Below are 72089 nucleotides of genomic sequence, written 5' to 3' on the forward strand. Positions count from 1 at the left end.
TCTCTAGACGTGAATTTGTCAAGCAGCACTCGTTATGTTTTAATTGTTTAGGCAATAAACATTTGATTAAAGAATGTTCTAGTAGTAAAACGTGTTTTCACTGTAACCAACGTCATAATTCTCTGCTACATATGGAGATCAGGACGGCACACTCCTCTGCTCACTCTCAAATGTCAAGGTCTCTCAATGGTAACTATAGTTCTGTTCCTCAGAATTATAATACTCATAGTTCTGTAGACAACAACTCGTCTACTTCTCGCTTACTTCCAGAAGATGTAGATAATGTTTCACACAGCAAAAATGCGGTTACACTCTCAAATGTTGTTTCAACTACTCCTAACAACTCTATATTATTACTGAGTACAGTTGAAGTATATCTCTTTGACAAATCTGGCAAACGAATTTATGTCAAAGCTCTTTTATACAATGCCAACCAGCTATCTCTTGTAACCAGTTACCTAGTATATTAGTTAGGGATGATCACCACAGGATCTCAGACCATTAAAATTAACGGAGTTAACTCTGGCACGTTCACTTCCACCCAAGATTCTCATTTGCAGATTTATTCGGCAGCTACCGATCACAAGTTGAATGCTAGTTGCTTTGTAATTTCAAGTATTACTGGATATTTATCTCAAAAAAGGTAAAACCTCAGGTCAAACCTCAAAAATTTACCTCAGGTCGAAATAAACGCAAGGCAAAATCATATTCCTATTTCCATTATATTAGCGGATTCTCGTTATGCAATTCCCAGCCCAGTTCATCTATTGATCGGCGCTGATTTGTATTCTGATATTCTTTTACAGTCTCTCTTGGCCCAAAGCTAATAATAATTAATAATTAACTAATAATAAAAAATTAATAATAATAATCTTCGGTAGGGTCCCAAGTTCAGCTATTAGTAAAGGATATCATCTCTCCACATATCTTAATAATTTGGTCACATGCCATATCAATAATGTTTCTGACACCCCCCTCTCGTCTGATGAAGTGTGACATGGATTAGTGGAAAAATTCTAGACGTCTGATCAACTTCCACAGATTCAGGATTCTGTAGATACAGAGCACCCCGCAGAAACTCAGTTTTTAAAGACCGTACAAATTTTTCCCTCGGGTCGATAAAAAGTCTCTTTAAATTTAAATCTTCCTATTAGTGATATTAAATTATCAGGCTCTTTACCGGTAGCTAAGGCTCGCTTTCTTCAATTAGAGAGGAAACTACACTCTGATCCACAACAAACAATAGATTTTGCCTTATAAGTATTGAATAAAGAAATTAAAATCACATTTACTTTTAGGTGTTTCCGTTAAGAATATCACACCGCTGAAAATATTGCAGCAGTGTAAGATATCAAGAAGTACAATTACCCCTAAAAAAAAATTATATGAAGGATTAAAACAACTACACCATAAATATTTTTTGGAAAAAAATAGTAAAAAGTCTTTTAAACGCAGACTGTTTCAAGCTAAAGAGTTTTATAAAGAAAATAAATTGGTTGATCTTCAGAACAGTAATAGAATGGCAGCTATGCTAATTCAAATTCAGTACAGAGAGAGCTATAAAGCAAAAAAGCTAAGAAGATTTACTCTTAATGAGAAGTGTTTAACTTTGTATTTATAAAAACAAAGTGCTCGTTCATATAGCATTCTTTACAATCTATTTATTTTACCCAGTAAGTCATCAATAAACAAACTTCTTCCTCAAACTATTGGGGGCCCAGGAATAAATTAATTATTAAGTTAATATTTGAGTCACTAAAAGCAACTATATCAAAAATGAAAGGAACTGATAAGGATATAGCTATAATATTTGATGAAATGGCGATTATGCCAAGTCTTCGTTACAATGAGCACAGTAGGTGTATAGATGGTTTTGAAGACATGGGAGATGACAGAGATTCATATATAGCAGATCATGTTCTAGTTTTTATGGTCAGAGGTCTAAGAAAATAGTGGAAATCATCTATTTCATATCAGTTTTGTAGCAGAGGTGGTGTAAAAACCCCTCAAATTAAAAACGTGTTGGTGGAAGTCATTTCTAATTTCTTAGAAGCCTCAGCCTGTTATGAAATAAGATCTGTTTCGAAGGAAATTAATTTAACATATTCCAAAATAACATATTTTTCTTTGTTCGAGTCTCATCTTCGATATGGTCTTCTTTTTTGGTGTTCTAGAACAGCTGCCCCAATCTGATGTTGTTTTTAAATTTCAAAAAAGAGCATTACAGTATCTTTTTGGCCTCAGTAAAATAACATATTGAAAAAGCTACTTCAAAAATCACGGGATTTTAACTCTTCCCTCTTTATATATTTTAGAAAGTATTTGCTTAATTCGTAAACACCTACATGTTTTCTAGCAAGACCTAATCATGACTACTCCACTAGAAATTCAAAGAAATCTATATTATATTCAGCAAATAAATTGTAAAAACCATCTCCCTTTGCAACTTAAAACTTCTTTCTTTAAGTTCCGTAAAAGGACAAAAACATATCTATCTGAAAGACCTTGTTATTCAATAGAAGAGTTTCTGAACGAATAGCTTTATGTACAAGTAACTAAAGTATTTGTATAAATATATATTTCAGTATCACAGGCAGCAACTTAAACTATGCAATTTGCTATTTATTTAAATTTTGCAATATATTGTATATTTTATCATCTTTTATTTTGTGATATTTACGATTTATGTAATTTCAGTAAATTTTAAATTGTTGTTATTTTTCTGACTTTTTGTAAGCTTTGTCCATAAAATTGTACAATTCTCAGTAGTAATAAAGCATATTTCTATTGTATACTGAATTTATATACAAAGTTGTTTTACTTGTATCAAATAAATAAACAAATTATATTTTGTCTTATTTTTTCATAAAATGGTATCGTGTATATCTGAATTTAAAAATAATTTGCACATTTTAAAATTTCAAATGCAATTTTTTTTTCAAATACCAAATTATATTTAAATATTTTAAGCTTTATTTAAATTTTCCCACCAAAACTAAATTTTGAAATTCCCGCGTAATTTCTAGCTTGAATTAGTTCCGATACAAATCTCTTGGAGCGCTGAATTTCATTTCTAACTAAAGTTTGGTCGTGAAGCATCTAGAGGTTAGTGATTTGTGGTGGGTAGTATAAAGAATTGGACTGTATATATTTGGCAAAGTATTAAATTTGTTGTGAAGACTAAATATTTCAATTAATACCTGTTTTTTTTTTTCATTTCAGCAAAAAGGGGTAGATATACAGAATTATAAGATACCTTGGAAGGTATATGTTAATACTTTCCTGGCGCCCACTCACATCTTAGAGCAACTTCCATATTCTACCACTTCCATTAATTTACATCTATTCATTTATTTATTTATTTTTATTACCTTGTCATTTATTTTCTCATTTTACGGTCTCTGTAGGGCATGCAAATTGGCCGAATCATCTTTTGAGTGTCAAGTAGTTACTCTCCGGCACAGTCCGCTAGCCAGCCTTATTTTATTTGTTTTTTGCTACATTGGCGCTCTATTGTAATTGGTTACATTAGCCAAAATACTTTTGTTACATTACTATTACACATTTTTGTTACGTTGGCGCCAAACAGCCGTGATAGCTTGAGCCCATTATTATTTAACTTGATAATGGACAAACTATAGAAGAAGTAAAAAGTCAGGAACAGGGTACAAAATGGGCAATAGAGCAATAAAGATTCTATGCTACACAGATGATGCAGTAATATCAAATAATGAAGATGACCTACAACGAAAGGTCCACGCTTTGGTAGCTAACGTAGAAAAGTTTACCCTGAAAATATCAGCACTAAAAACAAAGTCCCTCGTTATTGCTAGGGAGCCACTGAAATGCAAAATTATTGTAATAAACGATGAAATAATAGAACAAGTATTGAAATTCAATTATCTGGGAACGCAAACATCGTATTATGGAAACATCCCCGAAGGATCCCGCATACAAGCTCATGAAGCAGCGTACGTGTCAGAATGCTTACGAGACGTGATAGAGAGAAATAAGAACATGAGGATAGAAGGAAAAACACGCATATATAAGACTTGTGTACGACCGATATTAACGTATAGAAACAAGAGCAGAAACAACAATTACAAATAAAATCTTAAGAACAACTAGATGAAAACACTGAGGGCGACAGCAGGTAAAATTTTAAGAGACAGAATCCAGAATATACAAATCAGAGACATGTGAAAAGTACATGAGATCGTCAGATGGGGGTGCCAAAGAAGACAAGAATGGAACCAACACATTAACAGAATGGGAAGAGAGATTCTTGCCCGAATAGTAAGAGATGGAAAACCAGAAAGTAAAAATCCACAAATAGGTGAAGAGAACATCGCAAATATTGCTAAATCAAACCGGAAACAACAGGCCTTAAGGCCTAACATACGAAGAAGAAGAAGAAAGTTATTTTCCTTTTGTATTGGTTAGCTTTGATTCCCCAAGTGGTGGTTTTTTTCTGGCTTTTACAATTGTATTCCAGCCTTATTTGTAAATTGAATAGTTTTCAGTGCTCGTTATTCTAAGGATGAGTCTATGATTTGGAGAATGAGAGTAACTTTAGCAGGGCATCTTGGTCTAAACCTATTTCTTTTAATCTTCGTCTTTTTCGTTTCCAGTCGATCAATTAATAAAAATCTTATCCATTAGAATAAACCTTATGCGTCTAAAGTAATAGTTTAGATATTTAGTTAAATTTGCAAAGGCGAAAGGACCAAAGTGATTAAGGTATTGTGTGACAAAAATTCCCATGAAACTGAAAGTTCAATTCTACAAGATCGCCGTAAGACGAGTTATGATGTACGGCTCTGAATGTTAGACAGTTGAAACAAAGACAAGGAATACCTGTAACAACTATTTTATTGCTATTAGATTGTTGAATGGGGTCATAAAAAAGGAAAAGAATAAACACATTTTATAAGTTACTTATTGTGAAATGAAAAACAAAAACTAAATAACGACTATATAGACGTAAAGATGTCCAATCAAAACATATTAAGATTAATTTAATTTATTTCGTTATTTTTATCCTAATTAATTAATTTATTTTTAGGGTCCTACTATCCACATGTAAATAGCACCCTGAAAGAACAGGTCGGAAACTTATTAAACAATTTAACTAAGGAAGTGCTTGGTGTAAAAGATTTTAAAGATAATACTTTTTCTATTATCACATGGCAAACTGAGAAAGAATGTAAGGGTTCTATCTTTAATTCTAGAATATATTAAGAAAGAAGTATAAGATAGTTTAATTTGTAATAAGAATTAGTATTTTAGTTGCCCTTATCCGGGCACAACACATTTTACTTATGTAACCGCGCAACTTGGGTCCGTTGGACCCACTGTTCAATGTTTCACATGCGAAAAACCATGTTATATTTTTCGCTGTATTAATTTCTTCCATTCTCCACTTCAATTATAAATTCATTACCCTACTCCAACCCTTAGTAATAATTCCTACTCCCACTTCAACCTCACTCTTTTAGTCATACAGACAGTTTTTAAATAGCAAACGAAAAAACTATTTCTCTACTATTGACTGCCGCTTGCAACAGACGCACTCTCTCTCTCGATTATTAAGTGCCGCTAGCACCGGACGCTCTCACTCTCTCTCTTTCTCTCTGATATAATAGTTACGCGAAAAATACCGCGAATTCTCTTTTAAATAGTATAGACAACAGACGCAAATGTACTCTATCTCTTGATCTTAGTATTAATGTCGCGAGACACGTGTGTAAAAACCACTAAAGACAGCTCCCTTCGTAAAAGAAACAACCGCGAGTGAATATCGCAAATGGAAGCCTATAAATACCGCGAGTCTGTGTAACAGCAATATTGGTAAAAAATTTTATAAATTGGATTTGGCTATTATCTGTTTAATACTTTACTACCTTTCCTAATCATTTTGAACCAGCCCTATTTAATACAGTTCTCATACTCTGAAATTATATTAACAATTTTACAAATGTACACCCTTTTTTGTACACCCACCACTGTTGTACTATTGTTGTACCCACTTGAATGTATTATTCATATTTACCTATATATTTCTCATATTGTTTTGGATTTTTTATTGAAGTTAAATTTAGATTGTCTACAAGAATTGCATATTGCATATTGCATTTTGCATATTGCATAGAATTCTCATAAAGTAATCCATGTGCAAGAGCAAGATCAATGAAATAGTTATCGTAAGCCACATTCCTATTGGATATAATAAGACTCAACGAGTTGCTTTACAACTTGAGATGCAAGACCTTTTCCTACTCTATTTCGGTTATTTCCTGTATATGGTATTTCACCTAAAGGGTAATAAGTGTTAAAGTCACAGGCCCACCATATTTTCATGCAATATTTATCTGGCTTTAAAGGCATATATTACTTGAATGGACATCTTCCTCGATACGGAACAAGTTGCTCATCTACCGTTATGTTTTTTCTTGGTAAATGGTATTTCTAAAAGTTTTGTTTAATTTGATTCCATACATCGCGTATTGCTGCTAATTTATCGTTCCTTCTTAGTTCAGGCCTCGTATTTTTATCGTCAAATCAAACAAATTTTGACAAATTCTTGAATCATTGTATCCCCATGGTAACTTTGAATATTGGAGGTCCATAAAACTTACTCCAAAGTACATCTACATTATGGTTTTTGGCACTCAGGCGCCCTGCAGATGATAGTACTCCAATCAAGGCATATAGCTCTGTCGAATCGCAATATTTCCAGTTCTCTATCCCTAGTACTTTTTCGGCTTCTTTATTTGTATACTTCACTATTTCGTTCCGAATTTTTCATCTACAAACAAAAGGAATTAACAGGTTCATCTACACTTTGGCCAGGGGCTAATATTACTTTGCGAATTTTGCTTTTTATTATGTTGCAAGTTCACATACGTTTACATACTTAGTTTCAAAAACTACACAATCTGAAGTCTGGAAAGTTGTAGCTACTTTAAGATCATTACATACTACTTGCTGATCATCCTCTTCACTTGCTTCCAAAAGTTGATCTTCAATACCAGAGTCACTTTCAGTGCCATCTACTTCAGAAGATTCTTCATCATAGGAGTCCCATAAATTATTGGCAATCTCTTGAAGTTCTGCAGTTGACAATTTCTATGTTTTCGGAACATATTATTCCCACTTTCTACTTTCACTGAAATTCAATATAAGCTTAAGAGTTTAGTAGTCAACACTAACATCGATATATAACGGCTGATAGCAGATGCATCATTTATTTTAAAATATATATACCTCGCTATATTATTGAATTCCAAGAATTTTCTTCTTCGTCTTCTCCCTCTTTATAAGCAATTCTGCTTATTCATTGGCGGATTAATACCTTTATGGAAGGTTATCACTTTATCTTTTGCACGGTCGTCCGATACTTCTTTTGCCGATTGGTGATTTATCTTTTACTATTTTCACCTCACGGGTCTCCCCCATTCTGTTTATGCGGCTATTCCATTCTTTTTTTTCTATTTTGTATTTATTCATTTATACACTGTACGTTACATTTTCTTCTAATATCTTCACTTCTCTTTCTATCTCTCAGTGTATTTCCTGTAATTCTTCTCAGTACTCTCATATCTGCCGTTTCCAGTAGCCTTTGCGTTGTGTCTATATCGGGTCTTATTTCAAGGCATATGTCATTATTGATCTTACACTGGCTTTATAAATTCTTGACTTCATCTCAGTATTAATGTGTCTGTTTTGCTATATAGTGTTATTAAAGCATCCTGAGAGTATATTTGCTTTTTGTATTTGATCTCTCACTTCTTTTTCTAGGTCTCCTTAGCTGGACAGTGTAATTCCTAGGTATTTTGTTTTTATTACTTGTTCAATACTGATGCCATCAATTTCTATTTTGCATCTGGTTGCTTTGCTGACTACTATTATTTTAGTTTTCTGAAATGAAATTGTCATATTAAATTATTTAGTTCTTTTATGATATAACATCAAATGTTAAATTTGTGGACCAGTCTTTGCAGACTATCTTTATCTTGGACTATCAATATTGCGTTGTCTGTGTAACAGAGTATTTTTATTTCTTTGTTTCCAATTCTGTATCATCTTCCTTTGTTAACGCTTTTAATGATTTCATCCGTGATTAAACTGAAGAGCATGGGGCTCAATGAGTCCCCTTGTTTTATTCCGCTGCCTATTTCTATAGGTTCTGTAAGTTGTCCATCTATTCTGACTTTCATTTTGTTGTTTTGGTAGATGTTTTCGATAGTTTTTATAATATTTAGGGGAACTTCCCTATTATACAGTAGATGCATTATATCATTGAGTCTTACTCTGTCAAACGCTTTCTTTAGGTTAATCAGACACAGAAATGCTGGTCTATTATACTCTAGTGAGTTCTCAGTAATTTGCTTTATAACGAATATTGCATCTGTACACAATCGTCCACTACGAAAACCCTTGTGTTCATCTGCTAAACTTATCCTGTGATTTATTAGTATTTATAAAATTTTATTTGTAAGTTTTAGGGTAGTATTTAACAAGTTTATACCTTTGAGTAGTTTTCTGGCTGTTTTTTGTCTTATTTTATAAATAGTAGAATTAGTTCGCTCGTTCTCCATTCTTCCGGTATTTTATTGTGTTTTATAATTTTATTAATTAATGTTGTCAATTGTTGTGTCATTGCTGCTACACAATATTTCAGTAATTCGTTTGGTATCCAGTCTTTACCTACTGCTTTTCTGTTCTTCGGCTTTTCAAGTATTTTATGAACTTCTTATACATTTATATTAAGTTCTTCATTTGTGATAATTTCTGGTGTTTCCGGCTCTAGCGTCGTTTTTTCTTCCTCTGCATAGAGCTTTTTTAGGTAGTCAATGCACTTATCCCTTTCTGTGTTTTCTCTTTCGAAAAGCGTTCCCAGTGATCATTTTTTATTTTTCTTACAAGTTCATATGTTTCTTTTCTGATTGTCTTGTAATTATGGTATGCCTCTTGTGTTTTGATTGACATGAATTTCAGGTAAGCTATTTTCTTTTCTTTACATTTTTCCACACTTCTCTACAAAACCATGGAGTTCTTCGCCTTGGGAACGATTTATATTATATTTATATTTTCATTTATATTTCTTTTACCAAGAACTTCCTTGGCCAACGCTAAAATATTAGACTTAATTTTTGCCCAACTTTCTTCGACTTCATCACTGTCTGTAATGTATGTGTTTCTGCTTTTTTCGGTTATTCTTTTTTGGAATAGGTATCTTGTGGAGTCATCCTGTAGGTTTTCGACTTGTATATTTGTGGTGTATTCTGGGGATTTGTTATCATATGTATGTGTTTTTATTCGGATTTTGCACAATACTAATTTATGATCGCTTCCTATTTCTGCTGATGTTAATGCCCTTACATCCAAGATTTGAGAGGGGTCTCTCTATTCGATAGAACATAGTCATATCATAGATCTTTGAATTATCTATCCAAGAATCATTATCAATTTTTAAAATTAATTTAGAACAAGCATAATACCTATTTTAAATATCTCTTTCCAAGATTGTATTATTGGATTCTCGGAATCATAAAACTTGTTTAGATAAATTACAAAAATATTTTCTAAAATCATTACCTGCCTGAAAGATTAAATTGTGTATCAAAAGTTTAGACCTTAAGTAGCAATATAAATAGAATCCACAAGGAAAATAATTCCTGCAGCTGGCTGTATACCACGTATCACAAAAAGAGGTTAATCTTTGTATATGGGTATATTTTATAAAAATCATAAAAAGGGCTACATTAAAAACACGAACGTTTTCGGAACAACAGTTCCATCATCAGGATAAAATACCTAAAATAAGTATAGACCATTTAATTAAAGTAACGTGGTTTAAAATTTTGACTAAGGTTAAAAAAGCAAAATGGTTATACTTACAGGTTACCATGCCTGAGCCACCAGAATATTTGGGTAAAAACCCTTTAAAATATATTGTGTTACCAGAGATAGTACATGATGTTGATAATATTATTTGATGTTTAATATTTTAATTAAATTTTACTTCAGGTAACATACACCCATGCTTTAAGTGAGTTCCAGTGTTCGGAGAGTAAACCTCTTCAAACGGACTTCAGCTGGTAACTGATTGACAAGATACCCATGAACGATGTCAAAAACAAAATGTCAGTGTACCATGAAACAATATTAGTTAAACATAGGACTACAGCCAAAAGATTCAAAACTTGATGTTAAAATGATAACAGCAATCCAGATGTTGGGATTTAAAATTTTTTTTTAATTATTTAATATTGGATAATATAAAAGATGTAAAATTACTGATGTTGTTAAAGGTCATGTTTGAGAAAATGACGTATGCATTAGGCAGCTTATGTTACTCTTTGTCGTATGGAGTGTGGTCTAAAAAGTGTAATTTGTGACAAATTAGCTTAAATATGTGGAATTGTCCTTTTATGTTGCTCACATCTAGGACAAGGAAAATCGAATAGAATATATTTGTAGCTAATGTAAGACTTCGTATTTAAATGAAATTGTTTAATACTGCTCGTATGGTAAAAAGGTTTAATATAAGTGAGTCCGATAGATTGAGAAAAGGGATTAAAAATCTTCCGGCTGAAGGAATTAAATTTAAACATATGGAATTAATTTACAATTGGTCTTTAATACTTAATATGGACTTAACTTTAATTAAATGGTCTATACTTATTTTAGGTATTTTAACCTGATGATGGAACTGTTGTTCCGAAAACGTTCGTGTTTTTAATGTAGCCCTTTTTAGGGTTTTTATAAAATATACCCATATACAAAGATTAACCTCTTTTTGCAATACAAATAGGGTCCAACGAACCCGTGTTCCACCTTAAGTAACAAAATTCTTTCCACGCATAAATTTCAAAATAATAATAAATATTTTTAATAGCTTATGACTAAGTTAACGAAAACATTCTACTTCGTATTGTACTGTCTTCTAACGAAGGTTGGCGATCACTTCTTTAAACGCTTTCCTATCTTTTGCAACGAGAAATACGTGTTTAATGAAGTTAGTCTAATCTTTAAAATTACTCAGCCAAGATTTCTTCTTTCTTCCCAAGACTTTTCTTCTTTCTACTCTTACTTGCATGATGACGTGTAGAAGAGAGTATTTATCGTTTCGAAGTATGTGGCCCAGATACGATGTTTTTCTTATTTTAAATGTGTTCATAAGCTTACTGCCATGTCCAGTTTATCTAAACACTTCTTCGTTTGAGACTTTTGCAGTCCAAGGAATTTTAGGTATACGCCTATATAGCCACATTTCAAATGCCTCCAATTTTTTTACGGATTGGGCTTTCAAGAGTCCAAGCTTTAACTCCATATACCAGGTGCGACCATACATTCGATGAACCTCAATCTGCTAGTCATACTCAATTTCTTATTTATAAACATTGACTGGTATTTTATAAACTATTTTTGAGCTATTTCAATTCTGACCTTTATCTCCTCATCTTGATCTAGCTGTGAGTTTATAATTGCTCCGAGGTATTTATACTTGTCGACCCTCTCTAAGGTTTACTCTACAGTGTCAGATGCTTGTTGTCAACAGGGGTTTTCGAGATCACCATGTATTTGGTTTTATCTATATTCATTGTTAGTCCCATCTTTTTGCTTTCTCTGTTAATGATTTCTATAAGAATTTGTAAAGCTTCTATATTTTCTGCCATGATTGTAGTATCGTCTGCAAATCTGATGTTATTAATGATGCTCCCTCCAATCTTTGCACCTTCAGTTCTTTTCAATAGTGCCTCCTGAAATATTAGTTGGGAGTGCACTTTAAAGAATTGTGGCGACATCACACATCCCTGCCTAACTCCTCTTGGAATTTCTACTTGGTTCGTCTCACTTCGTTCGTTCGTTCCACCCTTAGGTAACGAAAACATACTTCTCAACAAATTCATTAATAAATTCAATTTAATATTTTTTATCAGTTTATAATAAAAGAAGTGGTGTCTAGGGTTCATTAACCCACCTTGCCTGGATAAGGGTTAAAACGGATAATTAATATGCATTTAAGTAATTAGATGAAACACGATATGGTACCCATACATATCGTACATTAGTACGATTCATTAAAAAGTGTCATCTTATTTATCAAGACAATTGAAACTATTGAGGTTATTAGAAGAAAACGTTCTTCTCTTCCTATAGTGTGTTTGCCCCTAATCTTTTCTTACTTACATAATCATACGTAAACATATCAAACGGTAATTGTATCTACGTATAAAATGTTCCAGAGGCTGTAATTCTCTTGCTTTAATTATGAAATGAATTCTTACCCATTCACAAAGAAACTATGAATACCGAGCCTTTTGCGAAATTTTTCAATAAAGCTCAGAGGTAGTCTAAATCATCTGCACGTAAAATATACATTCGTTTAAATTTTGTTCCTTTTTATTACGTATTTTTTACATTTGAGAACACGGTTTGATGTAACACTCAAATAAATATTGCCATTTTTTAATCATTTCGTTGGAGTATGTTGTGGTTTGCCAGGGGTAAGTATGCGGGAACTAAGGCATTATCAAAGACTGAAAGTAAGTTTAAGTTCTTTTCACTGTTTAGTAGTAAAAGTTGCTCTGGAAATATTCTTTCTGAGCAAATTTCTCAAAATATTATATTTATATAATATAGTTATTGTAGATACTAACAAGACATGGTCTAAATATGTGTCACTGCCTCTATTCGCTATGTGCAAGCTCCGAAGAGCGACAACTAGTGGCATAAATCAGCACTATTAATATTTTAGTCTTATATTAGCTGTAAATAAAGTGACTTATTGGCTTATTCTGAAACTATTTTCTTAAGGCGTCTTAAAGTAATTACTATTTTAATTAGAATAAGCCACAATTGAAGTTTAAGATAAGTTTATTGGCGTTTCAATTTCCACTGAGTTGCATTCCTGGGACGACTTTATTGTAAGATAGTTCATTCGATTACATGAAATCAACTTTAACTTGAGAATATCCGTCAGAAAAATCATAGCATGTAATTCATCTTTAAAAAGACAGTAAAATTCTCCTGTTAGTAATTAAATAGTAAATAGTAATTCACTTGGAAACAATAACAATACACGCGGGTCATCTAGTGCAGAAGGTACATCAATTTTAAATTCAGTACAATCAATAATGATACCAGTATTGCTATATTTTAGATTAAAGCAAAGCCAAAACATTAGTGTTGCAATTACTTCAGCTAAATCATCTAAAGTTGAATAAAAAATCCTGGATACTGTTGTTCGATGAATAGAAAACATTGAACTTATTGCTGCAAATGTTAAGTCAGTTTTTATTTTAAAGAAAAATAAATAGCCTAATTTATTTGGATATCTGAACATTTTTTTAATATTTATTTTATTTAATAAATAGTTAAAAGTATCAAAAGATACACTAGCAAGATCTGTTAATTGTTCATCTCTTGTAACAGTACCTTCGAAACAAATTTCAGCACTATTAAATCCATTGTATGGAAAATCAGATTCAACTGCTGAATTCACAAGAACTTTTGGTGCTGTACCACATTTTTTATTACATTTTTTTGGTATTTATTTTTTATTTACTTTATGGTACATTAATTTCAGTTTGAGTTTCTTCTTCAGAAGAGTTAGGTCCTAAAATAAATCTATTACAATACAGAATTGTTTCAACACTATCACAACGAACAATAATATCAACTTGATATGCTTGGTCACTTTTACTGCCACCCGTACCAGCTACTGACTCATCTTGTATCATATCACACTCATTTTCACTCATTAAATTCGCTGCTATTTCTGACTCCAAATTCTTCAAATGCAGTTCATTCACAGAACTGATGGGCTTATTATCTATAATTAGTTGTGACCTTTTTGTAGACAACGCTTTTTGAAACGCTTATGTCTATTTAGAGATGCATTTTAAATCAATTTATGCTCCAATTTTAATGAAAATATTGTTGGTACATAATTAGGACTTAGCTCACTTTTTCCCTTTCTCTCTTCAATAAAATTAGCACTGCTGATTAAGTGAGATGGTGTAGGATTCCAATTGCAATCATATCCATTGTAAAATATAATTAAAAATTGCATATCATATTAATATTTTTGAGCGACATTAACGCCCGATTTCATAATGATAACCTAAAGCACACTTGAATTAATGTTCATTTTAGACTAAATTACATAGCTGTAACTTTTGTCAATCCAAACCTTTCAAAGAAGCATACATCATATTTGTTTAAATAAATAATTCTTTTGCTGTCAACTTTTGGGCGGCGTAATCCAAACTTGAAGAAATATTTAGTATTTTTTAACACTGAAATTTACACTTATAAAAATGGTCACTTGGGTGTTACGTAATGTTTAGGTAGAGACTTATTACGAAATTGGGCATAAGAATGCATAATTTGGGTTATGTTACTTACTTCTACTTACTCTATGATATAAATCCACTTTTCTCTTTGCATGAATTTGTGCGTAGAAGTTCAAAACCGGTAGACCTTGAATTTACTATTTTTTGTTGTATTTTTACAATTTAGAACACAGCATTTGTAAAATAACATTTTCTTCAATAATTACTTATGAAATATGCTAACAAAGTTGCAAGATGTCCCTGCTACATACGCACGATCGTTTCTTGTATCCCCTCCAAGTACTTACATACAGCGAATAGACCCTTGTATTTTGTGTACGATACTTCATTAGCTATACTATTATAATCTATTGTGTATCATTAATCTCTTGCGTTCCAAGTATATTTATGTATATCTTTTTTACGGATTTATTTATCAGTTTTATATTGTTAAAGGTTTTGAATTGTTTTAATTCTTCTCCATTCTCATTTGATCGTTTCTTGCCAAAAGTTTTAGCTACTGGGTATTGGTAGTTTTCCTCCAAAGACGTTTAAATCTCAAAAAATTAAGATATGATTTGTTCTGTTACTTTTATTCAAGGTTTATTTGTATTATTTCTTCATTTTTTTTTTCTCGCTCCAGTGCACATACCCTCATGATATATAAGTAATTTCTGTCAATGATGAAGATTTTGTTATTATCCTTTTTTATGCATAAGTACATTTCGTTATTTTGTTTTTCCATTTGTCATTTATAAGAAATGCTAGCTGCTCGCCTTTTACCCTCTCTAGTCTGCTTCATAACGAACTTCATTGTACGCCATGCACACAGTGGTTACCCGACACATTGTGTCTTCAAAGAAGTGACAGTAGGATTTGCTGGCAAAGCTAACTTCTATTTGCAGAGTTCACAACCAATTTGTTGGGATCCAGTTAGCATTTCTCAGAGTTTTATTACAATCGGAATATTAACGATCTCTTTTATTTTCAAAACCTCTATGATGTATAGTAGAATTGTAATTGTTTTTAGTATGGTAGTTTTCTTAAGATCATTTATTTTATATTTCTTAATATTGTATTACCGTAATCTTTCTTTTTTAGGTTTAGAAAAATCAAGAAATTCTGGAATACATACAAACAATATTCCTTCAAAGATTTTATGGTTAATGGTTACTTTAATGACTTTAATATTGCCAGACTGTATTTAATTTAAAACTTTATATTTAATTTCTGAAAATACACACAATAGAGACACACATATCTAGTTTTTGAGTTGTATTATTAATTTGAATAATCCTGTCACGTACCAATTATCGAAAAATTACAGTGTTGCAGTGCAATGCTAAAGGTAAGCGAAAGCAATACCAAAAATACTGGCCCATATTCTGACTAGGGTATCACATAAAAAAAAGTGGTGACGATTATAAAGAGGTGACTGTAAAGAATATTTGGAACCTACCTGTGTCCAAACAAACAAAAGTGTAAAAGAGGTGAATTAAACAAACAAACAGTGTAAAAAGTTACGGGTAAGTCCATCCCTAGTTTTACCTTAATATATACGTTGTTTTGATTGTTTATTGCAATCATTTAAAATTTTATGATTATTTGCACAGTTAAAGTTCATTTATCTCGCCAGGGCTATTGAAGGAAATATAGTTAATATTAATTTAATTAATATTAATTATCTCGTAGTAGATGATTGTTTGTTTATTTCACTTTAGCACCTAACACCAAAATTATTAATTTTAAATATAGTAAAACGAATATTGGTAAATTAAAATTTTTGACGGCCTCAGAATCTAAAGCTGCTCGTGATGAAAAAATACTAAAAGGGATTAGTGCGGGTAAATCCACAGAAAGTAGAATAAGCACTGTATCACCAAAGCGCAAAAAGAATGTAGAGAATTCTAATGAAGAAGCACCTGGTGGTTTGCAAAAAATTTATTCTTTGTTTTGTCATATAAATTAGTATGGTGAGATAGTAATGGATCAAATGTTCAACTCCTTACTTTAATGAAGATATTGCTAGGACATAAAATAAAATAGACATTTATAAGTATATTCTAATATTTAATAAAATAACACGAGAAGAGATAAACCTTGCGTTCCGTCCAAATGACCAGTAAAAAAGGTAACCTTAATTTGTTTTTTAGTAATGTTTCTCTTTAAAAAAGGGAAAATACGCTAATACTCAAGAGATCGTAGAAAAGCAAAATCTAATGAAATTATGGCAAATAATAAGTAAACCTCACAATAAAATTACAATAAACCAAACCATTACACAGTTGAAAACTATCTGAAATAAGCATGAGTTAGTTAGTATTCAGCAATACCTGAAACATTTATCAGCAACGTCAACTTGAGAGTATTTTACATTAGAAGGCAATACGAAAGCTAAATCGAGTTATTACCTAAAGCTCATATTTAGGTAGGTTTGGACGGTTGGTCAAGAGCAACAACGAAAAAGCTGATATCTTGGCTAATAACCGAGCGGAAGTATTTCACCCTTACCTTAACAACAGTCTTGATATAGTAAAAGAGATCCAATTGGTTATGAAATAACTTTTTTAAGTTTAATTACCCTAGAAAAATTTACTGCTAAATAAAGTCATTAGAAAGTTTACTATAGCTCAAGAGAAAAGGAAATACTGTTCAGCAGCTTTTTGAATATTTCACAAGCTTTTAAAAGTAAAAGCATGTAACCAATAAATTTAAAAAAAATAATCATGTCAAATATTTACCATGGCTTAAAGTAAGAGAAACACATAGATATTTACAAAACGGAATCAACTGGGTTTCAAGCTTAGTAAACTTTACTGGTTAACGAATAAAGACCTAACTTTCTGCCACATTTCAAGCCACATGTTTAATTTTTTTTAACAGCAAGTGACCCTTAATAAAAATAATTCAAATTTCAAACAAAAAAATTTATTTTTAATTTTCACGAAATTTTCAGCAGATACAGACATACAAGTGGAAATTTTTCTCATGAACCGTTACATGTAGGAAAATTCTGAGTATGGCAGAAGAACGAGCGGCCAATTTTATGTAAGAAATGTTCGCTTGACTCTTGGACCAAAATTGATGCCAACATAGCCGATTAACCAAATTTGATAAAAATCCAAGGGTACCCCCTTGGAAAATGTTTGCCAAATTTTACAAAAAAAAAATTTAGTTTAATGTTTTAGTACATGCACTTGGTCCAGCTTATTCCAAACATGTGTTTTTTTCTGATCCCTTAATTCCAGTTTGCCGGAAAAGAGGAAAAATCGATTTAAAAAATCTACAGTCTATGTTGTAAAGTAAAAGTTAAATAATTAATCAAAAGGTGTACAAAGTTATCAAAAAAAAAAAAAAAAAATGTCCAACTACTTATAAAAAAAAAGTGGCGTTTTCCTGTCGGTTCCGGTTAGACTAAGAGATGTTAACCGTAGGAGAACTTCTTCTTGGACGAAATAAATCCCAATTCTTGGTAGATATTAAGTATATTCCAAAGAAAAAACCAATGTTTAAACTTAAAGATCCCAAATTCTTCCCAGGTTTTTCTTGAAAAAAAAACTGTACCTTTCTACTTTACATAATTTGAGACTCTCCGGGGTATTTTTACGTGGAATATTCGACCAAATTGAATACATTCGCGTCTCATTAATTCAGCTTTCAGAATCTCACCGGTTGGGGTCACTGTTTAATACCAACATAAACGTTAAAAGTAACTGAAGATATTATAAAGTAAGAGAAACACATAGAAATTTACAAAACGGAATCAACTGGGTTTCAAGCTTAGTAAACTTTACTGGTTAACGAATAAAGACCTAACTTTCTGATTTTGTTTTTTACTTCGTTTTCTAAAATGTTGACTTTGTTTGGTATTTTGTAATATCCTATGCTTTCCACCTTGTTCGTTCTATAAAGATATTTTACGTATGTCTTCTATATATCTAATTTTTTTTTTAAATTAGACTGACAAGAACAAGGTATATACATAGAAAGAAACTAAAAAATAAAGGGATAGGCGATATAGGTGGTCAATACACACACTTTGGTAGATAATAAAAATAGAGAACTGCAATACGCCTTAACATACGCATTCGACTAGCATAAGCTTTCCACACTGCGACCTGTCAGGTTATTTGTGTATACCATTAGGCTTCTAAGCAAACCTATTATCCATTATTACCCATATTTGAATACTAGTCAGGCTCTAAATAGACCTGTTCCAGATACTTATGACGTTGGCGAATAATTTATCTGTGCAAAAAATATGTTTATTTGTTTTCTCTTTATTTTCGCTGTTGCTCTGTCCACATTGCCAATTACAAAGACGTAATATCTGAGTCATCAATATCCAGTAAGAACACCTGTTATTACTCTGAATTCAGTCTTCTAAAGCTCAAGAGAATTTTTACGTAGCGAGGGGAAGATTATAGTAACCTTTTTTGCTTGCCTTTGGCCTGGTTTCCCAGTAGGCAACAATAAGTTTTTCCCATTTTAGAATATCCCTACTATGCGGGTTTTTGGTACACCGCATGGCACTGGTCCGATAAAAGTAGTATTTACTCCTTTAACAAAACTATCAGCAATATTAATACAAACAATTTCTTGATAACTTGGCACCCACAAAACAGTTACTTTGATGTGGCTTCTCAGTTACTTAAGGGACTGTTTGCAGTTCCAAGCTTTTATCGACTAGTTTCGTAGTCTTTAGAGCCTTTTAGTCAGCTTGGCAGTGGTGGCCATACACAAATATTTTAGCTGACTTTAGGCATTGTTTAGTTTCTATTAAGCACAAAAATAGCTTGTTAGCAGTTCCGCTTGAAATTTTGTAGAAGTATTTCCGAGTGTTATTACCCTAGTTTTAGGACCAGTAACCCCTATTCCTACTCTTTCTTTTGTTGTAGATCCATGAGTGTAGAAAGTTTGGACATCTCTTGTGATTTTTTTTTTGAGACCTTATTAGCCTAAATACACATTCTAGAGCAATTCTTTGTACATGTTTGTATAGAAGAGAAAGGTACCATAAGGCTGTAGTACCATAACTCCTATACAAGCGAGTTTTTTTCTTAACACAACTATAGGTCTGGCCAAACAAAAAGTGTGGAATAGTGTGGGCACTCTGAACGATCACCAATGTAACAAGAAGTGGAAACTCTAAAGGTACTAGAATGAATCAAGTAATAAAAGGTGTAATATAACAAAATAGGAGTATAGAAATGTATCAAAATTGAAGGTTCCCTAGCAGGCTATGTTGTAGGATCACCACTTGAAACTCAAAGAGGGATTCGCCCAATTTGCATGCCCTTCAGAGACAGTTAAATGGTGGAAAATGGATAAAAATGTATCAATTAATTAGAATATGAAAAAGGCAGTCAGGAAGTTGCTCGAATGAATGTATGGCTGCCAGGAAAATATCAACCAATACTTCCCAAAATATATTCAACTTCTGTAAGGGTTGTTCAGTGTCTCAAGCAAAAAAGGTACTAATAAAACAGATAGTATATTCGAAACAATTTAATCCCTAATATTTACAGATACAAAGTAAAATTCCTATATTACCCTTCAATAATAGTTAAACTAGCTTAATAATATTAGTGAAATACCTAAATTTATATACATATAACACTAAATTTTCCCCAATAATGAATACCCTAATAATAAATAGTAATGATTATAAGAATGAAAAAAATGAAAACAATAACAATGAACATAGAGTCTACTAATTTACAAGAAAAGGTATTTCTGTAACTTCAGCGTTCGATCTAACAAATAATAACGAGTAAAATGGAAATATATTCTGACGGAGTAATTCCAGGCGTATCAATTTTGTTTAGACTCGTATACAGCAATATACATAAAGACTTTCGCGGTTTTTTGTGTACACAAAAACCTAACAAAGGCGAGATGAAAGGGAGGGTTATTAACTCAGCGAATTAATAATTAAAACTAGTTACTGGTTACTATTATTTAGAAAAAATTACTGTTATTTATTTGTAGATGATATATAGATAATTTAAATAAAAACACAAAGCAAAAGTTAAAACTTAAAGAGGATGTTGTAAAGTAAAAGTTAAATAATTAATCAAAAGGTGTACAAAGTTATCAAAAAAAAAAACATAAATGTCCAACTACTTAATAAAAAAAAGTGGCGTTTTCCTGCCGGTTCCGGTTAGACTAAGAGATGTTAACCGTAGGAGAACTTCTTCTTGGACGAAATAAATCCCAATTCTTGGTAGAAATTAAGTATATTCCAAAGAAAAAACCAATGTTTAAACTTAACGATCCCAAATTCTTCCCAGGTTTTTCTTGAAAAAAAAAAACTATACCTTTCTACTTTACATAATTTGAGACTCTCCGGGGTATTTTTACGTGGAATATTCGACCAAATTGAATACATTCGCGTCTCATTAATTCAGCTTTCAGAATCTCACCGGTTGGGGTCGCTGTTTAATACCAACATAAACGTTAAAAGTAACTGAAGATATTATTTGAATTCTGTGAATTTAAAGATCTAAAAATTTTAGTTAGAAATAATTTAAGAATTGGTTAAGTGACGGACTCGTTACACACCATAATATATGAACAATAGATAATTTTAGGTTTCAAACTACATGTTTTCTTACAAAGCTTGTGGCACCTCCAAGGAGTCCTTATTGCCCTATTGGGGAACCGTCTCTCGCCGTCTTTACTACTATATTTTGTTATCGTTCGGTTTATGTGATCATTCCATTCTACCCATATATTTCTTATCCAGTCCTTGATGCTCTCCACCTTGCTTTTACGTCGTATATCTGTCCCATATTGTCTTACCATCACCAAATACCAAATAAAAGGTATTAATTACATTGCAGGCACTACTAAATAATTGAATTTTCAGAATGGGCTCCTCCTACTAGCGAAAAATGACAGAAATTATAGGTATAAAAGTCGTCAAGACTTCTCACGTCTTAAAAATAATGTTCGAAAAATGATCAGTTATGACTTTTTTGCTCTATAACCGAAGACACCTTGTATCATCGAAGAAGTTATGTTTACTATTTATGGATACAATATTATATTTTAAAACATTCAAGTATTCGGTTTTTTATCGAGCAGTCTTCTCACGTCTTAAAAATAATGTTCGAAAAATGATCAGTTATGACTTTTTTGCTCTATAACCGAAGACACCTTGTATCATCGAAGAAGTTATGTTTACTATTTATGGATACAATATTATATTTTAAAACATTCAAGTATTCGGTTTTTTCTCGAGCAGTGTATTTCGTCGTAGGTACCGCCTTCTTATATAAGAAATCTCAGAAAAAAATAATTTGTAAAATTCCCAGATCCGTGTCAGTATACATCTAGACATTTAATCGACAAATTCTTTTGTTTATTTCTTAGTTTGTGTGTTTTCCTAAAGTTCACGGACTATAAAGATCAAAAAAGCAGAATATTACAAGTTTCCTATAAATATAAGTTACAGTTTCGTTTGTTGTTGTGAGAATATACTACAAGCTTCTAGTAATACAATTTATTAAATTAATGTTACAACAAAAATGAAGTGGTTTGCAATCAAGGTTATTGTTGTAATCGTCTTTGAGATTTTTATTAATTATACTTTCGCGGAAGTAGAAGATCACGTGGTAGGTAAAAGAATCAAAGTTCTAATCATTCTAGGTTAGGGAAAGAATGACTTAAAAGTATAACATATTTTAATCACACAAACCTTAATCTTTAACTCTGATTTCTCATCTTGATTTGTGTTTTAATTAGAGATTGGAAACTATATTATTTAAATTTAGTAAAATATCGAAGAAAGAAATCTAGATACCTAAGTACCTGTATTTATTTGTTCTTTGTTTAGATTTATTAGACTGTCTGTTCATTATAGAGCATGTTTTTTACGATTTAGATTTCCAGCTATTGGAAGGTATTTTTTGGGAGGCCCACCTATTCGTCGACTACTATTAGTTTTCGTATACTTTACCTATTTAATCCTATCGATTATTTTGTGGTGATACCAAAAATTACGCCGTTCCTTCTTCGCGTAACATTATGGATCTTACATGTTTATCAATTGATTTATTCGTTTCTTTTTATTTGTTCCATAATCGTAGAATATAGAAGCCCACGATATGGAGAGGTTAATAGTTTACCAAAAACCAAAGGCAAAGTAGTAGAGCAGTAGAAGATGATCACTAGACTTCGGCAAATATGCATATTGCATATTTTGCATATTGTGCATATTTTATGCAAATATTTCATATTTTGGCATATTTGTATAAAAGTTTGCATAAAGTGCATAAAAGTTCAGATTTTTATACTGTATTTGAAAATTTTTAAACATACCAATTTATTTCAATTCTTGTATAAAATTTTGTAGTCATTTTAATCAAGAAATGATCTAAGTACGTAATCTCTACAGGTACAAAACATTTACAATTTCAAAGAAGATCAATTTAAGTAGCCCTTAACATTCTTAGAAAGTCTCGGTCACTGAGGCATTCAGTTATTGGATAATCGCTAAGGGTTCGCTCATTTGCATTTTATGATCTAATCCCCAAATCTATCTACAATTTATTGTATCTTAACAGCAGGTAAACGGCTAATAGTTTTGTTCCTAATTTAGGGATTTTCCAAAATCTCCCAGTTTATTGAATTAGGTACCTAAACATTTCTAATTTGATGCTCAGATTTGTAAATCATTTTTGTTTTGATATTCAAAGCGTAAACACTCGTTGTGCGTAACAAAAAGGAAGATTGTGATTTTATAATGCCTAAAACAACCAGTGCTTCAACTTGGATTAAACCTTATAAAAAGCTGTCTATGGATATGGTAAAAATCTACTGTTCAGTCTGTGGCAAAATTGTAAGTATCTAATATTTTCTATTAAATATCTAATATTTCATACATACAGGGTGTTTCCAAATGACACTTACAACGTTTGACTGTAGATACTTCTCGAAAAATTGAACAAAACGATATAGTTAATGAGGGGTCAAACTTATTTACTTTTCGAGATACAGGGTGTTAAAATTAAAAAAAATTAAATTCTTTTAGTTAATAACAACAATAACTTTAAAACCAATAAACGTATTTACTTGAAATTTAGTACTCGTAGGTTGTTTTTAAATGAAAAATAGCTTCCTTTAGTGAGAAAAAATTGTCCATGGTACAATACAATGGTGTGTATTTAGAAAAATTTTTCACCTTTACTTTTTTTTATGAAGTCAGCTATTCTAAAACACAATTATTTTTATTGTATTTGAATTAACAAAAAAAACTTTTGTTGAATTTTAAAATAAGTTATATGATGTACTAATGGTTAGTAACAAATACTAATTTGTGGAATAATACTGCATTTAAAACACTTAGCGAGTGTTTTTTTTTTCAAACCAGTTATTTGATTAACCAAAAACACCTTGTATATTTTTATATTTTAAAGGTTGGGTTAAAATAAAGGTTTTTATTTTTATTTATAGATAGCATGTGAGAAGAAATTTCAGATAGACCAACATGTGAGAACTGCTTCACACATTGCAAAAAAAGGAAAAATAGGAGGAAAACATCAAACTTCAATGGCTAAATGTTTCCAATCTACTTCAAAAAAATTAGATGAGCAAGAAACTTTTAATGAAGACTTGTGTCGCGCATTAGTGTCTGCAAACATACCGCTTTCAAAATTAGCAAATGTAAATTTTAGTTCGTTTCTAAAAAAATATTGCAAACTTAATGTTCCAAGTGATCGGTCTCTAAGAAGAAATAATGTGAACGGGCTATACTCGTCGGTGTTAATTAATATTAAGGAAGAAATTGCAGATAATTATTTTTACCTATCTGTAGACGAAACCACTGATTCCTCAGGAAAGTATATTGCTCATTTATTGATTGGTGTTCTTAAAGAAGATACCTTACCAAAATCTCATCTTATTTCATGCCAGCAACTTGAGAAAACAAATGCTTTAACAATTTCGCGTTTTATACAAGAAACATTAGCAACTTTTTTTCTTCCGACAACTATTCCTTCTAATAAATTACTGCTTATTTTATCGGATGCTGCTCCTTATATGGTGAAAGCAGGACAAAATTTAAAAATATTTTTCCCAGATTTAATACATGTTACTTGTGTAGCGCATGGATTAAACAGAGTTGCAGAGGAAATACGAAAAAAGTTTCCTCTTGTAAATACCATGATATCCAGTGTCAAAAAAGTATTTCTTAAATCTCCTATAAGAATTCAACTTTATACAGAAATGCTACCTAACATTCCTCTTCCACCACAACCTATTTTAACGCGATGGGGAACATGGATAGAAGCAGCTAATTTTTATGCAGATCATTTTGTTAAAATAAAGAACATAATTGATACGTTAACAGATGAAAGTTCCCAATCTCTTTTGGATTCTAAACAAACTTTTCAGAGTAACTTGCTTCAACAAGAACTTTCATTTATAAAATCAAATTTTAGTTTTGTTCAAAAAACAATTACTCAGTTAGAATCACCAAAACTGGCATTGTTCAAAAGTACAGCATTAATAAAAGAATTTGCGTCATGTTGTCGGAACGTTAGAGGTAATATTGGAAAAGATATTTTAAAAAAATTTGAAGCTACTATGGAAAAAAATAAAGGTTACCATATTCTTTCTGAAGTAGTCAGTGTTCTAGCTGGAAATATTTCGGAAACAATTAATTTAGAACCAAATGTTTTGGTTAGTTTGAAAAATGCTCCCGTTACATCAGTTGATGTTGAACGAAGTTTTCCATATATAAATATATGTACTCAGACAGAAGCCACAAGTTTTTGTTAGAAAATTTTGAACACCACTTGGTCATTTATTGTTACCATAATTCTAAATAAGTTTATTCATACTTAAAAATGATGTAGTTACTTAAAATAAATGTAAATCTTAATGAATAGTAGGAAATATTTAGTTATGTACACTTTTTTTTAAATAAAATTGTTACTATTTTACGATTTTTTTATTTATTTGTATGCATATTTTGTAAAATATTTGCATATTTTCGGGTAAACACGTGCATATTTATGCGCATATTTTCTACATTTTTATTTGCATATTTGCCGAAGTCTAATGATCACCAACCAGATGGATCGACATAATGAAGAAACTACTGGATACGAATGTTTTCGTGTCTATTACAGTGGAACACAGATAAGAGGGAGGTAAAGAGTTAGCGTCAAAAGAATGGACTGGAAAGGGGTAACTACAAAGAAATGAATAAAAAAAAAACTTACAAACAATGGTGCTATTTGTAACGGTTTACAACAAACTCCAGACGTTGGGGACACTATAGGAATTTAAATTATTATTAAAATGAAAATATCTAGATTTTTTAAAGGAGCTTACATCGAGGTTAACCTTTTAAAACAAAACAAATCAAATTTATTTTTATTTACCAATTGTCTGAAAGGAATAATACTAACCGTCATATGTCGAAATGAAATATTAAAAATTTTAGAAATATTAATTAAATTTTTAAAATTATTTGCATTTAAAAGAAGAATAATGTGACAATTAGCCATTCCATAAAACTGATAATTTTATTTATTACAATTTTTTACCTTGTTATGAAAGCAAATTTTTTATTAATGAAAAATGTCTATTTTTATTTAGAAAAATGTTTAACAAAAAGTACCTTATATTACTCTGGCTGATGTATTTCCTTAAAGAAAGTTTTTGGGCTTGGAACTGGATCCAAAACACTGCAAGCAACACACAACTGTGTCCGACTCAAACTGGAAATTGGTCTGAAATGACCAGGGTACACAAAAAGACAATTCCTTGGAAGTTGGACCCTGGATTCGGGCTTCGGATTATCCTAAATGACAAAAAACTGCAATCTTCAAAACTAGGCCTCTTCAACTTCTTTTTAAAACCGTGTGGACCTCTCAAATTGTTGCAACGCTGCTTTACAAATCTCCCGCTTAGGACACAATACAACAGATCGGTGATTAAGTTAACAAAACTGCCACATTGCATTTGATTAAATTCACCTCTCCACAAAAAAATTTGTCGGCTTTTGAAGACTACACACGCCGAATCTTTTTTCTTCAAAATTCAAATCCAAAAATAAATGTTTTCTTTCTTTCCGTTTAGTCGACCTGCATAACCCCTCCGACCAGTTTTCGCAGCCGGCCAATCAGAATTTTTTTCAATGACGCTTTTTTATAAGAATATGGATCTTAACGGTGCTGGGCTTTCAAGATTGTAAAATTTAAAACGTAACTATGACAATAATTATTTAACTACGCAGTTAAAATTCCTCTTAGATGCATCGCAAAAACATTTGTATAAACAACATAAAAGAATAATTTGATAAAAGCGATAGATCCATCATTTTAGGTCATAATTTCGTTCATTGGCTTAGCAAACAGCTTACCGATGTCTTATTTAGCCTGTTTGCATCCAATTTTAGACAAAATCCTTTCCATGAGTTCTCTGTTTTGTCGTATTTGGTACTAGTTTCTCCCCAAGTTTGCTTTGATGTCTTCTAGCCACCGTTTTTGTGATCTTCTTGTACTACGACTGTGCTCGCGTGGTCTCCAGTATGTAATAATTCTGGTCCATCTATCGTTATTTTGTCGCGCCACGTATCCTACCCAGCTCCATTTCATTTACTAAAGTCTTCCAATTATATCTTCCACCTTCGTCCTGCCTCGCACGTCCTCATTTCGTATATGTTTTCTCAGAAAACTCCTAACATAGCTCATTCAATGGCCTTCTGTTTTGATCTGGTCCCGGTCTCCATTCCATAGGTCATAACTGGTAGAATATAACTGTTAACATTCCCTTTTCTTTAAATATATGGTATATATTTTTGTTTTTCAACACAACTGAGTCTTCCTACAGCTGCCTAAGTCATTTGAATGTTTCTAGTTATCTCTACCGTTTGATTCTGTTTGCCTAGTTTGATCATGTAATCTAAGTATATTCTCTTCGAGTTTTTTGATCTTATTTCTAATTTTATTGTGATATTTCGACTTGACATCACATTTGTTTATTTAAATTCATTTTTTATCGATTTTGGCAGATTACTGTTTAAGCTTCTTCAGTACGTAGAGTAGATCCAATAGGCTAGATGTGGACTTAACCCAGACTGTGGAGTTAAACCTGGTGCCCAGACGATTATTTTAAAATTGCAGAAAGGTTCAGTGAAAAAAAAAACAGGCAAATATTGTGCAATGTTGCACTATGGAAAATAAATTAATACAAGTGCTTTCGAACAAAAGCGTATCAATATATGTACATATGGTGAAGCAGCCATAGGGAGATCTTAAATACTTTAATATGAACTCTCGGCTAGTGTGGAAATATCGTAAGGAGCTCGACGAACTGACAAAAGATAACATAATATGCGTTCCAGATTACTGGGCAATACACGGAAATTAAACAGCTGGAGAACTTGCCAGAAGAGTATCAGCTAGCTATAAATTACTTTGATCCAGATTAAGCCATGGGAGTGCTCAAGAACATTGTCCATAGCCTGAAAAAGTCTACATCTAAACACAACACTCACTGGGAAACATACTCCATCGGATACATGGCAAGATGTATATTAGACGGGCATAATATCCTAATAAGGATGCAGTACTGAGGAAAATAATCAGGAATCAGCTCAGAGTCATAACAGGCTTTCTTAATGGACATGTGCTAATCAGAGATAACTGCATAAAATGGGATTGTTGCATGTAGATTTAAATTGCACATTCTGCAGAGGATTGCAATAATTCATATGTTGCATGATTGCCATTAGATTGCAAACACTTTTCGGAGATTACCGAGTTACTCCAAAATCATATGGTTGCTACGTTCTAGACTTGTATAAGTTGGTGCAGGGTTTCAGAATTTACTAAACATATTTCTGAGATATTTCCGAGAAGGTCCTTCAGGTTATTGTTAAAAAAAAAATATTGCCAATTATATACTGGATATTTCGCTTTGAGTGTATAAAATTCCGACATACAAAAAACAGAATTCCGACAGAAAAAAAGTTTTCATAACTATAATAGCGATAACTAAATATTATTTAGTCTTAAAGAAAAATAGGCTTGAGAGCTAAAAAAATACTTTTCTAGGATGAGCGCTAATATTTAAAATTAAAAAATATTCTTGTATACAGATATTTGTATAGCATAACTGAATATTTTTACAGTGTTAAGTAAATTTTATTTTTTTTTGTATAATTCATTAATGCTGTTTGCAAAAACGTGTATTTACGTATTCTTCTATTATATATGTATACATAAAGCTGGTACCAATACTTTAACTTACAACGAGCTATATTCCTCATATAAGGGTACCTCGGCAACCAATTATTTATTTTAAAATTCGAGTATTAACCATGTGATGTTAATTGACTTATCTAGGTCAAGAACTATTTTATTTTTGTTACATTTAATTTTTTTAGATGAAAGCTGTAATTTTTTATGAGCCTTTTTGTCCACATACACGAGGATTTATTGAACAAGAAGTAAATCCATTTTTTGAAGGACATTTATCGAAGTTCGTTAAATTGGAAATAGTACCATACGGTTCCAGGGTAAGTAAAACAGGATATTAAATCCTAATACAATATGATTTATTAAATCAAGATATAAGAAAACCTATAAAATAAAAAAAAACACCATATTTTTTTACACAAATATGCCCGCATCAACCACTAAGAATTATTAACGGGGGGATATGTACAGACAGTAATATATAGAATTTTTCACATAAAAAAGAGTGCACGTCATCCAAGATTTACGACGTCAGAACCACACAGCGTTGCCAAAACATCAGAATACTTAATAAGTAAGGGATTTTCAAAGTGAAGAAAATAATCACATTGTTAAAATTTCTCCATCACATTATTGAAACGTGATAAGTATTCCCTTATCAATAGCGTACGATTGTGTAATCTAGATAATAAAAATGATTATTTTTTGACTAATTAAACTTAAACAATTGTTGCATAAAATTTAAATTATTAATAATAAGAAATAATGTTTTTGTATATTTATTCAATATAATTCTAAAATTCTGAGTGTAGTCACGATTACATTTTTCTTATTATAATACCATATTGGCGTCTATGAAAGATCGAGAAACTCCGTAAGGATGTCGTACTTTTAGTTTTGTTACATACATTTAGTTTTGTACATTTATATTACTGCCGATATACACAGTACTTTGTCCACTACTGAATCTCATTTTGTTTTCTGTCATAGAATATAAGTGTTTTTTTATAAAAAAAAAACAATAATTATTAAAATTATTATTTATTTTTACATGGAGTGCTTTGGTGGCACTTAAAATTGCAGAGGATCATTGCCTTCTTGTACTTACATCTGTTTGTGTAAAAATTTTTGTTGCATCTGACAAAACCTTATCATGATCCAACTGAATGTCTAGTAGCTGCAACCCTTTGTAAAAACCTTCGTGATTTGTCTGAAGAATAACTCCAATGATGTTTTTGAGATCTATGATGATAGATGAGACTTGTCAAAAGTTGCTTTAATTTTTTTAACCTGTTTTACAAGATTTTTTGCTGCAATTTTTCTAGCTTTTTGAATGTCATTTTCAGATAAAGAAACTTTTTCTTGGTTACTAACTTCTTCAACGTTATCATCACTGCCTTCTCTTAGGTTAACATTGCAATTATCCTCTATGACCTTCCTTTAGTCATCTTTATTCTGAATTTTATTTATGATTTCTTGCGGGAAAGTGGAAATCGGAAGTCCTACTCTGGGTTATATTCCAAATAATGCCTTGTACGGCGTTTGTTTTATTTCCCTGAATAATAGGCGCGGTTTTTCATGAATTAAACATATCTCAGGCCTTCTGACCATTCCGTTAAAACGTTATATTTCATCCAAGAACCTATCATATTCTCAATATCTTGATTTACACGTTCAACGGAGCGCTGACTTTGACTGTGCCTGGGCTTTCCGTGCACAATTTTTAGTTCTGACCAGAGACTGCCAAACTCATTTATAACATTATTGACTAATTCCCTACCGTTCTCAGATTGGAGAATGCTTGGTGCTTCTATAGTTAAAAATATATCATTCAAATGATAAACCACTCAAGATAATAACGTAGGTGATTTACAATCGGTTAACTTCCGGTCTCGGTTAACATCCTATCTCGACCACCGTGGCCGATAGCCACATGAGCTACGTCAATCACATCATAAAGTTCATCAGATGGAATATAGTATTTTATATTAGCTGCACTCCATGCAATAAATTTTTTCACATCCCTGATTTTTACCTACAGCAAATCGTTTCAATCTTCTTTGTTGTAATTTTGTCTTTTCATCATATTTTTTGCATCTTCAATTTGTTTAGCGACTTCCAAATATTGGTCTTATGATGATAACACATTATAATGAAAAGACTTTTTATTTTCACTTTATAAAATTTTTGTTGAAAGCTTTAAACTTTAAAAGACATAGGTTCATCTATATAAAAAAAAAAGAAAATTTTTGTAATGCATTATAAACGTAAACTTTAAACTGCTGTCATTAACTAAACATTTCACGTACGGCTGGCAACTAAACGTAAAATGAATGTTCAAAACGACGTATGTGCGTATGTGGCATCTACAAAACTTTTCCTTAAATCTCACCAGCTGATTGTCAGTTCTGACATTCAAGCTTTCAAATACTTTATTTTGCATGATATGATCATAACAATCAAGATCCCTAACCTTGCCTTTGTACATTTTTTGATAGATTTTAGAATCAATCAATGTTTTCAAAAGTTAAATTAATAAAAAAAATAATATAAAATTACTTCAATTGGGAATCTTCCGGCGTTCTGTGTTTCTGTGTTTTTGCTGATTTATTTAATAGATTAATTTTTGATGTTTCTTCACAATAATAATATCTTAATGCTACAGATCTTTTAAAGGTAAGATCATTAACTTAATTGTTTTTCATATAGATGTATCGCTTATAATACTCTTTTAGATGAACTGATGATGCCCAATGAACATTGGGCGAAACGTCTTCAATAAATAGATAAAGTAGCACAACTCTTATCTTTTTTATCTCCAAATTGACCGAAAATATCCCATTCACTTACGAGTGCACATTTATATATATATATATATATATATATATATATATATATATATATATATATATATATATATATATATATTTACATGTTAAAATCGATCAGTTAGTAAACATTTTTTATCGTAGCAGCTTATGGCTTAAAGTGGTTTATAAAAAAGCTTTTTTTTCCTTTTGCCCGGCTTTATAATACAAAAACTGTTATTGGTTTTAGTCTTCAGATGGAAAAGTATTATGCAGGGGTAACCGGAAAACGGCATGCTCCCTTGGTTTAATTGATCCTACGAAAAATAATACAAATAGCCATTCTAACTCACAGTGTTTAAAGTTCGCCGTACAGTTCATTAGATATTTGAGAGATCAGTTTCAGCAAGTGTCTGTCGACAATGTTGATCAAAGATGCGAGGTTGCTGCCTTGGGTTCCCATTTTCCACATAAATTTCAAGACGTCCAATTGGGTAAATATTCCATTTATTCCGTTGTTGTCAATTTTTTATTTTATCTATTTTGAAAAATGACACCCGACTATTTCGTAACAACCATATCGGTAACTAAAGACATACTTGAATATCGCAATTTGTAACTTTCGAGTAAATTAAAAAAATGCGTTTTTAACTAGAACCTTTTGGTTTCGTATTGAATTTAATTAACTAATACCTATTTAACTGGATAGTTTGAGGATATGTTTTCTTTGTGAATCAGTATTAAAACAAAACTTCATTAAAAAAAGATTTTGTTTTACAGAACACTTTTATTCACCTACTCAGTATATGTAATATAACATGTCCTATGTGGTACCAATGACATGGAGGAAACCGACATACCATGTTATAGTTCGTGTCTTTTGTCTAGTGATTCAGGGCATAGCAAGATTCAGCATACTGTGCAGTATTCCAGTATTTATTATCAGCTCTCCGCCCCATCGAAAATAGGAAAAATCTTCCTATCCCAAAACCACTAAAGACTAAGTGTGGAAAGAAAAACCAGTTTCCGTCTGATAAATTGATAATACACAATTAGAACTGGAAATTGACAATCATCCACTGTTTTAAGAACACAGCACAGAGAATAAGATATTTAGGACACATTGAAAGAATGGGAAAGGAAAGAATGCCGAAAATGGTACTATCACCAATGCCAATACAAAAAAGAAGAAAAGGTAGACCAAGAAAGAGATGGAAGGACAGCGTATATGACAACTTACAAAAATGTAATATTGATAATTGGAAAGACAAAACATTGGACAGAAATCAATGGAAGGAAGTGGTAAAGAAATGTATAGAAAGACTATAAGATATTTAAATTTATTTTATAGAAATAAATATAAATAGTAATTATAATAGCGTAAAAACGTTTCAGCCTTCACTGCCTGTTGAGCTTTATACAGTGCTAGTCAAAAGTTCATTCCCCCTCCTATCTTTTGAACGGTTATACTTATAATAGAGAAATTTGAGGGCAGGTAATAAACAGACGTAGGCTTCTTAACTAGTCATAACAAGTAACGTAATAGTGACAGATGACCTTACAGCACCACTGTGACAGATAATTTTAAATAGGACCTTATGGCAAGTGATCCCTCGTTTGGTAAAAGGTATTGAAAATACCTATTCAACCATACGAATTTTATTTGAGTTTAAGCTCATTTTAATGAATAAATTAAATAAATACTAAAATTGTAGTTTTGCATTTAATTAATAAATATTAAAACCTCCGCCTCTGGTTACTTGACAAAAAGTTGAGGTTTTTCAATTCTATAATTGTTTTTACGTAAACGTCAACTTTTTTTACCATTAACCAGAGGCGAACGTTAGAATGTTTATTAATTAAATCCGAAACTACAATTATTTTAATTTACCTATTCAATCATACTAATTTTGTTTGGATTTAAGATGATTTTGACGAATAAATTAAATAAATACTAAAATTCTAGTTTAGCATTTAATTAATAAAAATTTGAACGTCCGCCTTTTGTTATTTGTCAAAAAAGTTGACGTTTGTAAATTCACTAGTTGTTTTTAATTTACAAAAGTATTTATACCTAGCTCAATATTTAGTTTCTGTTTCTGCTTAGTTTAGTCAATTCTCTAGTTATTTGTAGTTTGTAAACGCGTATATACCTAATAGCAGCTGTCTTAATAATTGGTGAATGCGGAAATAACTTCCATGCAGCGGAACGTCTTTTTAATCATAGGTACCCCGATCGCCTTATATGGAGAGCTTATTTGAGAAAGCTTCTTCGGAAGTTTAAACAAACAGGTAGTGTTCAAGATGTCAAACAATTAGTTTCATACTTGAAATCAGATAATTAAATAGAACTACATACTATATGCTTTGAAACAAAACTACCGAACGCAAAGTATGTGTCATGACTGAAAAATAGGTCCGGAATTACAATGTTGCCTAGAGCCCGCTTTAGCCTTAGTCAGCCACTGAGCACAATCGATCAAATGGTTTTCGCAAAATAATTTTCCAATTTAAAATATAAAAGGGCATTCAGACTTTCGAATAAAATTATTTTTTGACGTGACAACGTCTTAAATTAGGTTGTGGCTCGGAGTCATTTAAGAAAAAGTGTAACGCCCGCTCACGTCTGTTACAGTGAGTCGCCGAACGAGAGAGAGGCCCGCCGGACCGGCGAATGCCTTGCGTCTCTCTCCCACTCAAACATGATCGGTCCGCTGCGCGCGGCACTAGAGAATTAGGCGCGTTGAATCGCTAAAGTTGAAAATCGTTGAAAGTATCGTCAGCTGTGTATGTAGTGAAAATGTGGAGTGCTTAGATTCGTCATTTACAACAACTACAACAATAAAGGTAAATAATTGTACACTAATATTTCATTATCGTAAACTATGATTGATTGATTAATTGTTAGATTGACACAAAAGTTGAGAAACTGAGTTTATAGGTTATGTTATACTATTGACAAATGTTGATAGTGTTAAGTAAATTATTAGTTTAAATCACTCTGCAATCAATCGTAATTCAGTCGATTGAGAAGAAACAGCGCGTATTGCTAGTCAAACATTTAAAATAACAAATTATAACTTCTAACCTGTCAAAACAGGGCGACCAAACAAACGAACTAAACCGACCAATCACCACGCGCGGAGTTAGAATTTAACTGTGTTTAGCAAGAATTTTAAATTCCAATTTTAGTAAATGTTTTAATTTTCAACTTTACCATTTACATTTACAAATTTTAATTAATTTCAAATTTATTTAGCAAAAATTTGAACCTTCGATCTGAATAAGTGTTTTGATTTTCAAATTGATTCTTTAAAATTAAAAATATTAAAATATATATAATCAGAAGTGAACGTCACATAACATTATCTGTACTTATTATTATTTAATATGTAGGCAAATACATGTGACCATACTTGGTAGACACAATTGGAAATAGTAATTTTTTATAACTGAAAAAAATAAATATATAAAATACTGGTAGCAAACAATAACTTCAATGATCGATATCTCCGCAACTAATTGATATATCGAAAAAATTTTCAAATAAATTTTGTAGAAAATAATAAGATCAATAATATGATATAAAATAAATAATATATAAAATAATATATAAAAATATAATATATAAAATATAAATAATATATAAAATAATAATATAATAATATATAATATATAAAATAATATATAAAAAATATAAAATAATATATAAAATAAATAGACAAAATCACTCAAATAGAAATTAGTTAAGTTTAAGTTTACATGTACAATGTTTTAGTAAACAAAATATATTTCTATAGTTAAAATTTGTGCAATTCTTATTTTCATTCAATTCCTTGTTCCTATTGTGCAATTTAATAATATTCATATCAATAAATATTCTACCGAGAAAAAGACGTTGTCACGTAAAATCTTCACCCGTAAAACCGACTTTACAGGCAACCGATTTTTTTTAGTGAATAAAAACAGGTGAGAGAATCTATTTTACTATTATATCGTTATTATCAATATTATTCTTATTTCTGTTTTCATAGTATTTAATCGCAAAACTATTTATTACTTCAGTTTAATTTTTCAACTTGGCCAAATTCAAGGTCACAAGCGATCATGTTACAATGAATAATAACCTGTTTTAGAAAAACAGTGCAAGATCGCAAAATAAGTAAGCCTCATAAATACAATATACAATGCTTGGAAAAATTGAGAATATGAAAAAAGTTGTTTAATAAACAATATAAATACAATACAACAGCAATGTAAACAAATACAAAAAATTATTTAGATTTACAAAATAAATATGCAGGGTTAAAAGTAGTTTGGCGAAAATTCCTACAATACAAAAGAAATAATCAATGTCTACCAGTCATTTATTGATGAAGATGAACTCGCAGAAGAGACAGATTGGATAAAGAAGAAAAGTTAAAAACAAAAGAATGTATATAACGCTTACTCCTCCGTAACAAAGTCCAAAGGTCACAGAAAAAGATCAGCCAAAAATTAAAAAAAAAACCTCAACCGCCACCTATAACTGTAGACCGAATTACAAATTTTAATGTACTCCATGAACTTATAGCAAAAATGATATCTGGATTTAAAATTAAAGTCATCAACGACAAAAATATTAAATTTAATATACAGGATGAAAATGCTACCAAGTTCTGACAAAGACATTAACTGAGAATGAATACTGATGATAATAATATAAAAAGAAGCAAAACCGTCCGATTAAGGTAATGGCAAACAAACTTCATCACTCCTGCAACCCCGAAGACATAACCCAAAAATGAGAAAAAGGAGAATATAAATTAATTGAAACTACCAGAAAACTTTAATATAAAACAAAAAAGCCACTAAATATGTTTAATGCTGTCATTTACAATCGATGAATATATTAACAAATCTGTAGCATAACTGATATATTAGAAATACGGGTTCAAATTGAATCAATTAGAAAATACAGATTGGTCCCACAATGTAATAAAAAATGTCAAACTTACGGGCACACTCCGAATATATTGCGCTAAAGAGCACAGATACGCATGCACCGGAAAACATGTCACGCGAATTATGATAAGCCAAAAAATACAACCTTAAAATGTGTTCACTGTGGACAAAGTCATCCAGCAAACTATCGAGGCTGTATTATAGCCAAAGAATTAATTATAAATTATTAAAAATAACTAATTAAATAAAACAAAACTGCCCACTCAATCCAACAGCGGTAATAACACAAACAAAGACCCACCAATACAAGGTCAAAATTTTAATCAAAATAAAACCTACCGGTATTAAGCTCAAGCAAATCATGGACAAACTAATGAAGATGGATGAGCGTGCTCAAGGAGCAATCCCTAAAAACAGAAATGGCTAATCAATTAAAAATCCTTGAATTTAATGCTAATGGACTTCTGCAGCACTAACCAGAGCTGATATAGAAAAAATTGATGTATGCCTTACACTAATGCCGAAACACATTTCACCAATGAGTCATATATCAGACTTGAGGGATTTATGACGTACTATACGAATGATCCTGATAATACAGCTAAGGGTGGAAGTGCAACTACGTATTATAAAAGATACCATACTACATAACCAAGAAATAGGGTATATATTGGAACAAATACAAGCTACATCTGTGAATATTAAAACAAAAACCTACGAAATGGTAGTAACAGCATTATAATGCCCACCAAAGCATTCGATAAAAAAGGAGAGTGATATATACACTTTATCTATTTATATACTATACAATACGCTTTATTTATTTTTTATATACACTTTTAACTAATAGCCGAATAAGCTATACACCGAATGTCTCATGTGATTTTGGTTGAACGATCTGTATCTCCGTTGCTTCAGTGAACGATCGTTCCAGGAATTTTTATCGTACTTTCACATTTCACGATTTCGCTCGTGCGGGAAAAAATCGCCCGATTTTTAATCGTAGTTTTGCTACTTTCACATTGAACGATGTAAATCGTACATTTTTATCAGTTCATCGGAAAATTTGGTCTGGTCTGGATGAGAAAAACTAATGGATCGTGAACAAGTTATTGCGTTATGGATACTGTATCGGCGTCGGAAAAGATAAAGGCGCAATCGCCTTCACTGGATTCACCCAATTAATCAGAGACGAGAGGAAGTCAGGAATGTCAGGATGTTTCACGTATTATTTGAAGATCTTAGAAACGATGACCAAAAGTTTTTCAACTACTTTCGTATGTTAGTTCGCTCCTTTGATGAGTTACATGGGAAACTGAAGAGTGTTCTTCAACGACAAAACACGCAGTTCAGAAACTGTATACAACCTGTTGAAATGCTGGCAATATGTTTAAGGTAAGCATTTAAATACAGCTATACAGTTGTTTGAATGAAAATACCATTGAAGTTAATACTACATTTAAGTTTATTGTTTTAAGTGACAAATTGCTTCATCATAATCTTATGTTATTATGTTTCTATATAGTAAGTTAATATTGCAGTAGTAGGTAATCTAATAAAACCTTTTGAATAAGCAAATATACTTCATTTAATTTTAATCACTCAAAATATATCAGAAATCGAGGAATCTCGTGAAGCGGAAATAGACGGACTATGCTCAGTTTCAGTTTGTGTAGAGTCGCTGTAACAAAATCCCTGTAGGTACTGAGATGCGGATGCTGTATCCGGTTGCGATTGTAAATCTGATTGTTTAGGCGTTGGCCTTGATTGATTTTGCTGTTCACATACATATTAAGAAAAGTGAAGCTGTTGTACGCTGTAAAAAAATACGCTTGTAAGCTGTTGAAAAAACCCTTACTGGAATCTTTTTTCAAATTTAATCGAAAGCAGTATGACCACATTTAAAAGTACCTCAAATATAGATGAGACACTGAAGAACCTTGTTACCATTATCACAAAAGCAGCAGAAAAAGCACTACGAAAGACTACATGCATAAAACAACGCAACCCTGTCCCATGGTGGAATCACGAATACAAAACAGCAGTTGAATCTAACAAAAGAGCTTTTAACCAATACAAGCGCTACAAAACTGTTGAGAATAAAATTGAAAACAGAAAACAACGTGCTATAGCCAAAAAGACTAGAAATTCGAAACACCAGTCATGGACTCAATATGTATCAACATTGAATGCAAACACTCTCATGACTGAAAAATGGAACAAAGTCCGAAGAATATCCGGATTAAATAGCAATCAGAATATCAAAAGCCTCGAAATAAATGGAAAGGCAGTTACTAGTAATACTGAGATTGCCAAAATCCTTGCTCACCCATACAAAAAACGATCCAGTAATATTAATTATAAAAAATCTTTCATTAATTAAAAACAGCAAGAAGAAAATAAGAAAATTAGCAGTATACCTAACACAGATGAACCGTTAAATTTACCCATTTCTCAATTAGGGTATACAGAAATATTATCAAATCCCAAAGAAACTAGCGCTGGCTTGGACGATATTCCTATTTTTAATCAAACACCTTCCAGATAGCGCTCACAAATAACTTCTTCATCTGTTTAATATTATTTAGCTACAGCACAAATTTCCTGAAAAAATGTTATGAATCCACAGTTATACCTATACAAAAACCTAATAGTATTAAAACAAGTTCCGAGCCATACCGACCGATATCTTTAACATGCGCCATGTGTAAGTTACTAGAAAAAATTATTAATAATAAACTAAGATGGCACCTGAAAAGACAAGATGCGGATAAGGTCAACCATAGATAATATCATAGATTTGGAAAGTGACATTTCTGAAGCATTCGCACTAAGGAATAAATGTCTAGCGGTTTTCTTTGACATATCAAAAGCTTTCGATACAGCCTGGTACGATTATATAATAAAAAAATTACATAGTTGGAACATCCAAAGTCACTGTTTCTTCTTTATTAAAAACTTCCTTCAAAATAGAGCTTTCAGAGTTAGGACAAACAACACAACATCAGATATAATGTCTCCAGAAAATGGCATTCCTCAAGGCTTGGTTATAAGTCCTACGCTTTTTATAGTGGCAATCAATGGTATTCTCAAAAATCTAAAATCGCCTATAAAGGCATGCATCTACGCGGATGATCTCGTAGTTTTTTGCAAAGGTAAAAATATACAAAATATATTTTGTCACACACAGAACTTTATACAACACTTAGAACTCTGGTCACAAAAAACAGGTTTCTGTTTTTCCACTGAAAAAACTCGTTTCATCCTGTTTTCTAAGAAAAATGTCACAAACACCCCCAACCTAAGACTATGTGATGAGAAACTAAAAGGTGTAAAGTCAATAAAATTCTTGGGCATGACATTCGAAGATACTCTAAAGAAACTGGAAACTTCATATAACAAATTTGATCTTAACTTGTCACAAGCGATTAAATCTTCTAAAGACTCTGACCATTAAAGAATGGGGTGCGAATCGCCAAACACTTTTAATGTTATACAGAACAATAATCAGATCAAAATTATATTATGGATCTACTGTGTATTCTACAGTTACTAAGACACTGCTAAAAAAACTTGACAGTCTTCACAACCTATCTTTACGTATAATATCTAGAGCTTTTTGCACAACACCAATCGAAAGTATTTATTGTGAAGTTGGGGAACCGTCCTTAGAAGACAGAAGACTTTATTTAAGTGTAGCATACGCCGCAAAAATCAGGTCTAACCCAAAAAACCCTACTATTCACAATTGTTTTACAGAAGTTCCCAAATCTCTTCATAAATAAGCCAAGAACTGCCATACCTTTCTACACAAGGATTAGAAGCTATTTAAATCAATTAAACTACACGTTCCGAGAATGCTTTTCCTCCCAATCGTCCTCAATTCCTCCATGGCAAATAAAGAATCCTCAGTGTTTAACCCGTCTTATTTCTTTCGACAAACATTCAACAAACCCACAATCAAATCCGTCTTCAACGATATGCTTCACAACTACAAGGATTATACACATATATACACAGAGGCATCTAAATCAAATGAAGGTACTGGTGCTGCAATCATAACCCAACATCGACAAATAAATATAAACTCCCTCCAGAGTACTACATTTACTCGCTGAACTATATGCTGTATACCAGGCCACCCTTGCTGTCAACGCATCCAATAATACCAATTGTATTATACTCACATACTCTTTAAGTTCCGTACAGTCAATCCAATATGTTTACCCAACTAATCCTTTAGTCATCAAGATAAAAGAAGAAGTCCATACCGCTCAACTGAATGGAAAAATATTATATTATTCTGGATACCATCCCATATTGGAATTCCAGGAAATGAAGAGGCAGACAATGCTGCAAAAGAAGCTGCAAGTAGTGATAATGCGGAGTATACCAACACATTTACGAGTGCGGACGTGAAAGCGGCGGTTAAATTTAAAGTGCGATATATGTGGGAAGAAAAGTGGAAAGTGTCATCGGCCAAGCTACGCGATGTTTCAAAAATCGATAAAACCCTGACCAACATTACCAAGAAGTCGGAGAGACCATGTGATATTAACGCTACTCCGAGTGGGTCACAGGCTATTAACAAATAGCTATGTGTTCTCCAACAAACAAGAACCAAGATGTGACAACTGTGACGAAAAATTAACAACCAAACATATATTAGAGAAATGTCCAGCATTAACGCCAAAGCGCATGTTGTACAATATACCAAACAAACTTGGCGATATTTTAGGTCTACAGTACAATATTTCAAACATAACAAGTTTCTTAACCTCAATTAACGTTTTAAATGCTATCTAAACTAACATTATAAATGTAATGCAAAATATTTTCGATATCATTGTTTCGCTAATAGCCTCTTAGAAGAACGTTTGTTATTTTTTTTGTAATAACTTTAAAGTAAGCATACACTATATAATAATAATAAATTTAGATCTTGATTTATGACCATCCTTTTGTCATATTTTGACAATTTGCTTTCAATAACACGAACAAAATAAATGTTAAATAAGGAATCGTCACACGCCACAACATACATCGCGCATAGATATGCATCGAATGTCTCAGTTGATTTTGGTTGTACGCTTTTTATCTCCGTTGCTTCAGTGACCGATCTTCTTCTTAAGGTTTCGGCATATTATCGTGCACGTATAGTTTCCGGCACGTAGCGTTTCCACTCCAGCAATTGGGCTGCGCGTTCACATTTTCACACATAGAACGTTTCAGTTTGGTTCGGTGAAGATATGATCTCGCTTTTCTCGACAAAAATTATGTGCAATTGCTCTTCTTTTTAACGATGAAGAATGAAAAACTGTGTTAAAAAGAAGGTTTGAAGTACATCCAATGCTAAGAGAAAGTAAGAAGGAATGTGAATACTGGACTTTATACAGAGAATTAGTTGACGACGATGAAAAATATTATGGATATTTTAGAATGAATAGGATTCAGTTTAAATATGTTTTAAATTTAATTTCACCTTCAGTTAAAAAACAAAATACTACATTTAACGAAGCCATACATATCAAACCAAAAAGTATTTTTAAAAAGAACAGGTATCACTTCCGTACTAAAGTCCCAATTGTTTATCACTTCCGTGATTAATTGTCACAAAGCAATAAAAACACATGCATAAATGACAAAATAGCCTCGAAATTTTTTTTTAAATACTCTGTTAACCGGTTACGACTCGTTACGTAGCCGTCGGCATCGGTAAAATATTGTTCTCAAATAAACTGAACGAAAACGTTAAGTGTCTGAAACGCTATGTTCCGGACAGTGTTTGTTCATATTTAAAACCATTTAAATTATATTTTTCGGAAACTAAACGCTATGTGCTGGAAACGCAACGTGCACGATAATATGCCACGACCTTTAGGGCGCCTGTCCGTTTCGAACGTTGGCGATCATTCTGGCTATGATGACTTTGTTGATTGCTATACGTAATAGCTGTATTGAGGTGTCATTCTATACTATGCTCTCAGGTTAGCAAGCCAGGATATTCTTCTTCGTCCTGGGGCCCTTTTTCCTTCAATTTTACTTATCAAAATGCATTGAAGTAGCTCGTGTCTGCCTTGATTTCTCATTAGTGAACGATAGTTTCAGCAATCCTCAGTAGTTTTAAATGCGTTCAAGCGATACATATTAACCGGCAATATTTATTGGATCTTGCGTGATTCATATTGCATTGGATATCATCTTGACGTGTGAGCCCACTAAGATGTATATCTGTGGGCAATCTTTCATCTACTTCTTTTTCCATGGACCACGCCCCCTGTAAGTATTTCCAAACCATTTCTTCTAATATTGCTGCCGAAGAACTTGGCAATATTTTCAGCTATTATGGTAAGCAGTCTCTTCTGTAGTTGGATCTGTTGGATAAATTAGTTTTTTTCTCAGTCCAAGATATTCGATGCCAGCAATACATCTCAAAGGCGTCTATTTTCTTAGACGCATATAAGAATATAGAGAATATCAGACTATTAACTATTCATACTTTAGTGTTAGACATTATACGATGACTTTTTCAAATCTTTATAAGTTTTGTCATGGCTTGCTTAGCCAGTTCAATTGTTCTTTTAATTTCTTCACTGCATCCCGTTGGTTTGGTCTAACGAGCCGAGATAAATGAAAATCTTAACCGTTCCGATGTTATAGATTTTCTTTATATTTAAATTATTTGGATTCTGTAGGTATACTATCATTATTTTGGTTTTCTATTTGTTAATCTCGAGATCGGTGTCCAAACTTTTTTATTCGACTCGTATGAGTTTTTTTAATTTAGTTTTATGAATTCTTTAGAGCAGTGATGAGGGTGGTATTATCAGCGTACCAAAAGTTATTAATTTTATGCCATTGATCATGATTATTCCTTACAGTTCTGGACACGCGATATAATGCCTTTATGAACTGAAATATTCTGTAAATCGTGTAATTTTGGAACGATGGGTTCCTAAGAAGTTGCAACTATATACGAAATATCTAAACACAGCAAACAGTATTTTTTATTGATAATGAAACATAACATATATCTATTTATATATTTAATTATGACAGTTTAGAATTTATCACAAGCTAAGGATAAGTCCTGAGAAAATTAAGAAAATTGATTAGAAAAAATTAGCTGATGCGTGTCAATTACAAAGTAGTTTTAATTTTTAGGAACATATTACCCTATAACAAACGAAACGCTTATTGATGAACTAAAGTATATTTTAAACAATATGTCGCAAAAGAATTATGGATACGAACAAGAATTCCAAAACCACATATTTTTCTCACTTGACTACAACGCAAAAGACGAATGTAAGTAATTTTAATTTAATTAGTTTCTCTGCTTATTTAACTTTTATTAAAATTAATGTATTAAAAAATACTTTTTACGAATTATACTATAAAAGTCTTCGAAATAGTAATAGTGAAACGAAATCAACCACAAAACCAAAGCCTGTAATCATAAACCTATCGAAACCGAGTTTTAGTGAAAGTATGAAAAGTTAAGTTGGTAATTGATAGAAGAACGAAGAGTGGCCAAAAAACTGCTTCGTCAATACAGAGAATTCAATGCATTAAAAAATAAAACGCAGAAAAGCATCATGGAAAAAATAGAAGTGTCTAAGGAGAATTGGATTTTAGCGAATGTGATGAGAGAAAATTTTAGACGAAATCTAATTTTAGATGAAAATTAGTTACAGGATGCATAAAAGACCTTATGAATTTTGTCCAGGATAGTAATTTAAAAACACTAAGTATGTATTGCAGCCTTTTTAACATATCGACAAAACATATTTTTTTCTAATTACTGCTCTGTACACTAAAGAATTCGACTAATTCGACCAGACTAAATTTTATTCATGGTTTTTAAAAGAATTCGACCAATATGAACGTTAAGTTATCCCTGCGTAAGACACTTTTCAAATTAATGATCCGAAATCCGAGACATCCATCCGCATGTGTGAATTCTTAAAAAGACACGTTTCGGAGTTTCGGCAAGCTGATCCCAAGCTTGACGATTTACATGTAAAAATCAATGGAATATTAGTCGATGAGCAACTAAACATACATTTCTCTTCATACGCATTTAATTGCTAAGTACGGCAAATTTAAATTTGCCGATGCTTCATTTGCATTGGCCGCAAACTGTACCTTGCGAGCGCGGGATGAAATGTTATTTCGAGATGGACAAGTACTTAAGAACTTAAGTAGTGAAGTGATAGTAAGTACACGGACTGGCTTTTCTGGTATTATATCGATCAATTTGTTTTGTATTGACTTATTTTTATTTTCTAAAGCGATACTTTGATAAGATACCGCTGCCGTAATTAGTTAAAGGGTCTTTTGATATATTAGAAGTTTTTTTAATTTAAGTGTAAACAAATTCAGGTAAATTAACCTAAAAAATGCAAGCTATGGGAGAAACTGTAAGTATTGATAAATTATAATATTTTAAATTATATTTTGCAAAATGGGTTTTTATCTATTCCATACAAAGAACAAATTGTTATTAAAAATAAGGGGCGTCCTTTGCCTAAAATGTCCCGGTTTATAAATATTAGTACGGGGGGTAAGGGAAACAATAGATCATTTTCAGATCAATTGGTAAATACAGCAAGTACTCATGGCTTACCGGGAGTGAAATAAAAAATAAACTTTTCTGTTGGCCTTTCATTTTATTTTCGACAAATAGGGGCAAACATCAAAATCCCTAATGTGAATCTGGTTACGATAATTTCAAAGAATTATTTAGGGCTTTACAGAAACATGATATTTCGAAAGATCAAACATACAGCCAGATTAAATTAGATTTATTTGGAAAACAAAATATCTATGTTTCATTAGATAATGCCCAACGTGAAAATGCTATTAAACATAACAAAATTGTAAAAAATAATCACGCAGTTTTACGTCGTTTAATTAATATTGTAATTTTTTTAAGTTGTCAGGAATTATCATTTAGGGGACACGATGAATCGGAGCATTCGTTAAATCAAGGTAATTATAGAGAACTAATAAAAATGTTTAAGAAATACGATTTGGAATTTTCTAATTTACTTTATGATTCGAAGACATTTAACGGTGTATCTAAAACAATCCAGAATTAATTAATAGAATCAATTAGTTACATTTTAAGTAACGTTATTGAATCTGAGATTCAGGAAACCATTTGCTTTTCACTAGAAGTAGATGAAACTACCTATATATCATGTCATTCACAATATTATCAATTGTTATTGTTCTGAAACTATTTTCTTGTTTTCTTTCAGCGTCCTAAGTTAAGTAGGACGCTGACCAAGTTCCTTGGATTCAAGTATTGTGGTATTGTAAAATTAAAATGGCGTCGGTGTCGAAAAATCGATAACAAGAAGTAAACACAAAAGAAAATGGTTTAAAAGGGAGGTGGTTAGATTCATGGAGTTACGAAGCTGAGGAAACATTATAGAATGTACGGATAAAGGAATATAAAAATAAGGATGCTAGAAGTGCAACATTTTTTCTTTTTTATTCCTTTTTTCTGGATTTTAAGCTCATGTATCAACAAATCAGCAACCACTACAACACCTTCCACAATCATTTCCGCCATCTTTGCAATGGTTATTTGACATCAAGTCATTTAAACGTGGCAACCAATTTGGTATATAGTACTTGTACAAGTCCACTTAATCCAAGTTGGAATCCAAGCATTGCGTTTTCTTAATAGTCGATCATAAAAAACATTTTATTCTCTTGAATTTACAAACTTAAAAGTCATAAAAAGGATGGTTAATTTTTCGCTTGTTAAGAATCCCTGTAAATTGTTGTTTCTTTGCCGGTAAAAACACACTCTTCAGTCAGACGTCTGATAATAAATACATTACACATTCTACGTGCAATCACATATCTTGCCTTGTGCACATTTCGCTTTCACTACATATTAAACGTATATACTAGACATAGCAAAGTGGTCGGTTTAAACTTAGTTATTTGTAACACAAATTGTAAAATAAAAGTGTTCGCAAAATTAATTGTGCTCGAATAAAATAAAAATATTTAAATTCACAACTTACTATTACTTCAACATCGAATTGTACCTTCTTCGACGAAGATTAATAACAGTCTTTCATAATCAACCACTTAGAAGTTTTATTCTCGTCTTATGTTGAGGACAAAAAACATTCACAGCAACGATTATAGTGAAACTTACTATAGCTTTTCATTATTTATCAATTCTTTATAGGCCAAGCTGTAGAAAAAAAAACGTACATTACAAGTAGTGAATTAGATCACATATTGAAATTGTAATTAGTGAATTGTTGAAACTACCACAGCGTTATGAAGGGTAATGCGTGGATTAACCTCCAAGTCTTTGCGACTTCAAACTGTTATCATTTTTTTTATGACACTTTTAAGGTGTAAAAAACGGTGTTTTTTGATTTTCATTTTTATTGTATCACAAATCAATATTTTAGCGTAAAATGAGTACAATTTTTTGAAAGTGCATATAAAAAGCTTTAATTTGAGCTATGTTGCATTAAATTTAACCCAATAGTTTATGCAGAATTAACGATTGAAAGTTCGAAAATGTCAATTTTTCGTCATTTTTTATTTTAATAATAACTTTTGTAAACATTCTATTTTATGCAAAAAACGTTATATTATAGCTCTTTTAATTACAAATCGAATAAAAACTTCATAAGATCCAATCGTTCAAATCCTTTTCGAGATACGTTTCATTGTTTATAAAAATTCTTAAATTTATATAAATTTTGCAGGGCTAGAACCTTTTTTATAAAGATAGAGATCTAATTCTAAACTGATTCTCTATTTGGTGGATTATATTTTAATGTAGGAATAAAAATAATTGCTTAAAAAATATTTCTACCCCTTATTTATTACTTTCATCATGAACTACTAAACGAAATTAAAGAGGATATAGTTTGTAAAGTAAAACAGCAAAGGGCAAAATGGCTAGGACATATATGGAGATCAGGACCATCTACGACAATATTTTCAAATGGAAACGTGGAAGACCAAGATCTACATGGTTACAAGAAGTAACAAATGATCTCAAAAGGGCGGGCGCACGGCAATGGAGAGAAAAAACCAGAGATAGGAAACAGTGGAGAAAAATAACAGGAAAAAGTAAATAAAGAAAATGAGGACTGATCTACCTCGTAACATAGATCTAGAGAGCTTAAGCGGCCTAACCCCGTGTGGGGTGTTTAGCCACAATATATGTATTTATTAATTTGAAATAGGGGCGACCTTTGCGTTTTAAATTAATTAAGCTACAACGCTCTCTATACCTTACACAAATATCTGACTTTGATTGATTTTTGTAGCTGAAGTCAATACAAAGATTAAAAAAAAGTTTTCTTCTACGCCCAGTATACCTAAGTGGAGTTAGCTTAATGTAGTAAAGGTTGTGACGGTTAGACTACTCCTCTTCACTTTCATTCTGACGTCACTCGAGAGCATATCTCAAGAAGTAAAGAATAAAGGGTTGGGATTAGAGGGTGGATTGTCAAAAAGACCTTAAGCATATAGGGCCTAAACGACCTAACAAAAAGGACCGTGCGCATTTGTCAGAATAAAAAATCTACACCTACGTTCAATGGCGATAATCTAACTTATTGTAATATGATACTTTACATCGTTTTCTATGATTGGCAAGGAAGTTACTCGAAATAACAAAAAAAAAGTCAGATTCTTTGAACTTAAAAACAGACTTAATGCGTTTAAGCCAGTTTAACAACGAGATTTTACTGAATAGCAGAAAATAATAGCTTTTAAAGGAAAGTATTTAGAATATACCATTAAATTAGATCATAATATTGTACAGTGAAAAAAATATTAAATGTAAAATATGAAAATAAATTATAAATATTTTCCCAAAGACTGCTTGATTTAAAAACTCACTAATTAATTCTCAAAATCATTCATTTTTGTCTCTACAGCTTGGACTATTAGTCTTCCAAAATCTATACATATTTTTTACTCTAAATAAATTCTTCTTTTAGGTATAAACAAGTTTACAAGTTTACAGAGAAATGGCTCACATGGGAAATATTCGTTTAAAATGTTAGCTCCATTGATTTTTTTAGTTTTGTATTTAGTTACTAAATGTTAAAAACTTAATAAAACGTAACAGTTTCTCAAATGAGTTCTTATTTCGCTTGTGTGATTTTTCCCATTTTCTGGGTGTAGGGGTGTGTAATAAAACTAGTACCTTTCTCGTAAGATATCCGACTCTCACTTAATGTGATTGTATACTGGTGTTTATACAATACTCCGCATGCTCATACGACATATTCTGGCTTAACCCTTTGCGGCTTAGTGTCTCCACGGTGGAACAAATTTTTAAAAAAAAATTTACTACTGCCCGAGTAATCGTACGCTGGGACCACTAGACGGAATGCGATGTATACGTCGTGTATTTCACTTCTCACGCGATTACAAAATTCCAGGTGCAGTTATGCATATGCATAATGTATATAATACATTTGGCGCGCTCACAAGTGAATGACAGTGAGGTTATTTCTTGTTGTTAATAAAAAACATTCTTTTACCGATAAAAGGTATGTATTATGTTAATTTGTTGATAAATAGACGTATTTATGTATTACCGTATTGAGTCTTTTAGATCTACGTAGATAGCTAAGTGGTGAAATTTGATATTTTGATTGGCGGTTCCAATAGGTGCTACTATGCCGATCAGTAACTAATAGGTATGTTTTGTTACAGAATTCCAAAATGAAAAGGCGTCTTGATTTGAGTAAAATAACAAGTAATGATGCTTACGCTTTACTAACAGATATCCCATCGGATGAATCTGACGTATCCGATTTTGATGAGAACGAGGATGAAGATATCGACATGACTTTGGAGTCAGCTGTTTTAGATGAACAAAACGATATTTCAGACAATGAAAATGGTGCGCATGACAGTGATGGTGAAGACGAGGTATCAGTTGTTATTCTTGATGAGTTAAAATGGACAACCGACCCAAATAATGCCACTCAACTCCGTTCTTTCTCAGAAAACGTTGTACCAAATATTCTTGATACTTTAGAGACTCCCCTTGATTTCTGCTTTCATTTTTTTAGTGAGAACCTGTTGAACACACTTGTTTCCCAAACTAATTTATATGTAGTCCAAGAAAATAACAAAAACAACACTCCCACAACAGTTGAAGAAATAAAGTGTTTTTTGGGAATAAACCTTTTGATGTGTGTGAAAAATTTGCCCAGCTATAGAGATTTCTGGTCTGCAAATTTTGTTATCAGGGATCAATTTATTTATTCCTGTATGTCGCGTGACAGATTTGAATGGTTGCTTACTCATCTTCACATAAATGTCAATTTATTACAACCTAAGAAAGGTAATGGCAATTATGGGAAATTCTACAAAGTGAGGCCATTGCTAGAGGAACTTTCAACTACTTATAAAAGCTCATTTTATCCCATCAGGCAATAATCAATAGACTAATCGATGGTAAGGTTCAAGGGATGAAGTAGTTTACGCCAATATGCCGATGAAGGACATAAAAAGCGGATATAAGGTATGGGTACGTGCTGATCAGTCAGGATATATTTTACAAATCCAAATATACACCGAAAAAGTAAAAGATGTAAGGAAGCAAAACCTCGGGGCAAGAGTAATAAAAGATCTTACAAGAGATTTAGTTGGAAAAAATTATGAAGTTTATTTCGATAACTATTTTAATTCTATTGCATTACAACGCGACTTGATAAAAGACAAAATCTACGAATGTAGAACAATTGGAAAAAATAGAAAAGGTTTTCCAAATGAACTTAAAACAACCTGAAGAAAATGTCACTGTTAAGAGGAAAGAAAAGGATGGGACATCAGTAGAAATTAATTGCAAACAATTAGTACAAGATTCCAACAAATATATGGGCTTCGTAGATAAGTCTGATATGTTAGTATCTTGCTACGAATTGGATAGAAACTCCAAAAATTGGTGGCATAGATTTTTTTTCCATTTTGTTGACCTAACATTACTAAACTCATTTATAATTTTCAAACAATCAACAACTGGTACGAAAATGTCTTTTAAAGAATTTATAATTGCTGTGGCTACCGGTTTGATTGGAGCAGACCCCCAAATGCCAAAATTTGGAAGAAGAACCATGGACGAACCAAGCACCAGTAACAGGTTCAAAAAACAAGTTCCTCTAGAAATAAGAACTGACAAATCAGTCCATATGCCTTAGCATGGAGCCAAAGTACGTTGTATATACTACAGTATCAAGGCAACTCCTCATCGTACAAGATGGCACTGTACTACATGTAAAGTAGGTTTATGTAAAAAAAAATAGTTTCATTCCATTTCACCTTAAATAATTTTTTCGTTTGTGGCCTAGTGGTTCCACATGGTACCAACTTTATTTCTAATAATTACAAAAATATATTATAAAAAATCTTTGATTTGTCTATCTTTTGCCCTAATATGTCCTGAAAAGAAATTATTCACCATTTAATATAAACAAAAAAGTCCATCCACAAAGGGTTAAATACATCTAAGATACAGAGCGTTTCTGGAAGATATATTTTGCATATTTTGTTTAACGCAAAGAACAGAATACGATGATTACTAAATTTTTTTTGTTTACGACTGTCATAGAATATGGCACTTTTGTACGCTGCTCTTCAGATGGAGCAATAGGTACAGGGGTCATGTTATTCTTTTGCAATAAATTGTAGAATGTATGTATGTATGTGCCATTGTAACAAAAATGGGAAGTAAACTTAACAAGAATTAGGAGTATGCTCACAACACAAAATAGGTGAGACTTAATGCAGCTTGGCTGGCAGGTTATGGCCAAGGAAGAATTGGGCCAATTTACATGCCCATAAAAGACAGTTAACTAGGAATGAATGTGAACATGTTTAACATCAGGAAGTAAACTGATTTGTTTTAAAAATCGTTAAGTGCCGAATAAAATAACAAAAAAAAAAGAAATTAATCGAGAAAATACCAAAATACCTACTGTTAATAATAATGGATCCAAAATATTACGAAACTTCTCGAAATAATGAAAAACGAATATTTGTCAACATTTATTTAATAATTTTACAATATTATTGGGATCCAAAAATAAAATAACAATAATTTAAACAATATTTAAATTTATTCAAGGTTAAAACAAATACAAACTTAAAATCGACCGATAAACATTTTGTTTAATGTCATGTACACTTTTTGAAGCTTTTTCTTGTCCAACATAGACAGATTTTATATATACATACATATAAAAATCTTAATCATGTTACCTAATAAACATCTATTTTTTAACACCATAATCTCATGGTTAAGAATGTAACTTGAACTAATCTACTCTATTTTTATATTTTTTCTTCTTATAGGTCGATTCATATCTTTTAAATACATAAAAAGCGGAAGTTTCATTTGACACTGATTCATTTCTATCTAAAACTCATAAATTAACTCTTAAAACTGGTTGAAAGTCGCAAGAACTATAAGAACTACATCAAAGTTTGTGAGATTATCAAAATTGTATAAAATATACATATCTTCTAAAATATATTTACTATATTTTTTTAAAGAAAAAAATTATATCTTAAAACAAACTATTTACAAGCATTACAAGCATATATGTTTAATAGAGGCACAATAAATCTGCACAAGAAATTAAAAGAGGTCGCTGGAAACAAACGGAAACAAGTATCCCAAAGTTTAGAAGACAGAAACGGACACAGAATATTAGACATCAATGAACAGTTAAAAGAATGGGAAAACTACATTTCGGAATTATTTGAAGATGAGAGAGTAGAACACTATACACCGATTGCTATATCAGGTCCATCTATAACAGAAAGTGAGGTTACACGTTCAATACAAACGACAAAAAATGGAAAAGCACTTGGCCACGATGAAGTAAGTGCTGAAATACTAAAGTTTTTGGGAAAAAATGGAATTAAAGCTCTGTGTAATCTCTTTATTATAATTTATGACACTGGGATATTACCAACTGATTGGTTAAAGTCGACATTTGTCACAATACCTAGGAAACATCGTCCAAAGACATGCGGTGATTATCGGACAATAAGTCTGATGAGTCACGTTTTGAAGATCTTCCTGCGAGTAATACACAGCAGAATTTACACGCTGTTAGAGAACAGAATTAGCAATACTCAATTTGGGTTTAGGAGTGGCTTGGGTACAAGAGAAGCATTGTTTAGTATACAGGTGCTAGTACAGAGATGCAGAGATATAAATCAAAATGTGTACATTTGTGCAATCGATTTTGAAAAGGCTTTTGACAAAGTCCGACATAACAAAATGCTAGAAATATTGGAAACAGCAGGATTGGACGATAAAGATCTACAAATAACTACAAATCTATACTGGCATCAAGTGGCAAGAATAAAGGTTGAACAAAAACTGTCGGATGAAATAAATATAAAAAGAGGAGTGAGACAAGGCTGTATATTGTCGCCTTTACTTTTTAACTTATATTCGGAGGAAATATTTAAGGAAGCCTTAATGGAGACAACCGAAGGTATTATTGTGAATGGAGTAACCGTCAATAATATTAGATATGCCGACGATACCTTAATGCGTGCTAATTGCGGAGAAGACCTTCAAAATCTAATGAACAAAATAAAACAGACTTGTGATCAGTATTGATTAAAACTCAACGTTAAGAAAACTAAATATATGATAGTTAGCAAACAAAATTATATACAGGATGACGGTATAAAAGTCGGAGATGCCACACTGGACAGAGCAGAGAAACTCGTGTATCTCGGCAGTAATATCAATGAGAGCTGGGATCCAACCGCAGAAATTAAAAGCCGAATAGAACAAGCCCGAGCTGCCTTTGTAAAAACAAGAAACGTACTTTGCAGTCACGATCTTAGCATTGACCTTGGAGTTCGAATGACATCTTGCTACATCTTTCCTGTCCTGCTGTAAGGAGTGGAAGCGTGGACTCTAACTGAGGCTATCCTTAGACGCTTGACAGCCTTTGAGTTGTGGGTATACAGACGACTACTGAAAATAAGCTGGGTCGACAGAGTTAGAAATGAGGAGTTTCTTAGACGGCTGAACCAAACAACACAACTGATCAATATAATAAAGAAACGCAAACTGGAATACTTCGGTCACATTATGAGACACCCTGAAAAATATGATCTTTTACACCTGATCATTCAGGGAAATATCCAAGGTAATTGTGGTCCTGGTAGAAGAAGAACATCATGGCTGAAAAATCTAAGGCAATGGTATGGAAAATCAACTACATCGTTATTTAGAGCTGCTGTCAATAAAGTCACGATAGCGAATATGGTAGCCAACATGATATCCAACGATCGATAACGGTCATGGAACTAGAAGAAGAAGAAATGTTTAATAGAGCAAAAGATCAATATCAAAATATCAAAATCATACAAATATACCAGATTATTGGAAAAAAAGGTATAATAAAATGCAAACGTTAGTTGTGAAGACCTAAAAAGATGGGAAGACGAAGTCGATGAGGATGCCAGGAACTGCCTGGGAACGCGTTCATGGAAAAGAACAGCGGTAAATCGAGATAATTGGAGAAGCCTGTTGAAGGAGGCCAAGGCCCGATTTGGGCTGTAGCGCCATTGGATGGAGGGAAACGTTAGTTGTGACAATAAAAGAACGTTGAAACTATTGACAAACACTAATACCCTCCAGAGATAGATACTAATCAACATTATTGACGATAGACCAGTTTTTAATCTAATAGTGGATGACGATCAACATGATATCATTCTTAAATATCAAATGAACAATAAAAAAAAAGATATTAAATCAGCGCCTTCCTCAATCAGGTATACTCACAAATCCAACTTCATTAACAAAACACGCCAAACACTCTTATTATTTATGGTAAATATTAATTAAAGGGACTTAGATATTAGTAAAGATTAATTAAACATAAATGGATAGGAAAACTATTTTAAAGTACTATTCAATTTATAATGCAACGAAAACTAAAAAAATAACACTCCTTTGAAACAGTTCTTATAACACTTTATGACATATATTTCAATATACAGACGATCTGTTTGACTTGGCTAAATGAGTAAAAACTGTACATATTTGTCAACGCTGCAGTATCTTTAAAGACCAGAAATATAAGAAAAAAATAAAATGTTAAAAGATACTATAGGTATTCAAATATCTGCAGTAATGATATCAGTAACACCAGTATTTACATTTCTTTTATTAAATTATTTTTTTGTGATTAATAAATTTAAAATATTGTTCTAGTACTTCATAAAATATAATAAATACACAAACTATGATGTTGATGCATTTATTTTATAATCAATAATAAAAAATATATCATCGTGATTGTAAAAGTAACACTTTATTGTTATACGAAAGATTAATATTGTTAATTAATATCTGATAATATAAAAGAAGAAAAAGTGGGCCTTTTATTGTGTTAACGCAAGCTTCTATCGTTGTTATTCCAAAAGTTTATCTGCCTGTTTTTTTCTGTATCTCTTCGAGTAACATATAGTCTTTTTATTTCATTAATTTAGCTGTAAATTCCTCCCATTTTTTGTGTTCCTATTTTAGTTAAGCATAGTTCATTTAGTAGAATCACATTCGTCTATTCATATTACATGGACTCGCTACGTTATACGATTAATTTTAATTGTTGGTCTGATGTTAATCATGACATTTTCAGTCCTAAAGGAAAATTTGGACACTTCGGATTCATTTTTCCCGGGGAATCAGCCCGCATTAATCTGCTTTGCTTCTTTAGTTGGTTTTGCGATTTGTAGTCTACAATCTCTCTCGCTATTTTTTGTCTCTGTACATGGTTGTCCACAGGCTGGCTCCAAGCTTCCTAATTTTTTCAATTATCTGGTTACCCGTCTCATTTTAGATCTTGTCCTTGGACACTACTTCTCAGTTTCTCCTTTCCAGATGTTCCATGTATTTGTGCCTTTATATCTTAACAAAACGGACGATGTCTTCTCCTTTCAAAGGTTCCTTTATTTTTCAATGTCATATAATAAATTTACTACATTGTTTTAACGCCTTAATGGTTACCGATCTTATTAGTGGACTGTAATTTTCAGTTTGATGCTTTTAGTGAGCTGCTTGTCTTGTTCTCTTTTGTTTAAAAAGTTTTGTCTCTAGTAAGGCCCTATATTAAAACAGCAGAGAATGTGTACAAAGGTTTTACCAATGTGTAATTTACTAATTTACTTTTATTCTTAAAATACTGACCAATTGATATTATTACTGCGATGTTCATTTTGTCATTACACTTATTCACAACTGTATGATCACATGTTATATATTTATTTTTTACAAGAAAAGTATCACAACTTTTTTTTGTAAAGAAACGTACTATTTTTAACAATTGTATATAATTCTACTGAAAGAAATGGAGGAATGTAATTGTGGTAGACTGGAAAAGTGGTAATCAGTATTTTTCAAGCTACTTAAATGAGATATATGAGATATTTCCATTATTGTTGGAGAAACACGAGTAGAGATGATTTTTTTTAATTCCATTGGGTGTTTCTTAGTCATAAAATTAACCGAAGTGAACACTAAATTTATAGGTACTAATTATTATCATTAACGAAAGAATTTTAAGATAGTTTATTATAAAGTGTAATAATACGAGAAAAAGATCAGATAAAAGATCATTAAGATGATTGGTTGAAGTTAAAACTACTAACAGTTATATCAGAAGATACTTTTAGGTACCATTCCGCAACAAGCGACCAAGATCTGTCACCTGTCTCGGTCGCCTGTCTCGGTTGCTTGTTGCGGAATGGTTACCTCTAGGCGAAACATCGGGATTTGTTAATTAGGTAGTCGATTCCAGCTACATTTAGAGTGTAAGCGATTGAATTGTATAGTATGGCCTTTACATATATCCTGTTGTCACGACAGATAACAGCATTAGTGAAGAAGTTAAGAGAAATATACATATTGCTAGTAGATTATTTATGATAGACTAATTAAAAACCTGAAATATGACCAATTATCAAGTACAATGTATATCAAAAGTATAAAACTATTAAGAGATGAGACTAATTTAAGGGAGCATTCCCAAAATTCATAAAAAACTGTTGGCTATCTTTGAACGAAAAGTTTTGAGACACTTTGAGTCCTTTAAGCCTTAAGATAAACAATGTTTACATTTATAAAAACTAGGCAATTACGATGGATGGGTCACAAGGAATAGATGCAAGAAAATGAAATACCAAAGAAACTATACTTAATAGGAGGAAGACCAAACAAGACTTGAAAATTTTAATTATAACTAACAAGGAAACACAGCATATAAGAGAGAATGGAGGAACATCTTAAGGGCATCAAAATTTTATCTTTATATTCAATTATCCCATAAATCTACATAGTTCTACGGAGCACTGAGTTCTAAAGAGGCGGATAATGAAACTAATTAAGTTTGAATAAAATCTATGACAGATATTGAACTTTTAAAAGGAGAGTTTAGGACCCAATATAATCTTAACAATCTTCAAAAATTTTTATTTGGATTTTCTGTTTAAAAAAATATGAAAGAAAAATTGGATTTTCCACTTTTCCATTCTGCATAACAATATGAAACAATCGTTTTATAAAACCTACAAGAATACCTAATCATAGAAATATATTGGACGCCATATTCTTAAAATTTTTGCTCTTTTTAATTTTTTGGAAACGAAAGTAATCGATGTCTCAACTTTTTAATAATTTAAATGTTTAACCGTTACACATGAACACTTACAAAGTTTGGAAATTTATATACATATACATGGGTTACATAACGACTTATTTTCTACTGAGTGAGTCAATAGTGTTTCTCCGATATCAGCGCCAAAACTGTCTTTAAATAACCAACATTCTCTTTTGTCAGTAGTTTTATTGTTGGTACTTGTAGCCATTGACTCTCCCGTGAGGTTAGTACAGAGGACCCAAAAAATTTCGGCGATAATTCTGAATCAAAGTGTGATAAAGATGCATAAGTATATTTAGGGAAAGTCTTTCAAGGAACAAAAAGAATGATCGATATATTAAACACTGGTATTTAGTCATTTCTTTGGTAAATGTGGCCTAAATATATATTAAATGATTAAGAAATTATCAAAGGAATTACTAAACAATAGGTGATTAAATCAGACATTTATAAACAAGTCTTCGAAAATGCACATGACAAAAAATTTGCAATAAAAATTAGTTAATATTAATAGCTTTGCACCTAAATCACGTATACATCTTTAAATCTCATACTTCAATCCACTACAATCAATAAATTACTCCTAAAATTAAAATAAGTGGCTTACCCTGTACTTTTTTAAAAAAATAATCGTCTAACCCAAATTTGGCATGTACAGTTCAACAAAACCAAACAATGCGGTCCATGGATGGGGATGCCTTAGTTTTACTATACATAAAAATAATAAATCCATCGGAGAGGAAGAGCTTCTTTAATAAATTAACTCAATGTATTTGGATCAGGCTATCCTGCTGCAATAACGTTCTCTTTTATTGTGCGCCAGAGTAAAAAATGGGAAATGTAGCAAGTCATAGAAATGTAGAAATATTTAAAATCAATTTCAGCTTATGAAGATAGGAACAACGCAAAATGTGTCAGCTAGATCCTTTGTTAAACTTCTAAACATTTAGAATTTTTTCTTGGAAATTAATAATGAAGATACAAAACGTTGATATGAGAAAATTTTATTGGGAAATCAATAAAGTATATTTTATGTCCTTAACATATTTAATACAGTACACGTATTTAAGTTCATACATTACATATGTTGAGTTAAACTGTTCAAGTAAAAAATATGTTAAGATTATTGAGCTTCATGATATGAAAATCAAATCTTACTGGAATTATGTTAATGGTAGGTCTATAAAACTTTGCATATTTAAAAATAAAACAAGACATCACACTACTTTTAATTTACACGGAATTTAATGGTAACGAATTTGGGTACATGTCCAAAGGTTACATAAGTCAAACGGGACAAAGTTTTAAAAAACGGATAGCGGGACACAGAGCTAAACAGTCTCAACGGTAAAACCAATTCGACATATTCGAAATATTGGATAGTCTCCTGTACAAGGCTTAATGGGAATTAGATTTGTTTTTCAAACAGTATTTAGTTTAACATTGCTTTTCTTCTGAAGAAGAATTGATGTTTCTACGAAACGTTTCGAGTTGGCTGTATTCTGTTGAAATTACAAAATGAATAACAAAATAAGTGAAATATATTTGAAGCTTTTACTCTACATTTAGTCCCCAGACCGCGTTATTTAGACATGTTTACATTGTTTTTAACAATTTTTTTATTACTAAAATTATGTATATTTATATTTGTAACACATTGGAAATTTGAGTATAGATACGGGTTAGTGAGATGTGGTGATTTAGATAGATTATCTCTTTGTTTGGCACTATTCTACATACTTAAATATATACTGCAAAAAAGGAGAGAAGAAATCTAATCGAATTCCAGGTATAGGTAAAATATAAAGTTAAAATAAAATATTATCTCAAACTATTGAATGAATTTTATATGTTTGCCATAGAATATTTTTAAAGGGGATCTGGAAAGTGTTTTCTTGTGGCATGTTTGAGTTTAATATTGTATTTATATGGGATTAAATCTCAATTGATTGTAATAAAAATTATATTTTACATTTATTTTGACTTTTCTATTTCCAATCCGAAAATGGTTTTCAAAAAATTTAAATAAGAAATTGTTAACCTGAAATTTTTACTAATTGGCGGTTTGTAACGGCCAATTTGATAGTTGACTTGCTTGGTCTAGATCTTGTAGACAATTAGCCATCTTTTGAGTTGAAATTCTGAGGATGACGTAACCAAAGTCTACAAAAACCAACCCACATCGACAGATTCTTAAATTATCACTCAAAACATAACGTAAATACCAAAAAGTGAATCCTCAAATCATTGTATGAGAGAGCCCAAAATACCTGCTCCAAAGAAAATGTATTTCAGGAAAAAAAACAGCTAACTCAAAGGTCTTGACAAGAAATGATTATCCACTGTCATTTATAAACAAGGAATTTCACAAGATTGAAGAAAGAAAACAACATAATACCAAAAGCAATCCAGAAACGCTCTTAAAAAGGGATTTGAAGATGAGAACAATATCATATGTAAAGGGTTTATCAGAAAAGTTAAAAAAGATAGGAAATAAATAAAATATCACCCGAACATTTAAAACAACCGACACACTGGGATATATTCTGTCCAAAACTAAACCAAACAACACCAGGAGGAATTAAAGAATTGCATTTATAAAATACCTTGTAAATGCAAAAATTTTTATATTAGAGGAACCTTTAGATCACTAAGTGTTAGGATAAATGAACATGAATCGATTATACATCAAAAACAGACCCCAATAATTAGCAAACACTCATCATGCATCAATACTCAGTCAATAGACAGCAAGAAGATGAAAAATCAAAGAAGCTGCTCTCATCTTACTTAATGAAGAAAAATGTGTAGCAAACCCATCATCAGAATGCAGTAATATCCGGTTACCAATACTGAAAGAAGAAATCAGCAGTAAGAATATACATTAATCAGTTAATAGAAGGTCAGAGACACATCATCTACAATTCAATCTACTTAAAAATCAGAATTTGATATCAATCTGAGGGTACATCAATCACACTCAGAATTTCAATTCAAAAAGATGGCTAATTGTCTACAAGATCAAGGCCAACTATTCAACTGCCAATTTGGCTGTTACCAATCGCTAATTGGTAAAAATCGAAGGTTAACAATTTATTATTTATAATATTTTTTGAAAATAATTTACGAATTGGAAACCGAAACATTAAAACAAATGTAAAATGTAATTTTTATTACAATCAGTTGTGGTTTAATCACATGTAAATACAATACAGTATATTGTGTCTACAATTTTCATTTCAGTCAAAATATACTTATCAACCATATATTCTGTATATTTATGTCTGAAGTGTTACTATATCAATTTTAGATAATGAGGTTTGGTACCTGGATATTTTTCAAAATAAGTTTCGGACGAATTTGTCTAGAAGCAATGTACAACTACGAATCTTATTGCAGAATGACCCTGTATAATTTTAGTATCATTATCTAAATCACCAACGGACTATTATACCGTAGATGGTAATAAAATACGAGAAGATAGATACTAGCAATAGGTACTAGCCATATACAAAAACAATTTTAGATCAAGAAGAGTCATTACCCGAAAATTTAATGGTTAATGGAGTAAGATGTTCCATTTCTGTACCTACGCCATTTGGACAAAATAAAATAATAATATCTTCTTATTTTCTGTTCAGGTACGTATTTTACATATTTTAATCACGATATGAGGCAATGGGAAAGCGTTCGTAAGAATTATAGTCTTAAAAATCACACAGGCAACATAAATTGCAATTTCTTATAATTTGAGCCTATTCAGACAAAAACAGAATGGACGATACTCTCAAATAAATAGTAATTTTAATAAGTATAGAAAATAAAAAAAAAATTAAAAACACAGAGGTATTCTTATCCAAAAAGAGTCCAAAAGTTAACGGCTGGTATAGAAGATAACGATTAATAAAATAGATATATTTATTCAATAATGAGGCAATGGCAACTCTTGATCTGCTCTGGTATGTTGAAGGGACACGGGATTTTCTTGTTAAAATAACAATTTATTTGGTTTATATGCCAATGAAACATCAAGATTTTAGTTAATTACAGTAATATTTACAATCATGATCACATAATCAACAGAATGTTTGAATTTTTGGAGGTTCTCGAATTTGGTCTGTTCAAGTTTTGAGGTTATCCAACTATTTGTCATAAGCTGTTTTCAATAATTACCAATTAAAAAATTTAAACATTTATTTAACAATAAATTATAATAAATTGAGCAAGTTAGATGATATCAAAATATATATTTAGGTAGTTACAAAAAATTTAAGAGACAAAAACAGACTGAGACAAACAAGAAACTGTATAAGACAACTAAACTCAGTGTTGTGGGATAAGAACATTACGATAAAGACAAAAAAGAGAATATATAACACCCTGACAAGAAGTATCCTGACATATGGGTCCGAAAACTGGACAATAAACAAGAGAAATAGAGGTAGAATAAGAGCAGTAGAAATGGAGTTCCTGAGGAGAAGCTGTAGACTTACAAAAAGAGACAGAATTGAAAACGCAGAGATTAAGCGGAGAATGGGAGTGCAATCAGACATAATCGACTATATAGAGGAGAAGAGACTATCCTGGTACGGCCACGTCAGAAGAGCAGACAGAGGACGCTGGATAAACAAAATCACAGAATGGAGCCCGATTGGAAGAAGAAAGAGAGGAAGACCCCGAAGGTCATTCAGAGATGAAATCGACGAGGCTATGGAGAAAAGAACCCTGCGAGATGGAGACTGGAATGACAGGGAAAATTGGAGAAAACGGTTGAGTGAAGGAAGACAGTGAAAACTGTGGAAATCCTTAGTAGTAGTAGTACAAAAAATTTAAATAAACGTTAAACTTAAACAAAAACAAAAAAAGATGACTGATATATTAGATAATTTATTAGATGATAAATATTCAAGAAAAAGAATATTTTGCAAAATATAAATTTAAGTAGGTAAAAGAAAATAAAGAAAGGAAACGAACAAAGTTGTAAAAGATAATAAAAGTTTTAGAATGTTTCGTTAAGATGGAGGATAGGGTAATACCTACTCTTATATGTCCCACTTAAAAATGGGGGGCAAGGTGGAAATTATAAACGAATTGCAGCATTGGACATGTTGTATAGGATTTCAATAAAAATTAATGCGTAATATATTGTAAAAAATACAAGAACGAAGTAGTTGGAGAGTATCAGGGACTACATAAGGAGGAGATCTAATAAATGGAAGAACGAAGTAATTTAAAAATAAAATTTTATTAGGAGACAACTGCTCAAATAAGTTCACCATCACAAAATCACTGGGGCAAGGTGATCCTTTGTCAACGAATTCGTTCAATCTGATTTTATGAGCAATTATGAAAGGTATAATTGGAAAAACAAAGTTATTTCCTTATTATAAACAGCAGACTTAATGATGTATTAATGGCGAGCTCAAGAAAATAATTGGAGAAGACATTTGCTAATTAAAAAAAAACAAGACAAAATATATAATTTACATGTAACTGAAAACAAAAAAAGTACATAGAGAAGATAGCAAAGGTGGCTGAAAAAAAAATTAATAGTTTGAAATGGTGAATCAGTTTATGTACTCATAACAAATAGGGCTTCAGAAACTGCTGAGATAGAAAGAAGAATTTTGAAAAGTTATATGTGTAAGCAAGACTTGAACCATGACCAAACAAGACGAAGCGAAAGACTATAAAAGAACTATGGAAGGCCTAAAATGCATAAACAGTTATAGGTGAATCAGACATATAATCAGGATGCCAGAAAAAAAATTGTGAAAAGAGTATAGTTTGAGGCAGCAGATGGAAGAAAACAGAGAGAACGACATTAGAGATAATTCAAGGAATGATAAATAATACTGTAGGGGAGATAAAAATTAAACAAATAAGATATGTGAAATATATATCATATCAATATGCGTGAACAAAGTTCCAACATTCACAACCGAAACCAGCCGCGAAAGATCACAAGCAAAAAAGGCTGATAAGGACAATAAATTCTAATGAACAAATGGACTTGTTAAGAACTATAAGAGAAACTAAATTAGTATCATTATACGGAAGGTAGACACATTATGAAGAAACAAGATATGGGAAAATAAAATGGTACACAGATGTACTATGAAATGTAAACATCGGCGTTGGAAGATATGGATGCTGAAATAAGAATAGAAATAAGGAGCATAATAATTTCGCATAGGTAGACTTAGTTATCATAAAATATACTAGAATATTTCAATCCTCAAAAGTTAAAAAATTCTAGGGGTGGCTATCGGTTGTTAAAATTAATAATCTGTCTTAATTATAATGAGAACAATGTATTTAACAATAAGCTAATGAGAATATTTATTAGAGAACATCCTAAGTTAAAAAATATACTACAAAAATAAAAATATATATAAAATATCAAAATGAAACTAATTATTTTAATGTTATTTTTTGCAATTTTATTATTCGATTATTAATATACTTTATACCTCATCTAAGCTAGTTATTTTTATTTTTATTTATAGAACAATTTTATTATATACAATATTTTGTGATGATGTTGTCCATCTCTTTAAAGTTTTATTTTGGATAACCTCGAAAACTTGCCTGTTGCGAGCTCCGTCCTACTAACACCCTGTATAAACGACTAATATAATGAAAAAACAACGATGACTTCCTCTTACCTAACAAAGCCTAATAAAGGTAACTGGTAAATGTTGTTATCAGTAGTAAAAGTCCTACATTAAGAATAAAAAACGTTTCAGCCCCGCCACTCCCCAGGCATCCTGCCGGTTTTTCGCCCTGAATTTTGGAGCAGATGTTTTTGATGAAGTCATTCTCAGCGAGGTCGTTCTCTTCCTTTTTAAACTCCTCGCTGAATACGTTTGATGCAGGATTTCCTAAAGGAAAACAAACACTGTAAAATTTAACTGTACATAAACCACAACAACAATAAACAATAAAAAATACCTAAACAGAAATCACATAAGAATCTGATAATGTAAGAAAGCCTTTCTCTCATATTTATGCTAAAACATACTATAATCTGTAATCTTATAGCGATATTAAGCTATAAATGCTATAAAAGCAATAGTGAAATTCAGATACGTAGATAGGAGAGAAGTATTTTAAGAAATCTATGGAGCCGTTCAGGTGCAAGAAGAACCTGATCTGATAGCAGAGGTCAAAACAGCCAGTCTAAGATCAGCAGGTCATATGACAGATCATATGGAAAGAATATCTCAAAAACAACTTTACCGAGAAACTCAAATAAGCACAAAATATGAGCAGATTTAGTCTTCAGCGCATCGACGATGTTGAAGATTTAAAGAAGCTGGAAGTCATAGGTTTGCAAACAGCAGTTCAGTATCGATCTGTTTGGAAGCAGATAGAAGTTAACAGTTGTTAATAATGAAGAACATTATTGTTATACAAAAGTTTATCTGCAGCAACAGAAACTCTTGGATACAAGTTCAGAATCAGACTCCCATAGTCGTAAGAAGAAGAAATCAAACAACACATAGATAATAAGAGACCAGTGTCAACAATTTTTAATTGCAAAGAATTACGCTGATAAGCTAGTAGACAAGAAAATTCAAGCTAGAGTGCCACGAAGAATCTCTCGGAAGAAAAATGAAGCATGGCAAAAAAAGTGTGATATGATAAATTCACATCCAGGAGGATCGATAAGCATGGAAAATTAGATAGTATTAAAATCTTTATTACAGAACAAGAAAAGATCGTAGAAATGGGACGAATACTTTCAAAATCTCTTAAATGAAGATAGAACAGAATTTAAAAACAGCATCGGGAACATACCTGTCTAGTTAAAATCAGGCACGACAAAATTAACTGAAAATTTGGAAATAACAAATATATAAATTCAGGATAAGTTTCAGGACAAATAGATCAACTGCTGTTGATGATTTATTTTTGCATTTTTTACATTTTTGCAACAGATTACTTAAACAGATATTGAAACAAAAATGGTTTTAATCAAAAAGTACATTTATTGCATGTGGATTTAAAAAAACTCAAGGGTTATTATTTTTATTCGGTGTCAACTACTACTCCAGTCGTCAGAGACGAAAATGCCACTGAACCTCTAAAAATCATACGAACAAACTCAATTTTGCTGAGAATGTCAATTTTGGGACGTCAAAAAAGATGCAAAAAAGTTTTCCACTTTTACTCTCGGGCTTTCTCTTAAAACCATCTCGTAGAGGGGAGGAAACGGAAAAAAATCGATTTACCAAGAATCTGTACGCCATAGAAAAAAATATTTCAAATAAAAAATGTTGGTAAGATAATTTTGAACAAAAATGTTTATTAGCATTATTTGTGTAGAGTAAACCGTTCTCTTAGAAACAACGCTTGAAGCAATCGACAATTTTTTATGTCAGTTACGCGCGCGAAATTAATGTTAAATAAAATATTTATCAGCTCGACGGTAAAAATTCGATATCTTTTGATCAGAGTGTCCTATCGACAAAAATCAAGATGTGTTTTAAAGGTAAAGAGTGTAACTTTTGTATACAAATTTATGTATTTTGTTGCAAATAAACTAAGTTTTTATAAAGGCGTTAAATAAATATACGTGGTCCGATTTTTGCCAATTTTTATGATTCTCATGAGATCAATACAACGTATTGCCTTTGATCAAAATCAAAGACAGAAGAGGTGTAGAAAGAGGTAAAATTTCGTGCTACGCAATCTCCGTGAATAGTTTGGATGCAGTATAATTGAACTATTCAGAGGAGTAACCAACAAAATTATAATTACCCGAATGATTTCCAATCTCCGATAGGAGCGGAACTTGAAGAAGAAGAGGCAGTGTACTAAAAATTATTAAAAAACGGCACGAAGAAATTAGTGATATATTTAACATAAATCTGTAACAAATGCATGAATGGCCAGGAAGTTCCTAACCACTGGAAAGCGTACATATCGTCCATCTACAAAAAAAGGGTAACAAAGAAAACTTAGAATTAAAGGGATATATCAGCCACAAGCATAATTCGCAGATTGTATAACAGGATATCGAGCGATCTAATAGAAGCAGAATTGGTAGAAGAAGAGCAATTCGGATTTAAAGCCGGAAGATTATACACCGACAATATATTCTATATAAAACAGATAAGAGAAGCTAAAGAGACATTTCGCTGGAAAATGTCAAGAAATAGAAGACTTACAAAACAAATATGATAACTTCAATCTCCATAAGAAAGTTAAAGAATTAGCTGGGGTAGCAAAACAAAAAATCTCAAGCATACTATTGGACAAACAAGGAAACATTTTAGTGGAGACAGAACAAAAATTAGGAAGATGGAAAGAATATATAGAGGAACTATTCCATGACCAGACACAGGAAAATATATATAAAGATGATCAGAGTAAAGACGAGGGACCTGAAATAACAAAGTCAAAAGTTATGCATGCAGTAAAGTCCATGAAAAATAATAAAGCTGCTGGTCCAGATGAAATACCAAGTGAATTGCTAAAACTGGTCAATGAAAAAAACATAGATCTTTTAGTCCAACTACTGAACACAATCTATTCCACAGGAATCATTCCACGTGAAATGCTGACATCAACATTTATTTGTCTACTAAAGAAAGTAAATGCTAAAGAATGTAGTGATTATCGAACGATCAGTCTAATGTCACATACCTTAAAAACCCTGCTAAAAATCATCCATAATAGAATACACGCTGAGCTGGAGATGGATATTAGTGATTCCCAATTTGGATTTCGGAATGGAGTAGGTACAAGAGAGGCACTATTTTCTTTTAACGTGCTGATCCAAAGATGTTTGGATCAGCACGTGATCGAGATCTTTATGTATGCTTTATAGACTACACCAAGGCATTCGATAAGGTAAAACATGACCGACTTATAGAAGTACTCAAAAACAAGAATCTGGATGTGAGGGATGTAACATTGATATCAAAATTATACTACAGCCAACGATCAAATGTGAAAATTTGAAGAGAAGTGTCAGAAGAAGTGGAGATAAGGAGAGGGCTTAGGCAAGGTTGCATAATCACAGAAAATAACGATTATACTGCAGAAATAAGAGTCAGAATTGAAAAAGCACGTGCCAACTTCGTGAAAATGAAAAAGATTTTATGCAGCAAAGATCTGACATTGGCCCTCAGAATAAGGTTAATTAAATGCTATGTACAGAGTGTACTCTACTATTGAGCTGAATCATGGACATTAAACCGAAATACAATAAATCGACTTACCGCGTTTGAAATGTGGTCATTTAGAAGATTGTTAAGGATTCCATGGGTAGATAGAGTCACAAATACAGAAGTGTTAAGGAGAATAGGCAGAGAGAGGGAAAAGGAAAATACAATAAAAGAAAGGAAATTGCAATATCTCGGACATGTGATGAGAGACGAAAGATACAACATCTTGAGACTCATAATTCAAGGAAAACTAGAGGGTAGGAGAAGCGTAGGAAGAAGACGCGTTTCCTGGTTGAAGTACCGCACTTAAAGAAGAAGATAAAACAGATAATAGAAAAAAGTTCAGCGGTTAACTTAGAATCGCACATTCTATTCATTGATCTCTCAAAAGCCTGTGATAATATACCAACTAGCAAGCTATGGTAGTTATTACAAAACACATCCATTAATCAGACTCTTATAAAAACTGTCAAAAATCTTTATAAAAACTCCACCTCAAAAATAAAAATGGACAATAAACTGTTCAGAGATTTCTACGTGACAAAGTGACGTCAGGTGGTGTTGTACGTCGCCGTCGCCAAACTTTTTAAAATCAATATTAAAGAAGCATTTAGCATAGAACGACACATATAGAATTCTTGCAAAATCGATTAATTGTCTCACATTAGCTAGTTTCTTAGATTATCTGTCTTAAAAAATATTACAGGATGGTGAAACATATTTTCTGATCCTGCGAAAAATACGTTGTTATTCTACCCTTTACGAGATCTACCAGTGGTTTCCCAAGCTCAAAACGCTCGCATTTGCGATCTTCCACTATTATATAATTTCCGTTCAAACCTTGGTATTAATATAGTATTATACTATTCTAATGCAAGTATGTGCATTATTATGTATACTTACCCAGAATATTTTTAGTCTGGTTTCCTAATTTCGCTAAATATAGGGAGCCTGTAACAGTTCAAGGGATTATGTACACATATTTTAAAATGAATGCACAGAAATATTGGTACGAAATAAAAATTTGCGACACTGTACAATTTTAAAGGTAACATAACTTATCAAAATATTTGTTGAATAAATGAAATATAATAAAAGGCATGTACTGAAATAGAATATTAGTTAAAACATGAAGATACGATCGAAGATTATCTGAAATAGAAAAGTTAGTTGGAAAACAAATTAAATAATGATCAAGATTTTAATCTGAGGTGAACTGGAAGAATCTGAAACAAAAGAGTTAATAGCCGAACGTTCATGCAAAATGAACACCATCTTTTTCTACTTTTGAAGACCTGAAACAAAACAAAACTAATATTATCTTTCGTGTAATAATAATTAAAGACATCAATAATAAATAAACATTGATGAAAGAAGATGGAAACATTTAGGAAACCTAATAGAGACAGTTAATTAATTTAAAGAGACTAAACTTTTCCTAAAAAGTATTAGAGACCATAATTAGTTTAAAGGAAAGTATATCATAAATGTTTTGAGGAAAATTCCACAGTAATATATAAGGAACATTCATTAAATTTGTTTAAACTATACTAAAGCGGCCACTATATTACTCGCGAAGTTGATCGAAGTTCAGCGAGTACGAGAGTGTAGACAGGTACTTCATGCGACTTCGCTTCGCCTCGTTCTACTTCCATTCTGTGTCAGTTTTTCGCGTCCAAGTCAAAGAGCTCGAAGTTTCACGATTATGTAGAGAGTCACCTCGCCTCGATTAACTTCATTTCGACACATCCTCCGAAGAACTTCGATCGAGAGTGTAGACGGCGTTTTATATCTACATTTTCTATACATGCATTCTAACAAATTTGCTCTGTTTTCTACGGCACTCAAATTTGTATGAGTTCGTTCCGTTTTTGAACGATTTTAACTAACGATATTTCATACAATAATTTACTATTTTTATTGGGAATAGTAAATTGTATTAAGCAATTGTAAGCAAGCAATTAAATGCTTGCATGTCTTCTTGATGAAACATTTCATCTATGATGAAAAATATATATATATTTTTTAGCATGCATTTCTTGTTTTTTTAACAGCCAATTAGAAATGTTATCCTCTCAAGAGTTTATAGTCTAATTTTTAAAAATATTGCTTAATCTGTAAAACCCAGTTTTATCTGTTTATATTTACTGAAGTTATTTGAAGTTGACGCAGAAAACAAATAAGAGAAAGTAAAAGAAATTTTTGACTGTTCAAGTTTCCAACCTAACAGCATAATCAGGTGTATTGATACTAAGATGTAAAAATTTCTTAAAAAAAGTTATTTGTACTCTTTCTATCTGGTCGGCATATCTCATTCCCAAGCAGGCACACAGCGCGTAAAAAGACGCTCTAAATGTCTAGGAAGTCATTTTGGTTTTAGCCATTAAAACTATTGCATTGCCAATTGCATGTTCTGCTCTTTCCACTGCTGTATCCGCCATTGCTTTAAAAAGTGATGTTGTTAACGTGATTCCTAAATTTAAAAATTTGTTGACAACTTCAATTGTTTCGTTCTTATATGGGAATGAGCTATTAGTTTTAGAAGTCACCTCAAAGCAAAATAGCTTTTGCCATAGCAAAAGATGGATAATGGAGTCTAAAGCCCGTTTATAATCTACAAAAATGCAGCGTATACTTTGTGTTTTTTCAGTCGCGGTTGCAGTTGTACAGCAGAAATGAGAGTGAATAGATTATCAATGCAATCCCTTGATCCCGAAGCGTGACTGACACTAGGGAAGAACATTATTTTCTTCAACCCACATCTCTGAGTCTATTTAACAAAATATTAGTAAATATTTTCTCAACACAGTTAATACCTCTATAATAGTTTAATAACCGTTAAATAGAGTATCCAAATATTTGGAAGAAATATGATCAGTTTCAGGCGATTTACGATCGGGACAGTTATTTAAAACCCTATATATTTCGTTACTGGTTGTAATAGCGTGAAAAATGGGATGTCTTGCATAAAAAAACGGGCATTATGATAGAATATTGGGGGATATAAATTAAATTGTTCCCGTACGTCGGCATCAAGAAAAGAAATATTGTGATTTTTCCAAAATTTCTTAATCACCGACCAAAACGTTTTTGAGTCATAATAAGTTATAAAAGTATATATATTTTTTCCTTTTAATTACTTGTTTTTTATGTTAAAAAATTTGTTTTGTAGGGTCGCAGAAGTTATTTGCTTTGGTAATTTTAAGACTTTGTTTCATATTATTTTTAGCTGATGTATATTCATGATCAAACCATGTGGGTCTTTGTCTGATAAACAACAGAATAGATTTTTCTTTACAAAGTTCAAATTGCGAAGTGGTTTGTTTAATGGCTGATAATAGATTATTTTATAGTTCTATCTAAATTTATTGAAAGTGAAATTTTTGCAAACAAGGTAAGATCTGTATTCCATTGATAAATAGTTTTTTTGTGCATCGGAACTGCTTTTTTTAAACTTGGACTTTCTCGAAAAAAATCGGAAACACAAGTTACCAGTATACTAAAGTGGTCAGAAAGTCTGTTATGGTTCATTGCACATAAATCTTGAACTATTCTGGAAAAATGCCAAATCAATTACATTATTTCCCGCTTTGCTAATGTGAGTAAATTGTGCAGGAGTACTAGATTTAGTCCTTCCATTTAATAAACAGAAACAATTGGTGTTCATAAAGTCTACAATATGGCACCCCTTTGTATTTAAAACCGTGTCATTACTTGAACGATACTCCGATAGATTTGTTCGCTCCAGCATCTCTGGCGGAATATCTCCGATATCTGATACGCTACAGTTAAAGTCTCCGCCGATTAGAAGAGCAACATCGAAATAATTTTCTAAAATTTCCGACAAAAATACTTGAAAACCTTGAAAAAATATAACTAAAATACTCACAATATCCAAGAAGGGTTTAAAATAGACTGTACAAGTAATAATAGACTCTTCAGAAGGAGAAACCAGTTTGCAGAATAGCCACCACGGTGTTTTTTATTTAAATTACACACTTGTATACATTTTTAGAGAGTATGCAGATACTACCGCTTAATCTGCCCAAAGACTGCACCTTCAAATCAGGAATACTTTATACATTATAGGATGACAAAACAATTGAGAAATATTACACTCATTTAGTAGCCATGTTTCAGTAAGACTTAAAACCGACAAATCATTATAATCTTTAACAAATTCCTTCAGATTGGCAATTCTTGACAATTCCAAAATAGAATTTTTAGTGAATTTACAGATGAGATTGCTTGGTATGCAGTAGGTTTTGTAATCTTAAGTCCCATTTCACATCTGGATGATTCCTGTTCCTCTTTACCACGTTTGGTTTTTCTTCTTGTAGTAATTCTATATATATATATATATATATATATATATATATATATATATATATATATATATTATATATGTATCTAATTGTTAAAATTTTCTCCCCATACAAGACTTTGAAGCTCTGTTCGTAATTCAGCCAGATATTTTGACTGACAAGGTGTCAAGTCTTGTTTTATGTTTATGTTTGAGTTTGACTTTTGACTTAGTTAAGATTTATTAGCCAGTAATTTTCAGCGACCTTGGTTTCATATCTGGGCGAGGATAGAGATAAGAAGCTATGTCTAAGTTAGGAGCTACTTGGTTTAGAATTTTTTTGTTTTAATTTCATCACATTCTGTATTATTTTCGGGAACGCCCATTAGCAAAACATTTTTTCCCTTTAGTTTCCTATCAGCCAGCTCTATGAGGATATTTTCTGCAGGAGCAGACTCTATTTTTTGGATTTTAAGTTTCATCTGTTCGTTTTCTCTTCTTAAACTTCTATTTCTGAGATGCAAGCATCAATTTTTGTCAACTGAGAATTGACTAAATTATGTAATTCAGACATTTGAATGTTAA

At 31.7% G+C, this 72089-nt stretch overlaps 1 protein-coding gene and 1 long non-coding RNA gene across 4 annotated transcripts in view; both read left to right on the plus strand.

The window, feature by feature from the left end:
• The window catches only part of LOC140435992 (uncharacterized), a 36368-nt gene extending 20772 nt beyond the window's left edge, over window positions 1-15596 (plus strand). The window contains exons 4-5 of the long non-coding RNA XR_011950242.1: window positions 5066-5206; window positions 15447-15596. This is a non-coding gene — a long non-coding RNA (uncharacterized lncRNA). The remainder of the gene's footprint in view (window positions 1-5065; window positions 5207-15446) is intronic.
• A 6075-nt stretch (window positions 15597-21671) lies between these two features.
• LOC140435993 (uncharacterized) lies at window positions 21672-48446 on the plus strand. Of its 3 annotated transcripts, none has more exons than XM_072524706.1 (6): window positions 21672-21964; window positions 28750-28881; window positions 31619-31862; window positions 43477-43620; window positions 45251-45306; window positions 48312-48446. In XM_072524706.1, the coding sequence occupies exons 1-5, from the start codon at window positions 21878-21880 to the stop codon at window positions 45298-45300; spliced, it is 657 nt and encodes a 218-aa protein (XP_072380807.1). In that variant the 5' UTR covers window positions 21672-21877; the 3' UTR covers window positions 45301-45306; window positions 48312-48446. The 3 variants fall into 3 exon arrangements, with proteins under 3 accessions (XP_072380807.1, XP_072380805.1, XP_072380806.1); XM_072524705.1 differs by lacking the exon at window positions 45251-45306 and having other exon boundaries at window positions 21679-21814; window positions 21865-21964; XM_072524704.1 differs by lacking the exon at window positions 45251-45306.
• Window positions 48447-72089: the final 23643 nt, after the last annotated feature.

The sequence above is a fragment of the Diabrotica undecimpunctata genome, chromosome 3, assembly GCF_040954645.1.
Source record: "Diabrotica undecimpunctata isolate CICGRU chromosome 3, icDiaUnde3, whole genome shotgun sequence".
In the NCBI taxonomy this organism is placed as follows: domain Eukaryota; kingdom Metazoa; phylum Arthropoda; class Insecta; order Coleoptera; family Chrysomelidae; genus Diabrotica; species Diabrotica undecimpunctata.

Excerpts from the sequence above, each read along its gene's own strand:
- LOC140435993 (XM_072524704.1), top strand. The coding sequence starts at position 21,878 with ATGAAGTGGTTTGCAATCAAGGTTATTGTTGTAATCGTCTTTGAGATT. Across the intron at positions 28,882-31,618 it reads TAGTACCATACGGTTCCAGG|TCTTCAGATGGAAAAGTATT; the intron begins GTAAGTAAAACA and ends TATTGGTTTTAG. Across the intron at positions 43,621-48,311 it reads CTACAACGCAAAAGACGAAT|GTATAAACAAGTTTACAAGT; the intron begins GTAAGTAATTTT and ends TTCTTCTTTTAG.